Below are 72,089 nucleotides of genomic sequence, written 5' to 3'. Positions count from 1 at the left end.
GTGTATGTGTGTGTGTGGTGGATGTGTTTGTGTGTGTGGTGTGTGTGTGTGTGTGTGTGTGTGTGTGTGGTGTGTGTGTGTGTGTGTGTGTGTGTGTGTGTGTGTGTTGCTGATCAAAGGGTCAAACATCCTTGGTCAGGAAGAGGGTAGACTAGACCCCCCCCCCCCCCCCGGTGAGGAAGTCCAGCAGTTCATCTAAACAGAAAAGCACTTAGACTAGAACAGACGTAGCTACGTTAATCCTACCATAAAACAATTAAGACAAGATGCAACCTCTTCCCATACTCCCAGGATGTAGGTGTGCATTCTATTTATGGAATACACACCAAGCCTCTGTAGCCTGTTAAAGATCACACAACTTATCACTACACAATTGATTATACACCTCTAAGCATCTATGGTTAAATATTTCTAAGCATAAATAACAATCAACAATACAAACTCTAACACCCTACAACTGTTTACAACTTGCATAGTTCCCATTTCTGTATAACTGTATATCTCAGATTTCTGTAAAGTTATTTATTTCATATTCTGTATAGTTTTTCATATTTATATCCTGTTCATAGCTTGTACTCACTACAGCCTGTACATACGTATAGTTATAGAATATTCACAACATACTTCATACCATGTACATTATAACATACCATAATAGACCCATTTCTGTAATATACTTACATATCTATATTATTGCTAATATATATTGTAATATATCTGTTACAGGAAAAATGATTCTATGTTTCTTTACCTTCTTTTAAATGTACAAAGATGCCCTTTGTCTATGGTTAGATTAGTTTAGAATTATCCTTTTAGACTTTCCCAGCAGACATATTGTTTTGGGACATATTGTTTTAGATTGTTTTATCTCTCACAGCTTTCTCCCAGCTCTCTGCTGACGAGAGCTGGGAGTTGTTTATTTTATCTGTTTATTATTTTCTTATCCTGTTCTCACTGTCTCTCCTATAAAAAGTGCCAAGCCTCTGTTCATGGTGTGAGTTGTTCTCAGCAGCTCACCCGTGTTCACGTTAAAGCATAAAAAGTAACCTTGTCTCATTGTGTCTTTATTTCTCCTGGGTTTTTTACAGAGTTTTCCCCCAACAATATCTATATCACTAAAGCACTTCTGGATGGATGCAAACTGCATTTCGTTGCCCTGTACCTGTGCTTGTGCAATGACAATAAAGTTGAATTCTATTCTATTCTATTCTATTCAATGAGGAAGAGGAGTTCAAATGAGAGGAGGAAGAGGAGCAGGCCAACGAGGAAGAGGAGGCCAACATGGGAGAGGAGAAGGTCCAGGAGGGAGAGCAAGACAACCTCGCACCATCATTACGGACGAGATGCGAGCAACAGTCATTGACCATGTCATTGTCCATGGCATGACAATGGCTGAAGCAGGACTAAGAGTCCGTCCAAACCTGAGTAGGTTCACCGTGGCCACCATTATCAGGGCATTCAGACAACACAACAGGTATTGTACTCGATTGCTTTCTTTGTCACAAAACAGTTTTACAAACCTGTGAAAGTAGTCTATTGGTTTCAAATCAGTTGTGACTGTATTGTAACACATGTCAATTGACAACACATGTTTCTTTCTTTAGAGTTGAAAGAATGCCACATAGAGGTGGGAGGGTTGCCATATTTACAGCAGCACAAGAAACCCTCATTGTGGATATGGTTTGTGGGAACAACCTCATCAGACTCCCTGACATCAGAGACAAAGTCATTGCCGATAATGTCAACTTTGAGAGCATTGACGATGTCAGCTTGGCCACAATAGACCGAGTTCTCCGGTGCAAAAAGACGCGGATGAAACAGGTCTATAGGGTTCCCTTTAAGCGCAACACTGCGCGACACAAAGACCTATGTTACGAGTATGTGCAAGTAAGTATACATCCATGGTCACAGTGCAGTTAGTGGACATACTGTGTTGCTCAGTGGCCTACATTACTTCTGGACAATACTGTGCTACCTGATTGACTGTTGTTCTGAACACCTGTGCACTTTCACATTTTCACAGAGGATATTACAGTTGGATGCGATGACCAGACCTCATGAGTACCTCTTCCTGGATGAGGCTGGCTTCAACCTGCAGAAACGAAGGCAAAGAGGCCATAACATCATTGGCCAAAGAGCCATCACTGAGGTCCCTGGCCAATGGGGGGGTAATATTACCCTTTGTGCGGCCATGGGTTCGGAGGGGCTTGTCCACCGGTATGCTGTCCTTGGGTCTTACAACATCAAACGTCTCCTTACCTTCCTAGAGGAGCTAAAAGGCATCCTCCTGGACTGCCAACAACACCATCCTGGGCCCGCACATCACATTTATGTGATCATTTGGGACAATGTCCGCTTCCACAGAACAAACCAAGTCAGAGAGGTTCACCACCAACAGTGACCACTTTTTAAACGTCTGTCTGCCACCCTACTCCCCTTTCCTGAACCCTATAGAGGAGTTCTTCTCATCGTGGAGATGGAAGGTTTATGACAGACAACCATACACAAGAGAGAACCTCCTAAGGACAAGGGAGCTGGCCTGTGTTGACATCCCAGCGGAGGCCTTCCAAGGATGGATTCGCCATTCCAGGGCGTTTTTCCCGCGGTGCCTGGCAAGAGACAATATAGCCTGCGATGTGGCCCGATGCAGCTCAGCGACATGATGCCACACAGTGATTGTGGTGTGTGTGTGGTGTGAATAACGTAAATAAAAAAAACTTCACACCCTGATCATGTTTTCACGAGTGCTGTTGTGTGCAATAGATTCTGTTTTTGCATTGGGTACATACATGCAGGATTTTCTATAGATTTATACTCTTCATATGAAACTCACAAAAAGATCTACGACGATCCGTTACTGTATGGTTTCTAAAAATATGCATTCACAGTTATGAAACAAAGAACTTTCTCACAAATTGAGCATTGTGTTTTCAATTGTTTTGCTGTAGTGTTTAATGATGTGTATAGTGTTTACATTTTTGAAAGCTTCGAGCTGCTCTTTTGGTGTGAAAGTTTGAGTTTTGCAGTGGGAAGGTGTGGTTGTGTTTATGTAGCTTTATAAAAGGGTGTTGTGTTTAGACATAGGGGAACATGGTGGAAACGTTTGTGAAATGTGTTTTAGCATTTGAGAAAAACTGTAACTTCTAGTGCATTGTTTAGGTCCCACTCGCAAATGCACAGTTCAGATGGTCCAAACAGTCCTATATCAAAGAAAAAAAGAAACCAGAAACTGCACCATGTTTAGTCAAAGTGAGAACTGAACAAGAAATAACCTAATGATTTTTAACTCATTGTAAACTATAAAGCTTGACAACCCATTCACATGAAACATATACAAATACATCTTCATTTGGAGGCACATAGAAGCGTACATCATAGTATTCTACCTAAAATCACTGGCTTATTCCAAATGCCTTGTGTGGCCCCCTGCTTGGTCTGACTGAGCAGAACAAAAGAACTTCCTGTTTGCCGTCCAAAGCAAATAAAGCAAATATAGTTCCCTTACAGATCTTTCATGGTATCACAGTCCTGGGTCCGTGACCCAGTGTTTATGTATTCAGACAGTTTGAATCTGGTTTAAGTAATATTCTTTGTGGTTTTCTGTTTTATGATATATTTGCACTTTCTGGTCTTTAGGTTGTTTCCATGACTCCCCTGTGTTCCACGTTCCATGTTTGCCAGCCTTGTGTGTTTAAGTCTCGTCTTCTCATTCAGTGTTCCCTTTCTGTGGCCCAATCAGTTGTGTTCCCATGTCTGTTTCTCCCCCAGTCCCAGTGTCAAGCCTGCATGTCTTAATCTTTGTCTCCATGGTTATCGTACGTCCTGTTTTATTTTGACAGTCTCTCATCCACTGTTTAGTATGTTCAGCTTTGCTTCGACCCCGTCTTGTTATGTCTGATTAGTTCCAGCTGTGTTCCCTCCTGTTTCCCATACTCTCATTACCCTGTGCTTATTTTAGCCCTTTGTCTTGCTCTGCTTGTTGTCCGTGTTGCTGTGTGTTTCCCTGTGCTCCTCATGTTCCTGGCTGCTCCTAGTCCTCTGTTCTCATTTCTTAATTCCATGTTTCTAGTTTAGGTTTTGTTTTCTTGTTTGTAGCGTTCAAGTTTTTTGTACAGCAATAAAGCTGCCTCTTGTACTTTATCCCTTCGATTTTTGAGTCTTGCATTCGGCTCCTACTCCTGCCTGCCACACAGCTATCCATGACAGAACGACACGACCACAACATGAACTCAGCGGACTCAAATCACCCCGGGAGGGACAGAGATCTGGTCCACTTCTAGAGTCTTGTGAGGCACATTGCCCACACCTCGGGGCATTCATGGACTGTCAGTTGGCATCTTCTGGAAGAACCCTCATCTGCGGCAGGTTAAATTACTCTGGACCACCGAAGGTATCCTTTCCTGCATCTACTGGGAGCTCAGCCGAGCCGTCTCAGATTTCTGTGTCAGCTGGGAGCTCAGCTGAGCCGACCCAGCCTATTGCAGACTCCACACTGTCGCCTGAGCCTGCAGGTTTCCATCTGCCTGAGCCTGAGGAACACCCATCATCTGTTCACAAATTTAAACTCTAGGGTCCCTGTTTGCCCGAATCTGGGAAGCATCTGGAAGAGGCTGTGTGCCACGCGCAGCCCCCTGTGCCCCTGCACTGCCCCAGCCAGCTAAGTCTCCACAACAATTGGTACTGTTTCCACAAAAGGTCTCTACACCATACTGTCCTGCTCCACCAGAGCCAGAGGTCTGCACTCTGCCCGGTGCTCACTGCATTACCAGGTCCTGAGTAGGGATGGGTATCGTTTAGGTTTTATCCGATACCGGTGCCAAACCGGTACTTTTGAAACGGTGCCGGTGCTTAAACGGTGCTCGAACCGGTGCTTAAAGAATGGAAAACATAAACTTTGTCCTAAAACCTCTTATGTTTAGCTGGGGGGGGGTTTGTAAAAAGATAAAGTTAGCCTTTTCTGCAGCTATAGGGCACATATGGTATCACTCTATCAAACAAGAAGACATCCGCATGTAACTATGACGATGTTTGCTAGTTCACCTTACATGCATTAATTTAATAACATGGTTAGCCTACTCAACATAAATTACACACGAACAACATTAAGCTACTCATCCAGAGAAGACCGTCTGCTGCTGCCTTTATCATCCGTCATCATTTCTGCTACACTGGCAGGGCTTGGGCCAGGACTCTCTTCTTCGGATTCTTGGGCGATGTTGCTAACTCCGGGTCCGATAACAGGCACCACTCCCGCAGTAGATGTGCCTGGTGCTCGGTCTTGCAGCAAGCTATCAAATGCAGTGCATTTCTCGGCTTTTAAAAAACGCTATGCATCGCCAGGTGTTTCATCAGATTCGAGGTGTTACCTCATTTGCACAGAATCACCTTAAAGCACTTGTTGCAGGCTGCTGAGTTTGCATCTTTTGCTGTGAAGTACAGCCAGACTTTTGACCACTTCGCCTTGGGCATTTTTAATCTGTTTTGCTGCTCTAAAAGAACGTACATACCTGGGCCCGCCTACTATCCTTGGAAAGGTAAAATGATTGGCTAGAATCCAAACAATCCAAAGAATCGAAATGTGCGCTGCTTTTCGGTCTAGTTACTACCGTTTATGTCATAATGGCACCGGATACTGGTACCCATCCCTAGTCCTGACCCAGAGGTCTGGGCTCCACCCGAGTCGGTAGCCAATGCACTGCCAAGTCCTGCTTCGCCAAAACCCAGTCCTGCTCAATCAAGGGTCTCCATCCTCATCGATGTCAGCCTCCAGCAAAGCCACCTAAGGGTCTCTGTCAATGGCCATCTGCCAGGCCACAACAGTGCAGGCCATCTTCCAAGCCACCTTATAGTTTCCGTCTCTGTCTTCTCCATTGTCAGCCTCCGGTCCCGTGAGCTGAGGATCTTCGCCATCATTGTCAGCCTCCAGATCTGCTCCGTCTTCATCACTGGCCTCTCAGTCGGCCTCCCGGTGAGCCTCCTGATGTGCTCCATCTTTGTCACTGGCCTCCCGTTCAACCCCCTGAACTTTTTCATCTCTGCAGCTGGCCACACGGCCATGAATTGGTAGTGAATGTGTGGTGTGTTGGGTTCTGCGTACTAGTCATGACCAAAAGATTTTAGTCAGATTTCCTTCTGATTCTGCTTTAGTGCCACATATAGGACTCAATTATTGCGGACAAGTTGCTCTTTTAGTTGCAAGAAAATTCAGAGTCCTCGTTAATTGCAGTAGATAGTCAGACCCAATTTAGTCAGCAGGTCACAGCCCAGTAGGTTGAGTGGGCAATCTGGTGCATACAGAAACTGATGTTCAAATTTTGATCTCCACAAGTCACATCAAATGGTTTTGTGAAATACTGATATTGTGGTTCCCCTGAGTATCCAACTTTCAGTGAAGCTGTTGTGGGTCAGTCGTTTCATTGAGTTGATGGAGAAATGGCTGTCCCTGTGTCAGCTATCAACACAAGTGTCTCATTATCTATTGTGTAGTTCACCACTGGCTGGGGGTGGGTGGTATGGGCAGAAATCTGTGCCATCAGAAACTGAATTTGAATAAGTTAAATTTGAATTTGAATTGCTCAGATTGAATCTGAATTGTAACTTGAATAAATGCTTTTGAAAACTGAATTTGAATTAGTCTAATTTGAAATTGAATTTCTGGTTTGAAAATGATCATCACTAAATTGAAATTGCATTTTATATTTTGAAAATGAATTGATTTGCTTTGAAACGGCATTTTATCCTTTAAAAAGTCAGCTCTCGAATAATTTCAGTTTCACTTCTCACCATTCAGTTTCAGTTCTACAATTCAATTTCTGTTCTGAGCCCCCTGCTGTACTCTTTATACACATATGACTGTGTGGCCACTACCAGCTCCACCACCATCATCAAGTTTGCTGACGACACCGTCGTGGTGGGCCTGATCTCTGATAACAACGAGACGGCCTACCTGAAGGAGATTAGGAATCTGGAGAACTGGTGCCAGAGGAACAACCTCCTTCTAAACGTCAGTAAGACAAAGGAGCTGATAGTAGACTTCAGCACTAAGCAGGAGAGGAACTACCAGACCCCCGTCATCAACGAGTGCCCAGTGGAGAGAGTGGACAGCTTCAAATACCTCGGAGTTCACATCACGCAGGACCTGTCATGGTCCTGTCACATCAACACCGTGGTGAAAAAGGCCCGACAGCGTCTCTACCACCTCAGACGCTTGAGAGACTTCCAACTGCCCTCCAAGGTGCTCAGGAACTTTTACTCGTGCACCATAGAGAGCATCCTGGCGGGAAACATCTTAACCTGGTTCGGGAACAGCACCATGCAGGACAGACGAGCTCTACAGAGGGTTGTGCGGTCAGCTGAGCGCACCATCCGCTCCGAGCTCCCTGACCTGCACTCAATCTACAGCAGGCGGTGCTGGACCAAGGCCAGGAAGATCGTGAAGGACCTCAGCCATCCCAACAACAGACTGTTCTCTCTGTTGAGGTCAGGAAAGCGATTCCGCTCCCTGAAGACCAACATAGAGAGACTGAGGAGGAGCTTCTTCCCGCAGGCGATACGGTCTCTCAATCACACCACCACACAGTACTGACCCACACATACAGTTCTTACACACACTGGACTTTCTGGACTTTGGTTTTGCACAACACTGGTCACTATATTCTTCATTTCCGGTTAATACTTGTACAGCTGCTGTTATTGTGTATATATTTATTTATATTTAGATTTCTTCATACATTCTTATATAGTTCTATATTGTGTATTGTGTATTTTGTTGTACAGTTATTTTATTTTCAACTTTAATTTATATATTTATCTTTATCTTATTCTTCCCAGTTAAATTTACCCTTCATTCTAATTTGTGTTGTACAGTTATTTCATTTTTAACCTTAATTTATATTCTATTCCTTCCTAGTTAAATTTACCCTTTTTAATTTTTCATATTTATTTCCTATCTTATTCATAGCCTTTTCCTTTTTTGTTTTCTTTAGGTCACGAGCAGTTGTCCAAGCATTTCACTACATATCGTACTGTGTATGACTGTGTACGTGACAAATAAAATTTGAATTTGAATTTGAATTTAATACTCTCGTCTGAGGCGGCATTGCTCTCCAGAGCAGGAACAAGGTTGAGGAGGAAATACTCTGTTGGAGACTGGCGTGGCCTCTTCAGGGACTCCAGGATGGCCAGCTCCACCACCGATGGACCGTCCTGGGATCCGTCCCTTGTCCACCTCGGAGCTGTCCTCCTCTGTGGGCCTGTAAAACAAAGCACAAAACAACACAAAGAAATGAGAAGGCTGCTACTAGATTTTCATTTTCAACATTGAAAAAAAAACAGGATATAATCAGATTGGTTGTAGATATTTAGTAAAGGTAATCAAAAGGGAATCCAACTGAGTAAAAAGCTATCAGTGCTGTACATCTGTTGCTACAATTACATACCTGTGAGTGCAGCAGCAGGAGCAGAGGGACCAGGGACTGGGGAGCCAGGAGAAGCAACAGGGGATGGCTCTGTTGCAGAATCCGTTGGCTCTGTCAAGACAATATTAAATGTTAACAGGTTGAAAATAATAGATAGAGAAATAGAGAAAATATATACAGTGGTCCCTCATTTATTGCAGCAGGGGTTCTCAGAATAACTAGCCCCTCGCCACTCACTTTATATACTTTTTTTCACACACATGAACATTACTCACAGTTCTCACAAGTTGATTCTCAAAGTACAAACCTTTGTAGATTTCAAAATGTAAAAGTAAAATGGTAAATGGCCTGTATTTGTATAGCACTTTACTAGTCCCTAAGGACCCCAAAGCACTTTACACATCCAGTCATCCACCCATTCACACACTGGTGATGGCAAGCTACATTGTAGCCACAGCCACCCTGGGGCGCACTGACAGAGGCGAGGCTGTCAGACACTGGCGCCACCACCAGGGCTCGAACTGGCAACCTTCCGATTACGAGGCAAACTCCAAACTCTTGAGCCACGATCACCGCATTTTATCTTCGTCTGCGTGCCACTTTTGTGCGCCTTTTCCCCTCCCAGTGCAGGTGTCTATTTCCAAATGAGGGTTATGAGTTATGGGTGTTTTTGTGCTGTTTTTTCTATTGGACTTGATGGTTATCAAAACCAAACATGATAAATTTGGCAAGCACAGGAGAAACGACACGGAGGAGATTTGTCAATCAGGCTGGAGAATAGGGATGGGTATTGATAAGATTTTCACGATCCTGATTCCATTTTCGATTCTGTTTAACGATTCGATTCTTTATCGATTCTCTTATCGATTCTTTTTTTAAAAAGGAGAACACTAAGGTCGATTAGCTTAGAACTTTGTTTTATATGTTCTCCTTGAACAAGAGAGAAATTTAGGAGTAACATGGCCTTACAAACCCAGCAGTGAGATCTTAAGAGATCCAGCCTACGGCTCTTCAATGGGGTGTCAGAGGGTCCCCAGGAAAAATTTCCTAATTTTTCCAGCAATTTCCTAATGTTGTAAACCTGCTCAACATTTGGCAATAAAACCCTTTCTGATTCTGATTCTGAAAAAAAATTGTAAATGTAAAATAATAAAATAAATATTCTTCTGTAGCAATAACAAAGTATAACATAAATTATTCTGTAGCAATTACACAGGAATATCCAGTAATGTCCCTGCCTACAATTAAACACATTCACTTACCAAAAATTGGGGGCATCTGCTGTGGCAAATGGGTGCAAGCCTTTTACCACAAACTTAGTGACTGCTCGGTGACATTCGTCTATCCTGGCCTGAAAGGAGACGCTACCGGTAGACTGTAGAGCTGGGCGATATGAGATTTTTTCATATCACGATATGTTTTTTTCATTTCAGGCGATAACGATATCTATCACGATATAAGCCAAATAACTATATTTGTAAGATTTAAATGTGCCGTTGCTCACAAGTAAAATGTGAAATAATCAGCAGCTTGTTTTTATTTAAATATTTATTTCCCATAATAAGTTCAACAGGGGAGATGTACTTAAGGAACATGAGACTTTTTCAGATAAATAAAGGCAAATATTGCAAACTACACAAAAGGCAGCCGCTAAAGCGTTAAGTTTCAAAATGGAACAAACGAAACAGACTAAATTGTCAATTCCACTTAGAAACAAAATATTAATTCTAAAAATAAATCTTAGTTTGTTTTACAGAAGAACAGACAAAACTGACTAACTTTTGTCAATATCAAATAAACTGAGAACTAAAAGGAAATTCTCAATCTCTCCTTGTTGTATAGCTGAGCTTTTCAAACAGTTTTAACAGTTACTTTAGTCTGACAAAAGCCGAATGACGAATTAGCGCTTCCAGTCAGAGACTGAGGCTACGTCCACACAGACACGGGTATTTTTGAAAACGGAGATTTTCCGTTTTCGTTTTAAAAAATAATCCCGTCCACACATAAAGGCAGAAATGAAGGAAAACGCTGCTATGAACATGCCAAAGCAGCAGGTGGAGCTAGATTCCTAACCGTGCAGAAATGTTGGCCAATCAGAAGTCTAGAAGCCTCGTGGGAAAAAGTAAACAAAGCTGGGGCATAGAAGCAGAACCGAGTCGTATGTGTGGAGGGACAGTAACTGTGTGTATATGTAAGCATTTAAACACTGCAGAGAGTAGAATTAACAGTAACAGTATTGTAGAAATTCATTTCACCGAAACAATAACGTGGCGCACAGTGTGACGCATGCACCAGTTTATTGTATTTCCAGACTTGCTTTCGGCACAATTTACAGTGCACGCTACTCTGTTTTTTGTCAGACTTGAAATAGCCGAAATACCTTCACACTACGGAACTTCTATGGCTCTTCCGTTCGACAATCTCTCCGGCATTGGAACCATCATCTGTTTTCTCTTCGGTCACGCTCGGTTGATTTTTCTAGTCGGCACACTCATTTCCTCCATTACGCGCTGGCTCCATTACCCGCTGGCTGCTTCCCAAACAAACACACGTGCGGCTTGGCACTTGTGCTGTACGTAACAAGTCACGCGACGTGACGCTGCGGCTGTGATTGGTTCGGCTCTGCGCTACTGAATTTGGATTGGCTGACCTTTTTTTTTTTTTTTTTTTTTTTAAGAGGACAAGAGCGGCGAGGTCTATCGCGATAGCTTAATTTCTCTATCGAGTAAAAGTTATATCGCGATACATATCGTTATCGTTTTATCGCCCAGCTCTAGTAGACTGCAGCGAGAACTGGCAGCATCTGAGCCAGCCAGACTCTGTCTGTCTCTCTCATCATGGTCACCTAAATGCACAGTAATAGCAGGTTTTGTAATAAGGCAGATCGCGCTAACATAATATGCACTGTTAGTTGATTATTTACCTGCCGAATTAACGGGAGAAGACGTGCAAACGTTACCGCTGCTGCTGGGTTGAGATTCACGAGTCTGGAGCGGAATTAAAAACATGACATTCATTTAAGGTCATCGTGTGTTTTGTGAGCAAATGCTTTTGCATATTCGTAGTGTTTCCTCCCTTAAATGAAATATCTACTTTGCAAGTATTGCAAGTTGCCCTGTTGTCATCCGTTCTGGTAAAGTATAACCAAACTTTTGAGCGTTTGAGCCGCCATGTTTCCTGCCAGGTAAATGACGCTCCGCAACGTGGTGACGTCATTCGGGGAAACTGGAATCGATAAGGGAATTGTTTGCAAAAATGGCAAACAATTCCAAGGAACTGAAACAGTGGGAACTGGTTCTCAACAAGAACCAGTTTTCGATACCCATCCCTACTGCAGGATGCAATACGCATTGTTGAAAGTTGTACAGTACAATAACAAAATCTGCGAAAAAGCGAGGCAGTGAAGGATGAACAGTGGGACCACTGTATACTGTTTATTAATAAACAATAACATATATTTCTATATGACAACATGCATAAATTAACTGCCTACATTAATTCATTGTAAACATACCTTCTGACTGGGTCTCCCCTGCTGCCTCTTCGGGCTGTCCCTGATCCTCGGGGGGGAAGTTCTCCGCGGTCCCCACCATATTGCTGCTAGTCTCCCGCGGGGTGAGGAAGGAGTCCAGAAACCCCATGACCGCAAAAAACTTCCATCTCCTCCCCGATCCTGCTGCAGACCCACTCCTCTTCTTTCTCCTGCGGGTTTCCTCTAATTAAACACATTATCTTGTTACCGGAAAGGTATTTGTACATCAGTGGGAAAATAGCAGGACAGTAGGTGGGCTTGCTAGCTTTTGTGCGGCTTCCCTGGGTCAGTCAAAAATTTCAAAAGAGAAATGAATGAACTTACCAGGTTGCCCGATCTCTTCACATATCTTCCACCAAGCTCGGTCCTTTTTATTCCTGTCTCGGTACAGAAAGCAGCTGGTGTCGTACAGCTCCGGGTGGTTTGCTATGGCGTTGATTAGCCTTTCCTCCATATTGAATGAAGAATGAAGGGCTTTGGCTGGATCTGCCCCTCTGAACTAGGTCAGAGCATCACGTCACCAGGCTCCTGATTGGTTGTTGCGGCGCGACTTGACGCTGGAGTTCAGATTTTTCCAACTCGAGCGGTTGACGCGATACGCGCGAATGCACAAAATGCACCACACAAACTGACGTGCATATTTTTATTCGCGCGTCACTCGCGCTACTTGGACGCGCAACTGATGCGTTTTCGTGACGCAAATCTGCTTCTGAATTTTCGCGGGACCCCCAGTCGCGCGGCATCGCGCTTCTCGATTGACTTTACATGTAAACCTGACACTCTGGTCGCGTCTACCGCGTTCGGTGTGAACACACCGCAAGAAATCAAATTGATAATTGACTTTGAAAATGGGATTCAAATCAGTAAATTTGTAGCAATTCCCATCCCTAGACATATTGGAAACTAATTTGATCTCTTAAATCTGTTTTCACATAGAATGTCAAATGAGAATGTAAAGAAATGATTAAAATTAATAATTATGCTTTGTAATGTTCATTGACCAGCATCAAATACACTATTACATTACAGTCTTTCACAAAAACACACACAATAGCCGTATACGTGATGTTTTAAGAGCAAAAAATTATAGCATAAATTGTGGCATTGTACCACTGAATATGACATAAACACTGGAAATTAGATTTTACATATTTTCTACTTGTAAATGTACTCCAGCACAATTGTGTTCACAATAACATGTTCACATATTGTTTTTAGGATTTTTATACATTACATTTTAAATAGTCTCACTTTTCAACACCAATTATAAAATGTTATATTATTATTATGAGACATGAAACATTGTTTTGTTTGCCATATTTTGGATTATTTTACATGAAATTTTCTATGTTTTCAGCTTTTTAAAACCCCCCACAAAGGATGATTGGGTACTTCCAAGGTTCAAATCTGAATGCTGTTTATTTCTTTGCAGAAATTTTAAATTGCATTTTAACTTTTAATAACTTCTTCAACGATTCTTTGATTTCCTGTGTCTGAAGACCATAGATTATTGGATTTAAAGTCAAAGGCATGACAGTGGCCAAAGATAGACTTACAGTCCTTGCATTTGGAAGTATTGTACTCCCAAAGGTAAAGATAAATAGTGCAGGGAGGAAATAAATTGCCACTAATGAAAGGTGACTTGTGCAGGTTTTTAAAGCCTTTAGTCTTTCCCTACATGTAACAGTTTTTGACAAAGAATAACCAATACAGCAGTAACTTCCCACGATAAATGCCAGTGGAACCCAAAGAACAAGAACTGATGCCAAATGAGCAATTACACGATTTGGAGTAAGATCATTGCAGCCAAGCCGATACACAGGTCCATGATCACAGAAAAAGCTCTGAATAACCACAGAGTCACAGAAAGAAAGTCTTGTGAGAAGACCAACTGCAGTGAGTATGATAGTAATTGCAAGAAGCCAGAAAAAAGCGATCAAAGATAAAATGAGCTTGTGGCTGATTCTCATTTGGTAGTGCAGCGGGTACATGATAGCCAGGACTCTGTCAAAGGACAACACAACCAGATTAAAAGCCTGTGCTGCAAAAAAAGTCAAGCAGAAAAACATGAATGCCAAGCAGTCATTGTAGGAGATATGGTGATGGTTAAACAGAAAAATGTCAACAAGCTTTGGCATCAAAGCAGAGCTACTTAACAGGTCTGTAAATGCAAAGTTCACAACTCCAATATGTTTTGGACCTCTCAATGTATGATCCAAAATTATGACAATCATCAGTAGTGTGTTTCCCACCACTGAAAAAATGTAGATAAAGCACAGAAAGACAAAGTAATACCTAATATTAGCTATGCCATTAAATGCACTTATTATGAAATATGCAGGTTTCACAAATGTGATGTTTTTCCCAACAGCTGAATTTAAAAATTCCATTTGAATAATTTTTTTTTTAATGTTGAAGGTTAAAGTTAATGTCCTTTATTTTATGTTTCAGCAAACCTTCTTTAGTTAAGACTGGCTCCAAATGGAAGCAGAGCACGTTTGTGTTCTGTCCCTTATAGTCACTTGGCATTCCCCTATGACATCAAACCATATGGTTACAGCTTTGTGCAGACAATTTAACTAATAGGAATATTACATAATGGTTAATATTTTCTGACTGCCATCTTACTATCCCGAATTTTTGGTCAACCTCAGACTGACAATACAACTCAAAATCATGTTGTTTTGGATTAATTAAAAAGCTGGAAAGGGTACTTTGTGAAAATGTGTGCCCTTTTTCTACTCCTGACATTAATCTAAGATTATCAAATACCGGCTTTGCTGTCCTGCCAAGCTTGCTGTTGGGCACTGTTATTTTGTGTCAATAAGCTCGTAAGTAGCAAATTTAGTTAATAGAAGTCAGTCAATAATGGTAAACGCTAACATGTGTTAAAAGACTCATCAAAGGTAATGTATTTTTTCATGAAACTTTTTCACTTTTTTTTTTTTTTTATTGTCACATCACATGTGCAGGTACATTGGTACAGCACATGCGAGTGAAATTCTTGTGTGCGAGCTTCACAAGCAACAGAGTTGTGCAAAATACAATAATGTAAACAAGCAAAATACAAGAATGGCTACATCTGAAACTAATAAATATATGTACAATATATAATAGTATATGCAAAAAAAAAAAATTTCTGGATGGGTATACTAAATGTTTTTCTACGTGTGTGTGTGTGTGTGTGTGTGTGTGTGTGTGTGTGTGTGTGTGTGTGTGTATACACATATTTTACAAATTAAATAGAGTCAATAAATAAAATATATAAAAATATACAGAGTGAGACATGTGCAAAACAGTGGCATTACTGTACAGTATGTAGTGCATAATGTTGAAGTTCCAGTAGTGAAGGTGAGGTGTCTATGAAGTGTTCAGCAGTCTGATGGCCTGATGGAAAAAGCTGTCTCTCGGTCTGCTGGTACAGGACCGGATGCTGCAGAACCTCCTTCCTGATGGAAGTAGTCTGAACAGTTTATGGCTGGGGTGACTGGAGTCCTTGATGATCCTCCCCGCTTTCCTCAGGCACCGCTTCCTGTAGATGTCTTGGAGGGAGGGAAGCTCACCTCCAATTATCCGTTCAGAGCACCGCACTACTCGCTGGAGAGCTTTGCGGTTGTAGGCGGTGCTGTTGCCATACCAGGTGGTGATGCATCCAGTGAGGATGCTCTCCATGGCACAGTGATAGAAGGTCCTGAGGATGCGGGGGCTCATGCCAAATCTTTTCAGTCTCCTGAGAAAGAAGAGGCGCTGCTGCGCCTTCTTCACTGTTTTGTTTATGTGTACTGACCACGTAAGATCCTCAGCCAGATGTACACCAAGGAACCGGAAGCTGCTCACTCTCTCCACAGCAGCGCCGTTGATGGTGATGGGGGTGTGTACTTCTCTGCACCTCCGGAAGTCCACTATCAACTCCTTTGTCTTTGCGACGTTGAGGGTGAGATGGTTGTCTTGACACCAGTGGGTCAGGGCGCTGACCTCCTCCCTGTAAGCCGTCTCATCACCGTTGGTGATCAGACCCACCACTGTAGTGTCGTCCGCAAACTTCACAACAGAAGAGGATGGATGGCTGGAATGGAATGGAAAGATAGATAGATGTTGTGCACTGCCTTGGAAGTTTGGAGTGGAGCAGATGTTGTGATGGGCCAACTCACAGTTTTTTTTCCTCCAGAAGTCAACCACCATCTCTTTTGTCTTGCAGAAATTCAGAAATAAGTGTTTCTTTCGGACCATTCTACAAACTTCCTCACCAGCTCCCTGTACTCAAACTCCTTCCCACCCCTAATGCGCCCAACCACTATTGTCATCAGAAGATTTCTGCGGGTGGCATATTCCACTGTTATACTGGAAGTCTCACTTAGTGTCACGGCTGAGGAGGCGAGCCGTGTGGTGTGGAGGAAGGAGGACCCAAGATGCAAGCAGTGGATGAAGATGCTAGTGAAGTTTATTTACAAGGTGGTGTAGTGGCAAACGAGCAGTGGGGCATGACAAAATAACTGAAGACACCTAAAGTGGGAGAACTAAAATAACAGAAATGGGAGCATACGACAAAGGGATGAGAGGCAGAGAGAGGCAGACGAAGAGCAGGACACCGAGGAACACAGAGTAACGCAGACTGACACGGCGTAACATAGACAAACCGGCAACAGGCAGGAGAACACACAGGGCTTAAATACACACACCAGTAATCGGGGGATGAGAGACAGGAGGGCAACACAGCTGGGAGAAATCAGAGCTGACGGGACAGGGGAAACGTAAACTGAACACACTCACATGAGACGGAGACCTTCACAATAAAACAGGAAACTCACAGACACAGAACCAGACAAGACAAAGAACTAAACAGGCAGATTCACAAGCAGACAGTGTGACACCATGGACAGACGGAGGGAACACAGAGAAATGGGAGCAGGCAGGCAAAGAACAGAAACCTAACAAATGGCAATTCACAACAGAATACATACAACAAAAGCATAAGGAAACACAAAACACTGAGTCGGCAGGCTCAGGACCATGAGACTTAGCAGAAATTGCTGGGTGGTATAGGGTACTGAAAATTATTATTATTATTTTTTTAAAACATGTTTCTCGCTATGCCACCAGTATCATCCAGGTGAGAGTGACAGCAGCACAGAAAATGAATAATTGTACGCTTCCATTTACTTATTTATTTTTATTTATTTTTTAGTTAGGGCACCCTTGCATATGTGCACTTACAGGTATAGACACATTTATATTTAACCATGTTGTTTGTCATGGACAGTATGTTCATGTTCAGACTGGGTGTAGGACATTCCTCCCAATCACCCCACTGTTATTGACCAAGAAAAGTCCCCCAGTATGATAATGGAGCCCCGAAGTGGGGTGACTTTCACCAGCTTACCAAGAACTCCAAGAATACTGGATCCCCGCAATAGCGACCCTGAGCCTGCTCACTATCACTCACATCCAGCTTTAAGGACACTAGTACATATAACATGATTCAATTCAGCAGGTAGAGTGAGTACAATTAGTGAGTACAGCATGTGTTGTACTCAAGTGTTCTTAGTGCAAGTGTTTTGTATGAGTTACAACCTTCTGTCCATTGACCTGATATGTTTAGGCATTGTTCTGTAAGTAGTCTCCCAGGATTATTGTTTCCTTTGCATATGTTTCTTTGTCATTTGTTACTGGAAGACTGACTGTGATTCTATTACCAGCAAATTACATATTATAGTATGTGAGCTAACACACTTGGTTAGACCTCGCTCTTGTACAGACTGGCGAGATTTTCTTTTCCACCCCTTGAAGAGTACCCAGTATGTAGAGTCTACACTTTGAGTTTACACTTTGGGTGGTTTGTTACTGGGGATTTATGCTTTAGCGGGAAAACTAACATCATAGCTACTACTAACTGCAAATCACTCAGAAACCCTACAGTGTAATCTGATTACCGGATAGCAATTGGCCTGTTCAGTACTGCTGATTTCTCCTGTGCTTTTTAAACTTTTTTTCACCAATGTTTTTAATTTATTAGTGAGTGAATATGAATTTTCTCATAAATATAAAGAGTACGACTCATAGTCTCAACTTAACCACATGGTCTTTCACTTTTATTAGCCCTGTGTTCCCTCTGTAATCAAACCATGTGATTATATTGTTATAAGTAGAATTTACTCAATCGGGTCACTACACAATGATTCAGTTTATTTGCCACAAAAAATAACATTCCTGGGTTTCTACCAGTTTAGTCAGTCCTTTACATTATATTTACATTTTGGTTGGACATTCTTTGAAACACTAATCAAAGGCGGCCCATATCCACATAGAAGCTGGAAGAAGAGAAGTTGGAAGGCTTCCTGGCATATTCTCATAGCAGAAAATTATCTATTTAAACAGTCATTAAAATGTATTTCTGTAGTAATATAGTAGCTTTACTGAATCTCACTTTGAAAAAAAAAAAAACAAGAACAAGCATATGTCATGCTGCAATGCATATTTCTCAGAAAGGCAACCCTTACATTTGGCTAAAGATAAATGTGATTAGTTATCACTATCACCTCACAGCATAAAGGTCCCTGCTTTGAATCTAATCTTTCACCTTCCCATGCTTTCCCTGTTTGTGCATGACTTGTCAACAGGGTTTATTTTATTTTATTTTATTTATGATAAACTACTAAGCTTTCACGTTCATAAACTGACCATAGTTGTGAATAAGTATCTGTATGTCTCTCTGTGTTGGTCCTAACAGTAACAATTACAGTTGCTTAAAAAATTACAAATCACAAATCTTTGCTACAGGATGTGTTTTCAAATCAATCACACACTGCCCCGTGAAGTGTGACATTTGTAATTTGAGTTCGATTTGGAAGTACTTAAACATACTTGAACATTTTTATTTTATTTTATATGCATTCCTTAAATAAACCAAGGGGTAGACATATTTATGCCAAATTTATTCTTACTTTTTAAATTTGACTTTTCTATTTTTGTAGTGTGTTGTGATTCTTCCCTTTAACTTTTTTAGAGATTCTTTGATTTCTTGTGTCTGAAGAACATATATGATAGGGTTCAGCATTGGAGGAAAGACTGATGTCAGAGACAGGTTTATGATTCTGGCATTTGGCTCTATGTTTAAACGTAGAGTGATTAATATTGGGAGGAAATAGATTGCCACTAATGAAAGATGAGCTGTGCAGGTTTTAAAGCCCTTCATTCTTTCTCGAACTGTGGCTACCTTAGCTAAAGCATAGCCTATACTCAGATAACTCAACAAAACAAACAAAAGAGGAAGCCAAAGAATAAGAGCTGGCAAAATCCAAGCAGTTATATCGCTGGGTGTATAATCATTGCATGCAAGCCGGTATATCTGACCATGGTCACAAAAAAAGCTTTTAATAACGACTGACTCACAGAGGGAAAGCCTTGTAAGAAGGCCAGTTGCAATAAGTATAACAATAATGACAAACACCCAGAAAGAGGCAATTAAAGAGAACATGAACTTGTGAGTCACCTTCAGTTGATAATGCAGTGGGTAAACAATCGCCATAGCTCTGTCATATGACAGTGCAACCAGATTTAGAGCTTGCATTGAAAGGAATACATAGCAGAAAAACAGGAATGTCAAGCAGTCATTATAGGAAATGTGAGGGTGATTAAACAAAAAGATATCGAGAATCTTTGGCACCATGGCAGAGTTACCTAACAGATCAACCAATGCAAGATTGAAAACTGCAATATATTTCGGTGTTCTTAGATTGTGATCCAAATATATTGCGGCCATGACAGCTGTGTTTGCCAGGACAGAAATAATATAAACAAAAAACAGAAAGGCATAATAATATTTTATATTAGGAATGCCAATAAATCCACTTATAATGAAAAATGCAGGACGCAAAAAAGTGATATTTTTTCCAAGTGCAGAGTTGAAAAGATCCATTGGCAAAAAATCTTAGAGTCTTATATTGCCTAAGCTGTGATAATGCAGACAGCAGTACTGCACATCATGATTCTGTTATGCAAACTGGAGTACCCCAGATGATGAAGTTCTAGCTGGTCCCCTCAGTGTTTATATTTATCAAACCAATAGCTACTCTGGTTTGATAGCTGGTGTGTGTGTGTGTGTGTGTGTGTGTGTGTGTGTGTGTGTGTGTTATCAGTGGGGGTGAGGTGGGTGGGTGGTGGGAGGTAGTTTCACATGTTGCTTTTTTCCTTTGTTGTTTGATATAGGTTTTTAAATGTTCAGCATTTTTCAATAATTCAAAATTTATACTGTGCCAATATGTTACAAAGTGAGAGGTCTGAACTGCCAGAACAGTTTAAAACCTGGACTCTTGCTCTATGTAGCAATGCTGTTGCACTACTTGTCACAATGACTCTGTGTGGCAGGCAGTGTATGGGCCCTAATGCAGGACTTGGATGCAGAACTAAACTCAAAAGTCATCTTTATTGCTGGAACCTTTCAAAAAACAAAGTAAAGCTGGGTTAAAGTTGGGCCCAAGTCAATTTCACTCACATTTGTGGAGGAATGTGGAGAGACAGTATCAATTGCTGCAGTTGGGGAGCAGTCTCTGCAGGCGGTGAGATGTGCAGAGACAGAATATCCAGGGTGAGCCACACCCTGGATATTCTGGGACAGCAAATGCCTCCAACAAGCTCAAGCGTGAAACCTCTGATGAACAGGTAGGCATCTTCGAAGCAGTAGTTCTTTCACTAGGCTGAAGTGATACACCATTATTGGGAAGTGGGAAGGAAAAACTCCCTTTTAACAGGAAAAAATCCTCAGACAGAAGGGAAGGTCAGCCATCTGCTGCGACTGGCTGGAGGTGAGCAGAGGAACAGTAGACAAAACCAGACTGTAGAAGCAAGCCAGAGATTAATAATAACCAATGATTAAATGCAAAGTTGTGTATAAACAGTCAGTCAAAAAAGATGAGGAAAAAGAAATAGTGCATCTCAGGAACCCCCCCAGAAGCCCAGGACTTTTAAGGGTGGATATCAAGGTCACCCACTCCCATTCTATGATATGGTACCATGAGGCCTTTAAGATAAGATGGGTTCAGATTTGTCATGGTCTGGGTGGTTACCTGCAGGTCTCCAACAGCGGCTCCTCCTCCTTTAGGCAGAGATTGGTTGCTCCTCCCTGGCTGACCACCTGTGGGCAATTATTCCGGCAGCATATAAGACCTGCGCACTCAACCGTTCATCGTCTGAGTATCTGCTATCCCCATGTTAGTCAAGTGGAGTGTGATTGCTTTGTCCAGAACCCGTGTGACGACTTACCTGTTTTTCTTGTCCTCAGAGGTAGCTCCTGGAGTGGAGGTCTCGCCTCCACCTCATCCACCAGGATCGCCGATTGTCTGCTGGATCCCGTTGACTGTGCCCTCTCCTCTCATTACAGTGCCCCGGCCACTTCATAGCCCAGTTTCCACCTCTCCACTGCCTCAGCTGTTCAGCTGCACCCTAGAGTTGTCTAGGTCACCCTTAGTTAACTTAGTTTTTCTGCGCGCCTCTAGTGTGGTGGCGTCGTGTTGTTTTGCTGGTGTTTAACTGTGGGGGGAAATAAACCTTCTGTTCACTTACCGTCTCGCTTCCGGTTTGGTTTCTGCACTTGTGTCCATCTCTGTTACCTCGCGCCGTTCGGCCGTGACAGTATACTCAGGACAGTTTTATGGACACAGCAGACCCAACCCGTGTAGCGATAAGTAAGCAGGGGGCTATCATCGGTAGTCACGAACAGACGCTGCAGTATCTCCTAGCCCAAGTACACACGCTTACAGACGAGCAGGTTAAAATGCAATCCGACATCCAGTCCCTTCAACCCTCGGCGGAGTCAGAACCCGCCGCCAGTAGTTCACCTCAGCCCGTGGCAGATCCCGAGCCCCAGCGAGCTTACCTGTTCCGCGACACAGCTTCCCCGGAGCCGGAGCCGTGCGCAGGTGACCCGGGGGCCTGTAGCGGTTTTCTTTTACAGTGTGAGCTGGCGTTCGGGCGTTCGCCCCGCTCTTTCGTTTTAGACACAGTTCGAGTTTCCTATATACCGTATTTTCACAACCATAAGACGCACCGTACTAAAAGGCGCAGTCTCAGTTATGTGTGCCATTACTGTATTTAACACACACATAAGGCGCACCTGATTATAGGGCGCATACAAGTATCAGTGTTTAAAAATAAAGCGGGAGCAAAACTGAGTTTGGTACTCACATTTTTATTACCGGTAATCGTCATCATCATCAGCATACAAGTGTGCGTATTTAAAAATGAAGCGGGAGCAAAACTGAGTTAGGTACTCACATTTTTATGCAGACATGTTAGCCCAAGCATCTACAATCCATTCGCAAATTGTGGCGTAACTCGCCCGGCGCTGCCTTCCACTCTTAGTGAAACTGTGGTCTCCATCGGTCATCCATCGCTCCCACGCCGCTCGCAGCCTTACTTTGAACGGCCGGTTCACATCGATGTCCAGCGGTTGGAGTTCCTTTGTCAGGCCTCCCGGAATGACAGCAAGCTCACAGTTCATTTGTTTCACTTGTTTTTTCACATCGGCTGTGAGATGGGCACGCATAGAGTCACAGATCAACAGCGATGGTGATGCGTGGAAAAAAACCACCTGGTCTCCTTACATACACCTCCCTCAGCCAGTCTTTCATCATTTTGTCATCCATCCAGCCCTTTTCATTTGCCTTGATGATTCCTGCTGGAAACTTCTCTTTAGGCAAAGTCTTTCTCTTAAAAATCACCATAGGCGGCAGTTTCTGTCCATTAGCATGGCAGCCAAGCACAACAGTAAAAGAAGACTTTTCGTGCCCCGTTGTGCGTATCGCTACCGTGCTGGTCCCCTTCTTCTCCACAGTGTGACTCACCGGGATGTCGAAAGTGAGCGGCACCTCGTCCATGTTAGTGATGTGGCTGGGCTGGATGTGTTTGTCGGCGATGTGTTTGCTGCAGTAGGAGCGGAAGATGGCCAGCTTTTCATTATAATCCGCTGGAAGTTGCTGCGCTACCGTAGTCCTGGTCCGGATGGAAAAATGGCACCGTTTCATGAAACGAAAGCACCAAGACGGACCTCCTCGGAAATGTTCAATTTTCATTTCTTCTGCTAGCGAAACTGCTTTTAGTCGAATGGTGACCGTCGAAACGCTTCTCCCACTCATTCTTTGCTCGATGATCCACTGCTCGAGTCTTTCCTCCAACTCGGGCCACCTCGCCTTATGTCCGCGGAAACTCAGCTGCGTCTTCTTGACCTGTCGGAGCTTGTTTTCCAGCTTCCTCCACTTGCAAACCATTGATTCATTAATCTTGAATTCTCTCGCGGCTGCTCGATTTCCATGTTCCTCCGCGTAGCTGATGGCCTTCAGTTTAAACTGTGCTTCATAAGCGTGTCTCTTTGCCATTTTCAGGGTTGTTAAAACAACGATGTTCCGCATAATGCACATACCTGTCCTTCTAGACAGGTATGTGCGATTGTCCCGGTATATACGATCAACGCCCACACTTCACCCTTTAGCGTTCTCATGGTGTTCTCTACTACGTCCTCCTTACAACACACAGGGCGCACTGCACTACAGGGCGCGCCGCACTTTTTAAAGAAAATCTAAGGCTTTTATGTGCGCCTTATAGTTGTGGAAATACGGTAATAGGTAAACTACGCGACCAAGCCCTAAATTGGGCCGAGGCATACCTGAGCGTACACCCGTTGCCGTCTTGTAGCTATGATGCCTTTCTTGGCGAGTTCAAGAAGACTTTTGCTCACCCTATCTCGGTGGGCAGTGCGGTTCGGCGGCTGTTAAATCTCCGTCAGGGCTGCCGTAGCATCGCGGATTATTTGATTGACTTCCGCACTGCCGCGGCAGCAGTCGGCTGGCCCGATAAGGCCCTTCAGGGAGTCTATTTGCAGTCGCTGAACGAGCACATGAAGGATCAGCTAGCGTCCCGAGACGAACCTGTCACTTTCGAGGAGTTAGCCTCGCTCACGCTTCGCATTGACAACAGACTGCGGGAGCGAGAGAGGAACTCCAGTACCCGTCAGCCAGTGCGGCGTGTGTCCCCGGTTTTCATTTCCCCATCGCCGCTTCCGGTTCAGCCTTCGGCCACAGTCGCCGTGGAGAGGACTGAATCGGAACCAGAACCCATGCAGATCGGGTGATCCCGGTTGTCCCCGCAAGAGAGGGAGAGGCGTTGTCGCTCTCGCTCGTGTTTTTATTGTGGCTCCGCTGAGCATTTTATTTCCACCTGTCCCAAGAAAGGAAAAGGGGGCGCCCACCGGTAGGTCCGGGGATACGGGTGGGTGGTACCAATATTGATTCTAAGCCCCGTTTTTGTTGCCGGTTACGCTCTTGCTCGGTTCTGCGACCCACACGTCCCAGGCATTAGTCGATTCAGGCGCCGAGCAAAGCCTCATTGATAAAGAATTAGCCAAGCAGCTGAATATTCCCCTTTTTGAGTTGGACTCTAGCATCCCAGTTAAAGCACTAGTAAACCAAGTTTTCTCTCACATCACTCACTGCACCGCACCTATTACTATAGTCACCTCAGGCAACCATAGGGACAGACTCCCCTTCTTGACATTCCACTCCCCCAGCACTCCCGTTATCCTTGGTTTCACCTGGCTAAAACTACATAACCCTCATCTGCACTGGGCAGGGCAGAAAGTTATAATTTGCAGCCCATTTTGCCATGCCAATTGTCTCGTCTCAGCCCCGCCGTCTGCCATTGTCGAGCTCGCACATGACGAAAGCGCCAACATAGACCTTTCTGTTATACCTTTGGTATACCATGACTTAAGGGAGGTTTTTAACAAAGACAAAGCTCAATCACTACCCCCGCACAGACCTTACAACTGTGCCATAGACCTGTTACCGGGTTCCACCCTACCTTCAAGCCGCCTCTACAACCTGACACGCCCCGAGAAGACAGCCATGGAAAAGTACATTCTCTGGCCGTGGGCATCATCAGACCCTCCTCTTCACCCATGGGGGCCGGATTTTTCTTTGCCGGTAAGAAGGACGGCCCTGTATCGATTTTAGGAGGCTTAATGACATAACGATAAAAAACAAATACCCCTTACCGCTGATCAGTTCCGCCTTCGAGACGGTCCATGGTGCCTCCATTTTCACAAAATTAGACCTCAGAAATGCGTACCACCTCGTCAGAATCAGGGAGGGCAATGAGTGGAAAACCACCTTTAACACTCACTTGGGGCACTTTGAATATCTAGTGATGCCTTTCGGTCTCACAAATGCCCCAGCGGTTTTCCAAAATCTGGTGAATGATGTACTGCGAGATTTCCTCGACCGTTTTGTCTTCGTTTATCTCGACGACATCCTGATTTTTTCCAAAAACCTGGAGGAGCACCAAACGCATGTCCGAGCCGTGTGACAACGGTTGCTGGAGAATAAACTGTACGTTAAGGCGGAGAAATGTGAATTCCACTCCCTTTCCGTCTCGTTCCTGGGCTACATCCTTGGGGGGGCAGGTGAAGACAGACCCGGCTAAAATACAGGCAGTCGTGCAATGGCCCATTCCAACGTCCCGGAGTCTTCTGTAGCGTTTCTTGGGCTTCGCAAACTTTTACCGCCGCTTCATCAGAAACTACAGCCAAGTAGCAGCACCGCTGACCCAGCTAACATCTTCAAAGCTCCCTTTCATTTAGGGTCCGGAAGCAGGAGCTGCTTTCTCCAAGTTAAAGGAACTGTTTACCTCAGCGCCGATTTTAATTCACCCCGACCCCAAGAAGCCATTTATAGTTGAGGTGGATGCGTCTGACGTCGGGGTAGGAGCGGTATTGTCACAGTGCTCTGGCACGGCGTCCAAACTTCACCCGTGCGCCTTTTTTTCCCTGTCGCTTATCACCGCTGAGCGGAATTACGACGTGGGTGAAAGGGAACTGTTGGCCATGAAACTGGCCTTAGAGGAGTGGCGGCACTATCTCGAGGGAGCGGAACACCCATTCATAGTGTGGACTGATCACAAAAACTTGACTTACCTTCGTACAGCCAAGAGACTGAATTCACGTCAAGCTCGCTGGTCCATGTTTTTCAGTAGGTTTAACTTCTCGATCTCTTACCGCCCAGGGTCCCGCAACGTGAAACCGCAAATCTAACACGCAACGCCCGGCTTGGTTGTTGCAGCCTCTCTCCATTCCACGGCGTCCCTGGTTGCATATTTCTTTGGATTTTGTTACTGTTCTACCGGTTTCTTCTGGCAAGACCGCAATCCTCACTGTGATTGACAGATTTTCCAAGGCAGCTCACTTCATTGCCCTCGACAAACACATCCACTGAAACTGCTAATCTGCTAGTTGACCATGTTTTTAGGCTGCATGGGATACCCACTGAGATCGTCTCTGACAGAGGACCGCAATTCACGTCGCAGGTCTGGAGGGCGTTTTGTACATCCTTAGGAACAAAACCCTGTTTGAGCTCAGGACACCATCCTCAGACTAACGGTCAGACAGAACGCCTCAACCAGGAATTGGAGGCCACCCTCCGCTGAGTCACTGCCTCCAACCCTGCTTCCTGGTCATCGTTATAAACACTGGAAATTAGATTTAAAATATTTTCTACTTATAAGTGTATTACTCCAGCACAATTGTGTTCACAATAAAATGTTCACACATTATTTTTAGGATTTTTATACATTACATTTTAAATAGTCTCACTTTTCACCACCAATTATAAAATGTTATATTGTTATTATGAGACATGAAACATTGTTGTCCTTTGTTACTGAAAGACTGACTGTGATTCTATTACCAGCAAATTACATATTACAGTATGTGAGCTAACACACTTGGTTAGACCTCGCTCTTGTACAGACTGGTGAGATTTTCTTTTATACCCCTTGAAGAGTACCCAGTGTGTAGAGTCTACACTTTGAGTTTACACTTTGGGTGGTTTGTTACTACTAACGGCAAATCACTCAGAAACCCTACATTGTAATCTGATTACCGGATAGCAATTGGCCTGTTCAGTACTGCTGATTCCTCCTGTGCTTTTTAAACTTTTTTTCACCAATGTTTTTTAATTTATTAGTGAGTGAATATGAATTTTCTCATAAATATAAAGAATACGACTCATAGTCTCAACTTAACCACATGGTCTTTCACTTTTATTAGCCCTGTGTTCCCTCTGTAATCAAACCATGTGATTATATTGTTATAAGTAGAATTTACTCAATCGGGTCACTACACAATGATTCAGCCACAAAAAATAACATTTCTGGGTTTCTACCAGTTTAGTCAGTCCTTTACATTATATTTACATTTTGGTTGGACATTCTTTGAAACTCTAATCAAAGGCGGCCCATATCCACATAGAATCTGGAAGAAAGAGAAGTTGGAAGGCTTCCTGACATATTCTCATAGCAGAAAATTATCTATTTAAACAGTCATTAAAATGTATTTCTGTAGTTATATAGTAGCTTTACTGAATCTCGCTTTGAAAAAAAAAAAAAACAAGCATATGTCATGCTGCAATGCATATTTCTCAGAAAGGCAACCCTTACATTTGGCTAAAGATAAATGTGATTAGTTATCACTATCACCTCACAGCATAAAGGTCCCTACTTTGAATCTAATCTTTCACCTTTCCATGCTTTCCCTGTTTGTGCATGACTTGTCAACAGGCTTTATTTTATTTTATTTTAGTTATGATAAACTCCTAAGCTTTCACGTTCATAAACTGACCATAGTTGTGAATAAGTATCTGTATGTCTCTCTGTGTTGGTCTTAACAGTAACAATTACAGTTGCTTAAAAAATTACAAATCACAAATCTTTGCTACAGGATGTGTTTTCAAATCAATCACACACTGCCCCGTGAAGTGTGACATTTGTAATTTGGGTTCTATTTGGAAGTACTTAAACATACTTGAACATTTTTATTTTATTTTATATGCATTCCTTAAATAAACAAAGGGGTAAAAATATTTATGCCAAATTTATTCTTACTTTTTAAATTTGACTTTTCTATTTTTGTAGTGTGTTGTGATTCTTCCCTTTAACTTTTTTAGAGATTCTTTGATTTCTTGTGTCTGAAGAACATATATGATAGGGTTCAGCATTGGAGGAAAGACTGATGTCAGAGACAGGTTTATGATTCTGGCATTTGGCTCTATGTTTAAACGTAGAGTGATTAATATTGGGAGGAAATAGATTGCCACTAATGAAAGATGAGCTGTGCAGGTTTTAAAGCCCTTCATTCTTTCTCGAACTGTGGCTACCTTAGCTAAAGCATAGCTTATACTCAGATAACTCAACAAAACAAACAAAAGAGGAATCCAAAGAATAAGAGCTGGCAAAATCCAAGCAGTTATATCGCTGGGTGTATAATCATTGCATGCAAGCCGGTATATCTGACCATGGTCACAAAAAAAGCTTTTAATAACGACTGACTCACAGAGGGAAAGCCTTGTAAGAAGGCCAGTTGCAATAAGTACAACAATAATGACAAACACCCAGAAGGAGGCAATTAAACAGAGCATGAACTTTTGAGTCACCTTCAGTTGATAATGCAGTGGGTAAACGATCGCCATAACTCTGTCATATGACAGTGCAACCAGATTTAGAGCTTGCATCGAAAGGAATACATAGCAGAAAAACAGGAATGTCAAGCAGTCATTATAGGAAATGTGAGGGTGATTAAACAAAAAGATATCGAGAACCTTTGGCACCATGGCAGAGTTACCTAACAGATCAACCAATGCAAGATTGAAAACTGCAATATATTTCGGTGTTCTTAGATTGTGATCCAAATATATTGCGGCCATGACAGCTGTGTTTGCCAGGACAGAAATAATATAAACAAAAAACAGAAAGGCATAATAATATTTTATATTAGGAATGCCAATAAATCCACTTATAATGAAAAATGCAGGACGCAAAAAAGTGATATTTTTTCCAAGTGCAGAGTTGAAAAGATCCATTGGCAAAAAATCTTAGAGTCTTATATTGCCTAAGCTGTGATAATGCAGACAGCAGTACTGCACATCATGATTCTGTTATGCAAACTGGAGTACCCCAGATGATGAAGTTCTAGCTGGTCCCCTCAGTGTTTATATTTATCAAACCAATAGCTACTCTGGTTTGATAGCTGGTGTGTGTGTGTGTGTGTGTGTGTGTGTGTGTGTGTGTGTGTGTGTGTGTGTGTGTGTGTGTGTGTGTGTGTGTGTGTTATCAGTGGGGGTGAGGTGGGTGGGTGGTGGGAGGTAGTTTCACATGTTGCTTTTTTCCTTTGTTGTTTGATATAGGTTTTTAAATGTTCAGCATTTTTCAATAATTCAAAATTTATACTGTGCCAATATGTTACAAAGTGAGAGGTCTGAACTGCCAGAACAGTTTAAAACCTGGACTCTTGCTCTATGTAGCAATGCTGTTGCACTACTTGTCACAATGACTCTGTGTGGCAGGCAGTGTATGGGCCCTAATGCAGGACTTGGATGCAGAACTAAACTCAAAAGTCATCTTTATTGCTGGAACCTTTCAAAAAACAAAGTAAAGCTGGGTTAAAGTTGGGCCCAAGTCAATTTCACTCACATTTGTGGAGGAATGTGGAGAGACAGTATCAATTGCTGCAGTTGGGGAGCAGTCTCTGCAGGCGGTGAGATGTGCAGAGACAGAATATCCAGGGTGAGCCACACCCTGGATATTCTGGGACAGCAAATGCCTCCAACAAGCTCAAGCGTGAAACCTCTGATGAACAGGTAGGCATCTTCGAAGCAGTAGTTCTTTCACTAGGCTGAAGTGATACACCATTATTGGGAAGTGGGAAGGAAAAACTCCCTTTTAACAGGAAAAAATCCTCAGACAGAAGGGAAGGTCAGCCATCTGCTGCGACTGGCTGGAGGTGAGCAGAGGAACAGTAGACAAAACCAGACTGTAGAAGCAAGCCAGAGATTAATAATAACCAATGATTAAATGCAAAGTTGTGTATAAACAGTCAGTCAAAAAAGATGAGGAAAAAGAAATAGTGCATCTCAGGAACCCCCCCAGAAGCCCAGGACTTTTAAGGGTGGATATCAAGGTCACCCACTCCCATTCTATGATATGGTACCATGAGGCCTTTAAGATAAGATGGGTTCAGATTTGTCATGGTCTGGGTGGTTACCTGCAGGTCTCCAACAGCGGCTCCTCCTCCTTTAGGCAGAGATTGGTTGCTCCTCCCTGGCTGACCACCTGTGGGCAATTATTCCGGCAGCATATAAGACCTGCGCACTCAACCGTTCATCGTCTGAGTATCTGCTATCCCCATGTTAGTCAAGTGGAGTGTGATTGCTTTGTCCAGAACCCGTGTGACGACTTACCTGTTTTTCTTGTCCTCAGAGGTAGCTCCTGGAGTGGAGGTCTCGCCTCCACCTCATCCACCAGGATCGCCGATTGTCTGCTGGATCCGTTGACTGTGCCCTCTCCTCTCATTACAGTGCCCCGGCCACTTCATAGCCCAGTTTCCACCTCTCCACTGCCTCAGCTGTTCAGCTGCACCCTAGAGTTGTCTAGGTCACCCTTAGTTAACTTAGTTTTTCTGCGCGCCTCTAGTGTGGTGGCGTCGTGTTGTTTTGCTGGTGTTTAACTGTGGGGGGAAATAAACCTTCTGTTCACTTACCGTCTCGCTTCCGGTTTGGTTTCTGCACTTGTGTCCATCTCTGTTACCTCGCGCCGTTCGGCCGTGACAGTATACTCAGGACAGTTTTATGGACACAGCAGACCCAACCCGTGTAGCGATAAGTAAGCAGGGGGCTATCATCGGTAGTCACGAACAGACGCTGCAGTATCTCCTAGCCCAAGTACACACGCTTACAGACGAGCAGGTTAAAATGCAATCCGACATCCAGTCCCTTCAACCCTCGGCGGAGTCAGAACCCGCCGCCAGTAGTTCACCTCAGCCCGTGGCAGATCCCGAGCCCCAGCGAGCTTACCTGTTCCGCGACGCAGCTTCCCCGGAGCCGGAGCCGTGCGCAGGTGACCCGGGGGCCTGTAGCGGTTTTCTTTTACAGTGTGAGCTGGCGTTCGGGCGTTCGCCCCGCTCTTTCGTTTTAGACACAGTTCGAGTTTCCTATATACCGTATTTTCACAACCATAAGACGCACCGTACTAAAAGGCGCAGTCTCAGTTATGTGTGCCATTACTGTATTTAACACACACATAAGGCGCACCTGATTATAGGGCGCATACAAGTATCAGTGTTTAAAAATAAAGCGGGAGCAAAACTGAGTTTGGTACTCACATTTTTATTACCGGTAATCGTCATCATCATCAGCATACAAGTGTGCGTATTTAAAAATGAAGCGGGAGCAAAACTGAGTTAGGTACTCACATTTTTATGCAGACATGTTAGCCCAAGCATCTACAATCCATTCGCAAATTGTGGCGTAACTCGCCCGGCGCTGCCTTCCACTCTTAGTGAAACTGTGGTCTCCATCGGTCATCCATCGCTCCCACGCCGCTCGCAGCCTTACTTTGAACGGCCGGTTCACATCGATGTCCAGCGGTTGGAGTTCCTTTGTCAGGCCTCCCGGAATGACAGCAAGCTCACAGTTCATTTGTTTCACTTGTTTTTTCACATCGGCTGTGAGATGGGCACGCATAGAGTCACAGATCAACAGCGATGGTGATGCGTGGAAAAAAACCACCTGGTCTCCTTACATACACCTCCCTCAGCCAGTCTTTCATCATTTTGTCATCCATCCAGCCCTTTTCATTTGCCTTGATGATTCCTGCTGGAAACTTCTCTTTAGGCAAAGTCTTTCTCTTAAAAATCACCATAGGCGGCAGTTTCTGTCCATTAGCATGGCAGCCAAGCACAACAGTAAAAGAAGACTTTTCGTGCCCCGTTGTGCGTATCGCTACCGTGCTGGTCCCCTTCTTCTCCACAGTGTGACTCACCGGGATGTCGAAAGTGAGCGGCACCTCGTCCATGTTAGTGATGTGGCTGGGCTGGATGTGTTTGTCGGCGATGTGTTTGCTGCAGTAGGAGCGGAAGATGGCCAGCTTTTCATTATAATCCGCTGGAAGTTGCTGCGCTACCGTAGTCCTGGTCCGGATGGAAAAATGGCACCGTTTCATGAAACGAAAGCACCAAGACGGACCTCCTCGGAAATGTTCAATTTTCATTTCTTCTGCTAGCGAAACTGCTTTTAGTCGAATGGTGACCGTCGAAACGCTTCTCCCACTCATTCTTTGCTCGATGATCCACTGCTCGAGTCTTTCCTCCAACTCGGGCCACCTCGCCTTATGTCCGCGGAAACTCAGCTGCGTCTTCTTGACCTGTCGGAGCTTGTTTTCCAGCTTCCTCCACTTGCAAACCATTGATTCATTAATCTTGAATTCTCTCGCGGCTGCTCGATTTCCATGTTCCTCCGCGTAGCTGATGGCCTTCAGTTTAAACTGTGCTTCATAAGCGTGTCTCTTTGCCATTTTCAGGGTTGTTAAAACAACGATGTTCCGCATAATGCACATACCTGTCCTTCTAGACAGGTATGTGCGATTGTCCCGGTATATACGATCAACGCCCACACTTCACCCTTTAGCGTTCTCATGGTGTTCTCTACTACGTCCTCCTTACAACACACAGGGCGCACTGCACTACAGGGCGCGCCGCACTTTTTAAAGAAAATCTAAGGCTTTTATGTGCGCCTTATAGTTGTGGAAATACGGTAATAGGTAAACTACGCGACCAAGCCCTAAATTGGGCCGAGGCATACCTGAGCGTACACCCGTTGCCGTCTTGTAGCTATGATGCCTTTCTTGGCGAGTTCAAGAAGACTTTTGCTCACCCTATCTCGGTGGGCAGTGCGGTTCGGCGGCTGTTAAATCTCCGTCAGGGCTGCCGTAGCATCGCGGATTATTTGATTGACTTCCGCACTGCCGCGGCAGCAGTCGGCTGGCCCGATAAGGCCCTTCAGGGAGTCTATTTGCAGTCGCTGAACGAGCACATGAAGGATCAGCTAGCGTCCCGAGACGAACCTGTCACTTTCGAGGAGTTAGCCTCGCTCACGCTTCGCATTGACAACAGACTGCGGGAGCGAGAGAGGAACTCCAGTACCCGTCAGCCAGTGCGGCGTGTGTCCCCGGTTTTCATTTCCCCATCGCCGCTTCCGGTTCAGCCTTCGGCCACAGTCGCCGTGGAGAGGACTGAATCGGAACCAGAACCCATGCAGATCGGGTGATCCCGGTTGTCCCCGCAAGAGAGGGAGAGGCGTTGTCGCTCTCGCTCGTGTTTTTATTGTGGCTCCGCTGAGCATTTTATTTCCACCTGTCCCAAGAAAGGAAAAGGGGGCGCCCACCGGTAGGTCCGGGGATACGGGTGGGTGGTACCAATATTGATTCTAAGCCCCGTTTTTGTTGCCGGTTACGCTCTTGCTCGGTTCTGCGACCCACACGTCCCAGGCATTAGTCGATTCAGGCGCCGAGCAAAGCCTCATTGATAAAGAATTAGCCAAGCAGCTGAATATTCCCCTTTTTGAGTTGGACTCTAGCATCCCAGTTAAAGCACTAGTAAACCAAGTTTTCTCTCACATCACTCACTGCACCGCACCTATTACTATAGTCACCTCAGGCAACCATAGGGACAGACTCCCCTTCTTGACATTCCACTCCCCCAGCACTCCCGTTATCCTTGGTTTCACCTGGCTAAAACTACATAACCCTCATCTGCACTGGGCAGGGCAGAAAGTTATAATTTGCAGCCCATTTTGCCATGCCAATTGTCTCGTCTCAGCCCCGCCGTCTGCCATTGTCGAGCTCGCACATGACGAAAGCGCCAACATAGACCTTTCTGTTATACCTTTGGTATACCATGACTTAAGGGAGGTTTTTAACAAAGACAAAGCTCAATCACTACCCCCGCACAGACCTTACAACTGTGCCATAGACCTGTTACCGGGTTCCACCCTACCTTCAAGCCGCCTCTACAACCTGACACGCCCCGAGAAGACAGCCATGGAAAAGTACATTCTCTGGCCGTGGGCATCATCAGACCCTCCTCTTCACCCATGGGGGCCGGATTTTTCTTTGCCGGTAAGAAGGACGGCCCTGTATCGATTTTAGGAGGCTTAATGACATAACGATAAAAAACAAATACCCCTTACCGCTGATCAGTTCCGCCTTCGAGACGGTCCATGGTGCCTCCATTTTCACAAAATTAGACCTCAGAAATGCGTACCACCTCGTCAGAATCAGGGAGGGCAATGAGTGGAAAACCACCTTTAACACTCACTTGGGGCACTTTGAATATCTAGTGATGCCTTTCGGTCTCACAAATGCCCCAGCGGTTTTCCAAAATCTGGTGAATGATGTACTGCGAGATTTCCTCGACCGTTTTGTCTTCGTTTATCTCGACGACATCCTGATTTTTTCCAAAAACCTGGAGGAGCACCAAACGCATGTCCGAGCCGTGTGACAACGGTTGCTGGAGAATAAACTGTACGTTAAGGCGGAGAAATGTGAATTCCACTCCCTTTCCGTCTCGTTCCTGGGCTACATCCTTGGGGGGGCAGGTGAAGACAGACCCGGCTAAAATACAGGCAGTCGTGCAATGGCCCATTCCAACGTCCCGGAGTCTTCTGTAGCGTTTCTTGGGCTTCGCAAACTTTTACCGCCGCTTCATCAGAAACTACAGCCAAGTAGCAGCACCGCTGACCCAGCTAACATCTTCAAAGCTCCCTTTCATTTAGGGTCCGGAAGCAGGAGCTGCTTTCTCCAAGTTAAAGGAACTGTTTACCTCAGCGCCGATTTTAATTCACCCCGACCCCAAGAAGCCATTTATAGTTGAGGTGGATGCGTCTGACGTCGGGGTAGGAGCGGTATTGTCACAGTGCTCTGGCACGGCGTCCAAACTTCACCCGTGCGCCTTTTTTTCCCTGTCGCTTATCACCGCTGAGCGGAATTACGACGTGGGTGAAAGGGAACTGTTGGCCATGAAACTGGCCTTAGAGGAGTGGCGGCACTATCTCGAGGGAGCGGAACACCCATTCATAGTGTGGACTGATCACAAAAACTTGACTTACCTTCGTACAGCCAAGAGACTGAATTCACGTCAAGCTCGCTGGTCCATGTTTTTCAGTAGGTTTAACTTCTCGATCTCTTACCGCCCAGGGTCCCGCAACGTGAAACCGCAAATCTAACACGCAACGCCCGGCTTGGTTGTTGCAGCCTCTCTCCATTCCACGGCGTCCCTGGTTGCATATTTCTTTGGATTTTGTTACTGTTCTACCGGTTTCTTCTGGCAAGACCGCAATCCTCACTGTGATTGACAGATTTTCCAAGGCAGCTCACTTCATTGCCCTCGACAAACACATCCACTGAAACTGCTAATCTGCTAGTTGACCATGTTTTTAGGCTGCATGGGATACCCACTGAGATCGTCTCTGACAGAGGACCGCAATTCACGTCGCAGGTCTGGAGGGCGTTTTGTACATCCTTAGGAACAAAACCCTGTTTGAGCTCAGGACACCATCCTCAGACTAACGGTCAGACAGAACGCCTCAACCAGGAATTGGAGGCCACCCTCCGCTGAGTCACTGCCTCCAACCCTGCTTCCTGGTCATCGTTATAAACACTGGAAATTAGATTTAAAATATTTTCTACTTATAAGTGTATTACTCCAGCACAATTGTGTTCACAATAAAATGTTCACACATTATTTTTAGGATTTTTATACATTACATTTTAAATAGTCTCACTTTTCACCACCAATTATAAAATGTTATATTGTTATTATGAGACATGAAACATTGTTGTCCTTTGTTACTGAAAGACTGACTGTGATTCTATTACCAGCAAATTACATATTACAGTATGTGAGCTAACACACTTGGTTAGACCTCGCTCTTGTACAGACTGGTGAGATTTTCTTTTATACCCCTTGAAGAGTACCCAGTGTGTAGAGTCTACACTTTGAGTTTACACTTTGGGTGGTTTGTTACTACTAACGGCAAATCACTCAGAAACCCTACATTGTAATCTGATTACCGGATAGCAATTGGCCTGTTCAGTACTGCTGATTCCTCCTGTGCTTTTTAAACTTTTTTTCACCAATGTTTTTTAATTTATTAGTGAGTGAATATGAATTTTCTCATAAATATAAAGAATACGACTCATAGTCTCAACTTAACCACATGGTCTTTCACTTTTATTAGCCCTGTGTTCCCTCTGTAATCAAACCATGTGATTATATTGTTATAAGTAGAATTTACTCAATCGGGTCACTACACAATGATTCAGCCACAAAAAATAACATTTCTGGGTTTCTACCAGTTTAGTCAGTCCTTTACATTATATTTACATTTTGGTTGGACATTCTTTGAAACTCTAATCAAAGGCGGCCCATATCCACATAGAATCTGGAAGAAAGAGAAGTTGGAAGGCTTCCTGACATATTCTCATAGCAGAAAATTATCTATTTAAACAGTCATTAAAATGTATTTCTGTAGTTATATAGTAGCTTTACTGAATCTCGCTTTGAAAAAAAAAAAAAACAAGCATATGTCATGCTGCAATGCATATTTCTCAGAAAGGCAACCCTTACATTTGGCTAAAGATAAATGTGATTAGTTATCACTATCACCTCACAGCATAAAGGTCCCTACTTTGAATCTAATCTTTCACCTTTCCATGCTTTCCCTGTTTGTGCATGACTTGTCAACAGGCTTTATTTTATTTTATTTTAGTTATGATAAACTCCTAAGCTTTCACGTTCATAAACTGACCATAGTTGTGAATAAGTATCTGTATGTCTCTCTGTGTTGGTCTTAACAGTAACAATTACAGTTGCTTAAAAAATTACAAATCACAAATCTTTGCTACAGGATGTGTTTTCAAATCAATCACACACTGCCCCGTGAAGTGTGACATTTGTAATTTGGGTTCTATTTGGAAGTACTTAAACATACTTGAACATTTTTATTTTATTTTATATGCATTCCTTAAATAAACAAAGGGGTAAAAATATTTATGCCAAATTTATTCTTACTTTTTAAATTTGACTTTTCTATTTTTGTAGTGTGTTGTGATTCTTCCCTTTAACTTTTTTAGAGATTCTTTGATTTCTTGTGTCTGAAGAACATATATGATAGGGTTCAGCATTGGAGGAAAGACTGATGTCAGAGACAGGTTTATGATTCTGGCATGTGGCTCTATGTTTGCACGTAGAATAGATATGATTAATATTGGGAGGAAATAGATTGCCACTAATGAAAGATGAGCTGTGCAGGTTTTAAAGCCCTTCATTCTTTCTCGAACTGTGGCTACCTTAGCTAAAGCATAGCCTATACTCAGATAACTCAACAAAACAAACAAAAGAGGAAGCCAAAGAATAAGAGCTGGCAAAATCCAAGCAGTTATATCGCTGGGTGTATAATCATTGCATGCAAGCCGGTATATCTGACCATGGTCACAAAAAAAGCTTTTAATAACGACTGACTCACAGAGGGAAAGCCTTGTAAGAAGGCCAGTTGCAATAAGTACAACAATAATGACAAACACCCAGAAAGAGGCAATTAAACAGAACATGAACTTTTGAGTCACCTTCAGTTGATAATGCAGTGGGTAAACGATCGCCATAACTCTGTCATATGACAGTGCAACCAGATTTAGAGCTTGCATCGAAAGGAATACATAGCAGAAAAACAGGAATGTCAAGCAGTCATTATAGGAAATGTGAGGGTGATTAAACAAAAAGATATCGAGAACCTTTGGCACCATGGCAGAGTTACCTAACAGATCAACCAATGCAAGATTGAAAACTGCAATATATTTCGGTGTTCTTAGATTGTGATCCAAATATATTGTGGCCATGACAGCTGTGTTTGCCAGGACAGAAATAATATAAACAAAAACCAGAAAGGCATAATAATATTTTATATTAGGAATGCCAATAAATCCACTTATAATGAAAAATGCAGGACGCAAAAAAGTGATATTTTTTCCAAGTGCAGAGTTGAAAAGATCCATTGGCAAAAGATCTTAGAGTCTTATATTGCCTAAGCTGTGATAATGCAGACAGCAGTACTGCACATCATGATTCTGTTATGCAAACTGGAGTACCCCAGATGATGAAGTTCTAGCTGACTCCCTCAGCGTTTATATTTATCAAACCAATAGCTACTCTGGTTTGATAGCTGGTGTGTGTGTGTGTGTGTGTGTGTGTGTGTGTGTGTGTGTGTGTGTGTGTGTGTGTGTGTGTGTGTGTGTGTGTGTGTGTTATCAGTGGGGGTGAGGTGGGTGGGTGGTGGGAGGTAGTTTCACATGTTGCTTTTTTCCTTTGTTGTTTGATATAGGTTTTTAAATGTTCAGCATTTTTCAATAATTCAAAATTTATACTGTGCCAATATGTTACAAAGTGAGAGGTCTGAACTGCCAGAACAGTTTAAAACCTGGACTCTTGCTCTATGTAGCAATGCTGTTGCACTACTTGTCACAATGACTCTGTGTGGCAGGCAGTGTATGGGCCCTAATGCAGGACTTGGATGCAGAACTAAACTCAAAAGTCATCTTTATTGCTGGAACCTTTCAATAAACAAAGTAAAGCTGGGTTAAAGTTGAAGTTGGGCCCAAGTTCAATTCAATTCAATTCAATTCAATTCAATTGTATTTATATAGCGCCAAATCACAACAAAAGTCGCCTCAAGGCGCTTCATAGATACAGAGAAAAACCCAACAATCATATGACCATCTATGAGCAAGCACTTTGGCGACAGTGGGAAGGAAAAACTCCCTTTTAACAGGAAGAAACCTCCGGCAGAACCAGGCTCAGGGAGGGGCGGCCATCTGCTGCGACCGGTTGGGGTGAGAGAAGGAAGACAGGATAAAAGACATGCTGTGGAAGAGAGACAGAGGTTAATAACAGATATGATTCAATGCAGAGAGGTCTGTTAATACATAGTGAGTGAGAAAGGTGACTGGAAAGGAAAAACTCAATGCATCATGGGAATCCCCCGGCAGCCTACGTCTATTGCAGCATAACTAAGGGAGGATTCAGGGTCACCTGGTCCAGCCCTAACTATATGCTTTAGCAAAAAGGAAAGTTTTAAGTCTAATCTTAAAAGTAGAGATAGTGTCTGTCTCCCGAATCCAAACTGGAAGCTGGTTCCACAGAAGAGGGGCCTGAAAACTGAAGGCTCTCCCTCCCATTCTACTTTTAAATACTCTAGGAACAACAAGCAGGCCTGCAGTGCGAGAGCGAAGTGCTCTAATAGGGTGATATGGTACTACAAGGTCATTAAGATAAGATGGGGCCTGATTATTTAAGACCTTGTATGTGAGGAGCAGGATTTTGAATTCAATTCTGGACTTAACAGGAAGCCAATGAAGGGAAGCCAAAACAGGAGAAATATGCTCTCTCTTTCTAGTCCCTGTCAGTACTCTTGCTGCAGCATTTTGGATTAGCTGAAGGCTTTTCAGTGAGTTTTTTGGACATCCTGATAATAATGAATTACAGTAGTCCAGCCTGGAAGTAATAAATGCATGAACTAGTTTTTCAGCGTCACTCTGAGACAGGATATTTCTAATTTTAGAGATGTTGCGCAAATGGAAGAAAGCAGTCTTACATATTTGTTTAATATGTGCGTTGAAGGACATGTCCTGGTCAAAAATGACTCCAAGGTTCCTCACAGCGTTACTGGAGGCCAAGGTAATGCCATCCAGGGTAAGAATCTGGTTAGATACCATATTTCTAAGATTTTCAGGGCCGAGTACAATAACCTCAGTTTTATCTGAATTAAGAAGCAGAAAGTTAGCGGCCATCCAGGTCTTTATGTCTTTAAGACATTCATGCAGTTTAACTAATTGGTGTGTGTTATCTGGCTACATGGACAGATAGAGCTGGGTGTCATCAGCATAGCAGTGAAAATGTATGCTATGTCTTCTAATGATGCTGCCTAAGGGAAGCATGTATAATATAAACAGAATTGGTCCTAGCACTGAACCCTGTGGAACTCCATAATTAACCTCAGTGTGTGAAGAGGACTCTCCATTTACATGCACAAATTGGAGTCTATTAGATAGATATGATACAAACTACTGCAGTGCAGTACCTGTAATACCTACAGCATGTTCTAATCGCTCTAATAACGTCAGACACATAAAAACCAAAATTTCCAGAAGCCTCGCAGTTTTGAACAAAGTGAAACAATTCCTTGATAAAGATGCACTTTGTACTCTGTACTGTACCCTGGTTCTTCCATATCTTACATATTGTGTGGAAGTGTGGGGAAATACATATAAAAATACAACTAATCCATTAGTCACAGTACAGAAACGAGCACTGCGTATTATTCACAAGGCTGGTTATCTAGATCATACTCACAAATTCTTTCTTCAGGCAAAGTTACTTAAATTCCAGGATCTGGTTAATTACAATACATCCATAATTTTGTATAAAGCTTTTACTAAACTTTTACCGGCAAATTTACAAACTAGATTTGAAATTCGAGAAAAGGTTTATAATGTGAGAGGCTTTGGAGAATTCAAATTACCCAGAACTCGAACAACCCGTAAAGGTTTTTGTGTGTCTGTATGTGGTGTGAAAATCTGGAACAGTCTGAGTTTACAATTGACACAATGCAAAAATATTCATAGATTTAAATTCCTCTACAAACAGTTGGTCTGGTCACAGTATACTCAATGATGGTTTTTAGTGTGCTCTGTAATGTCTGTTCTCTTACCATTGCTGGTATGGATTCAAAAAAAAAAAAAAGTGTGCGTATGTATGTACATATATGTACATGTGTGTGTAGATATATATGTATGTATATGTATGTGTGCTTGTTACTTGTAGTTACCTGTGGTAATGCAATTTATAATTTACATATTCTGTATTCAGTTATGAAGGCTCTAATTGTTGTTTGCGAGCTGCCGTTTAGATGCTTGTATGTGCCCGGGGCTGTTGATGGGTCTGTATGCAATGATGGGCGTAGCTGCGGGAAGTTTATTGTTTTTTTTGTTGATGAGTGAATATAGGGGTGGGATTTAATAAGTTTTCTTCGTCCCACTTCTTTTTCAGGCAATTTTTGTTTTTTGTTTTGTGCATTTTATGTTCAATATAGGTATTTGTTGTGCCTGAAAATGAACAAATAAATGAAATGAATGAAAAATGAAATGAATAGGATATTATGGTCAACAGTATCGAATGCTGCAGTAAGGTCTAGCAGGACAAGCAGAGAGATGAGACCACTGTCAGAGGCCATAAGAAGATCATTTGTAACCTTCACTAAAGCTGTTTCTGTGCTGTGATGAGCTCTGAAACCTGACTGAAACTCTTCAAATAAACCATTGCTCTGCAGATGATCTGTTAGCTGTTTGACAACTACTCTTTCAAGGATTTTTGATACGAAAGGAAGGTTGGAGATTGGCCTATAATTAGCTAAGACTGCTGGGTCTAGAGATGGCTTTTTGAGTAAAGGTTTAACTACAGCCAGCTTGAAGGCCTGTGGTACATAGCCGATTATTAGAGATAAATGATGATCAAATGATCAACCTAAGATCGAAGAATTAATTAATGGCAGGACTTCTTTGAGCAGTTTTGTAGGAATGGGGTCTAAAAGACACGTTGATGGTTTGGAGGAAGTAATTATTGAAGTTAACTCAGAAAGATAAATTGGAGAAAAAGAGTCTAACTTAACATCAATGGTACTAAGAGTAGCTGTAGATAATATTACATCTGTGGGATGATTACTGGTAATTTTTTCTCTAATGATAAAAATTTTATTTGTGAAGAAGTTCATGAAGTCATTACTAGTTAACGTTAAAGGGATGGTTGGCTCAAAAGAGCTCTGACTTTTTGTCAGCCTGGCTACAGTGCTGAAGAGAAACCTGGGGTTGTTCTTATTTTCTTCAATCAGTGATGAATAGTAAGATGTTCTGGCTTTGCGGAGGGCTTTCTTATAAAGCAGCAAACTATTTCTCCAGGCTAAATGATGATCCTCTAAATTTGTAACACGCCATTTCCTCTCCAGATTACGAGTCATCTGCTTTAGGGTACGTGTTTGAGAATTATACCACGGAGTCAGGTACTTCTGATTAGAGACCTTAGTTTTCACTGGAGCTACAGTATCCAGAGTGGTACGTAGTGAGGAGGTGAAATTATTAACAAGATAATCGACCTCTGTTGGGGTAGCGTTCAGATAGCTGCTCTGCTCTGTGTTGGTACAGGGCATTGAAGATGATAACAGTGGGTGGATTATATTCTTAAACTTAGTTACAGCGCTTTCAGAAAGACATCTACTTTGATAAAGTCTACTCTCCACCGCTGTGTAATCAATTATTGTAAATGTAAATGTTATCAGGAAATGATCAGACAGGAGAGGATTTTCAGGAAACACTGTTAAATGTTCAGTTTCTATGCCATATGTTAAAACAAGATCTAGAGTGTGATTAAAGTGGTGGGTGGGTTCTTTTACATTTTGAGAGAAACCAATTGAGTCTAATAACAGACTAAATGCCATGTTGAGGCTGTCATTTTTAGCATCTACATGGATGTTAAAATCACCCACAATAATTATTTTATCTGAGCTCAGAACTAAATTAGATATAAAGTCTGAGAAATCAGACAGAAACTCTGTGTAAGGCCCAGGTGGACGATAGATGATAACAAGTAATACTGGTTTCTGAGTTTCACAGCTGGGGTGGACAATGTTAAGCATCAGGCTTTCAAATGAATTAAAAGTCTGTCTTGGTCTTTCATTAATTAATAGGCTGGTGTGAAAAATTGCTGCCACACCGCCCCCTCGGCCTGTGCTTCGAGATTTCTGGTAGTTAGAATGACTCGGGGGTGTTGATTCATTTAAACTAACATAATCATCCTGCTGCAACCAGGTTTCTGTAAGGCAGAGTAAATCAATTTGTTGATCAATTATTAAGTCATGTACCAACAGAGACTTGGAGGAGAGAGACCTAATATTTAATAATCCACAATTTCACTGTTTTACTCTTTGGTTCAGGTGTGGATACTGTATTGTTCTTTCTTTGTAATTGTTTATGTTTAAGTTGTTTGTTGCTGGTTTTTAGTTTGTTTTTTGTCTTTTTGGAAGCTGACACAGTCTCTATGGAGATGGGTTTTTGGGGGGGTAGAAGGAGGAGAGAAGCTGCAGAGAGGCGTGTAAGACTGCAACTCTGCTTCCTGGTCCCAACTCTGGATAGTCATATTTTGGGGGGTTTAATAAATTTGTCCATATTTCTAGAAATGAGAGCTGCTCCATCCAAAGTGGGATGGATGCCGTCTCTCCTAACAAGACCAGGTTTCCTCCAGAAGGTTTGCCAATTATCTATGAAGCCCACATCGTTTCTGGGACACCACTCAGACAGCCAGCAATTTAAGGAGAACATGCGGCTAAACATGTCACTCCTGGTCTGATTGGGGAGGGGACCAGAGAAAACTACAGAGTCCGACATTGTTTTAGCAAAGTTGTACACTGTCATGGTCCTGGGCCATGTGGGCCCAGTATTCTTAGTTCCTTGTATTTTTGTATTTCGTTCCTTATTTAGGCCATGTTTTCTGAGTTGCCCTGTTGTGTTGTTCCCTAAGTGTTTTCCCGTCATGGCTTTTACCCCCTGTGTGCCCCTCTGTGTATCTGTGAGCCCTCGTCTCTCCTTATGTTCTATTCCATGTTTCCCCTGCCCATTATGTCTAAGTTCTCCCCGTGCTCTCTCTCCCCCCTGTGTGCCCTCTATGTATTTATGAGCCCTCGTCTCCCTTTGTGGTTGTTTCATGTTTCCCCAGCCCGTTATGTCTGTATTTCCCCGTGCTCTCTCTCCTCCTGTCTGAACCTCTGTGCCTGTACATGTCATGTTCAGTTCACCCCGCCCTGTCTCGTTATGATTATCAGTGTCACCTGTGTTCCCCGTGTGTGCCCACTTTCCTCGTTTACCCTCTGTGTATTTCTGTCTGAGTCTCCCTCTGTTCGGCGTCGCGTTCTCCCTCATGTTGTGTGTAATTCTCCCCGTGGTTCGGTTCCTTGTACAGTTCATGCTTTAGTTTTCCCAGTTTTAGTTTATTCTGTATTGCTTCCCGTGGCCAGCAATAAAGCTGTGTTTTTTGAGTTTATCCCCGTGTCTGTGAACCTGCATCTTGGGTCCTTCCCCTGCCTGCCACACAACGTATCATGACAGAAGAACGCGACCACGATATGGACCCAGCAGTTCACAACCCCTCCGCGGACCTCCAGGACGACGCGACCATGTCGGACTCAGCGGACATTTCAGAGGAGGTAGGGGAGGAGCTGAACCGGCTCTGCCGCATTATGGATCGCATCATCGGATGCGCGGATCCAAGTGTGGTTGCCACAGGATTGGCGGCCGTGGACGCCGTTTTGTTGCGGGAGCCACGGTTGCGACAGCTCCCCCACCTCGTCGAGGCGTTTGACTCCCTGGGCCCCCTTAAGGAGGAGCTTCGTGCCCGTGCGCTGGCCCAGAGGGTCCTGAATGCCGCCTCAGCACCCACACCTCCGTCCCGTGAACGGGTGTCATCGCCGCTGTCTCATGAGCCAGTAGCGGTCAGAGTTGGAACGGTGAGGCTCGCCACTGACACACCTTCCGCCCGCACCCCGCCGGCTTCCGCGTCTTCACCGCGGTCTGGCCGCACGGCGTGGCGCATGGAGACAACGGAAGCCATAGACTTTGGCGAGGAAGAGCGGCAGCAGGTGTTACGGGCTTATCGGGAGGACGAGCGCCGGTGGAAACCCTGGCTCATCCCGGAGGAGGACCTCTCACCTGCTGCACAGCCTACCAGCCGCTCGCCGTCTCCGATCCGCTTAGGCTATTTTTCGCCTGCCTCATTTCTGGCAAGGATGGGGGCGGACGACGGGGAACTCACCACTACGTCACCCTCTGTGTTGGCGCCATCTGCGCCCATCGCGCCAGCTTCCTCTGCTCGAAGGAGGCGGCGCACCCGCCGCCATAAACCGGACAATGCTAAGACTACAAAACATGAAGTGGACGGCGGGTTCATTTTTGATAGAGCTATTTTTGTCGACCCTGAGCCTGCCATTTCTCGGACAGTTTTTTCTGAGCCTGCTCCTTTTCCTGCTCGTGTTTCTCCTCCCAGGCCAGTTCAGTTAGCTCCCTCGCAGCCATCCTCAGTTCAGTTAGCTCCCTCGCAGCCACCCTCAGTTCAGTTAGCTCCCTCGCAGCCACCCTCAGTTCAGTTAGCTCCCTCGCAGCCACCCTCAGTTCAGTTAGCTCTCTCGCAGCCACCCTCAGTTCAGTCTCCAGTAGCTCCAGTGTCACCCCCAGTTCAGTCTCCAGTAGCTCCAGTGTCACCCCCAGTTCAGTCTCCAGTAGCTCCAGTGTCACCCCCAGTTCAGTCTCCAGTAGCTCCAGTGCCGCCTGTAGAGCAGGCCCCAGTAGCTCCAGTGCCGCCTGTAGCGCAGGCCCCAGTAGCTCCAGTGCCGCCTGTAGCGCAGGCCCCAGTAGCTCCAGTGCCGCCTGTAGCGCAGGCCCCAGTAGCTCCAGTGCCGCCTGTAGCGCAGGCTCCAGTAGCTCCTGTAGCCCAGTCCCCGATAGCAGTACGGTCCGCTGGTCAGCTTAACATTCAGCCAGGGGTCTCAAATCTCTCTGGCTCTGCATCAGCTCCTGCTGGGAGCTCGGATGAGCTCATCCAGGACTCCGCGGCTCCCACGCCGCCATCTACCTCATCAGCTGGAGGGTCCGAGGGGCCCGTTCAGCCTCCTGTCTCCGCTGGAGGGTCCGAGGGGCCCGTTCAGCCTCCTGTCTCCGCTGGAGGGTCCGAGGAGCCCGTTCAGCAACCTTCCTCGTCAGCTGGGGGTTCGGGAGAACCGCACCAGCCTCATGCCACGTCAGCTGGAGGGTCCGAGGGGCCCGTTCAGCCTCCTGTCTCAGCTGGAGGGCCCGAGGAGCCCATCCAGCCACCTTCTGCTACGCCTGGTCCAGCCTGTGCTTCGTCAGCTGCAGCCTCAGAGCCTTCGTCAGCTGCAGCCTCAGAGCCTTCGTCTGCTGCAGCCTCAGAGCCTTCGTCTGCTGCAGCCTCAGCCTGTGCTTCGCCTGGTCCCGCCTTGACTGGTCCCGTGCCCACCGGGCCTCGGCCAGTACGCCTGACACTGGAGAGCCGCCGCCGCTGCCTTCCGCGTGGCCGGCCTCCTGAACTGCTCCGTCGTCTCCTTCGTCGCCGCCGCCATTGCCTTCCGCGCGGCCGGCCTCCGGACCAGCTCCGCCGTCTCCTTCGTCGCCGCCGCCATTGCCTTCCGCGCGGCCGGCCTCCGGACCGGCTCTGCCACCGGTGCCACCCGCCTGGTCGGCCCCCCGACCGTGTGACCCGTGAACTCTTGTGCCTGTGGGCTCTGGGTCGGCCCCCTGAACTTTATTTTGACTATGGTCTTGTGCTCCCGTGTTTTCTGTTGTTTGTTTTGTTTCCCGTTCTGGTCCCTCCGTCCTGGTCCCCCGCCTCCCGCCCTGGGTGGGTTGTTTTCTGTTTTTGTTTCTCGGGTTTGGGCTGTCGGGAGCCAGCCCTTTAGGGGGGGGTGATGTCATGGTCCTGGGCCATGTGGGCCCAGTATTCTTAGTTCCTTGTATTTTTGTATTTCGTTCCTTATTTAGGCCATGTTTTCTGAGTTGCCCTGTTGTGTTGTTCCCTAAGTGTTTTCCCGTCATGGCTTTTACCCCCTGTGTGCCCCTCTGTGTATCTGTGAGCCCTCGTCTCTCCTTATGTTCTATTCCATGTTTCCCCTGCCCATTATGTCTAAGTTCTCCCCGTGCTCTCTCTCCCCCCTGTGTGCCCTCTATGTATTTATGAGCCCTCGTCTCCCTTTGTGGTTGTTTCATGTTTCCCCAGCCCGTTATGTCTGTATTTCCCCGTGCTCTCTCTCCTCCTGTCTGAACCTCTGTGCCTGTACATGTCATGTTCAGTTCACCCCGCCCTGTCTCGTTATGATTATCAGTGTCACCTGTGTTCCCCGTGTGTGCCCACGTTCCTCGTTTACCCTCTGTGTATTTCTGTCTGAGTCTCCCTCTGTTCGGCGTCGCGTTCTCCCTCATGTTGTGTGTAATTCTCCCCGTGGTTCGGTTCCTTGTACAGTTCATGCTTTAGTTTTCCCAGTTTTAGTTTATTCTGTATTGCTTCCCGTGGCCAGCAATAAAGCTGTGTTTTTTGAGTTTATCCCCGTGTCTGTGAACCTGCATCTTGGGTCCTTCCCCTGCCTGCCACACAACGTATCATGACAGTACACCGATTCAATATTGATTTTAGTGACCTCCGATTGGCGTAAGCGGGTGTCATTACTGCCGACGTGAATTATAATTTTACTGAATTTACGTTTACCCTTAGCCAGCAGTTTTAAATTTCCTTCAATGTCGCCTGCTCTGGCCCCTGGAAGACAATTGACTATGGTTGCCGGTGTCTCTAGCTTCACATGTCTGAGAACAGAATCACCAATTACCAGAGTTTGACCCTCGCCGAGTGGGGAAAAACGGTTAGACACATGAACGGGTTGGTGGTGTACCTGGGGCTTCTGTTTAGGACTATGCTTCCTCCTCACCGTCACCCAGCCGCCCTCTTTCCCCAGCTGCTTGGGGTCTGCCGGGGAATAGCTAGCGGGGCCTACGCTATCTTCGGCTGCACCAGCTACAGGGGCCTGGCTAGCTACGGGTGAATGAAGGGTGCGAAGCCGAGTCTCCAATTGAGTAATCCTGGCCTCTAGAGCTGCAAATATGCTACATTTGTTACAGATATCATTACTGCTAAAGGAGGCCGAGGAGTAACTAAACATCTGACACAATGAGCAAGAAAGTGCAGGAGGGACAGGTGAAGTAGCCATGGTGCTAATGAGTCGGCTACGAGCTAAGCTAAGCTAGCGAAACAGTACAGAGACAGTGAGTGAATACTTTGGCTATAAATTAGGTAGTGAGTACACAGAAAGTGTGCTTCGGATAAAGCACGTGAAGATTATACTATGAAAGAAGAATGTATTTAAAAGTTGTTAATTAAATTGCTAAGCAAATAAGCTACTCAGAAACACCACTGTGTTTGAGCAGGAACAGGAAGTGATACTCTACCGCAGAGCGAGCGAACACCAATTTCATTCACATTTGTGGAGGAATGTGGAGAGACAGTATCGATTGCTGCAGTTGGGGAGCAGTCTCTGCAGGCGGTGAGATGTGCAGAGACAGCAAATGCCTCCAACAAGCTCAAGCGTGAAACCTCTGATGAACAGGTAGGCATCTTCGAAGCAGTAGTTCTTTCACTAGGCTGAAGTGATACACCATTAGTGGGAAGTGGGAAGGAAAAACTCCCTTTTAACAGGAAAAAATCCTCAGACAGAAGGGAAGGTCAGCCATCTGCTGCGACTGGCTGGAGGTGAGCAGAGGAACAATAGACAAAACCAGACTGTAGAAGCAAGCCAGAGACTAATAATAACCAATGATTAAATGCAAAGTTGTGTATAAACAGTCAGTCAAAAAAAGATGAGGAAAAGAAATAGTGCATCTCAGGAACCCCCCAGCAGCCCAGGCCTTTTAAGGGTGGATGTCAAGGTCACCCACTCCCATTCTATGATATGGTACCATGAGGCCTTTAAGATAAGATGGGTTCAGATTTGTCATGGTCTGGGTAGGTACCTGCAGGTCTCCAACAGCGGCTCCTCCTCCTTTAGGCAGAGATTGGTTGCTCCTCCCTGGCTGACCACCTGTGGGCAATTATTCCGGCAGCATATAAGACCTGCGCACTCAACCGTTCATCGTCTGAGTATCTGCTATCCCCATGTTAGTCAAGTGGAGTGTGATTGCTTTGTCCAGAACCCGTGTGACGACTTACCTGTTTTTCTTGTCCTCAGAGGTAGCTCCTGGAGTGGAGGTCTCGCCTCCCTCATCCCCGCCTTCCTGGACCTGGGCCACCTGCTGCTGGTACGACGTTGCCAACTGGCCCGCCACTCACTTGAATGCCTCCCCACGCCTCGACCGCATCCGGGCCTTCCGCCCCACCTGTCCCCTTCACCTGAAACCAAGTAAGGCAACTCAGTTTGACTGTGGAGGATCGCCGATTGTCTGCTGGATCCCGTTGACTGTGCTCTCCTCTCATTACAGTGCCCCGGCCACTTCATAGCCCAGTTTCCACCTCTCCACTGCCTCAGTTGTTCAGCTGCACCCTAGAGTTGTCTAGGTCACCCTTAGTTAACTTAGTTTTTCTGCGCGCCTCTAGTGTGGTGGCGTCGTGTTGTTTTGCTGGTGTTTAACTGTGGGGGGGGGGGGGGGAATAAGCCTTCTGTTCACTTACAGTCTCGCTTCCGGTTTGGTTTCTGCACTTGTGTCCATCTCTGTTATCTCGTGCCGCTGGGCCGTGACAAGATTATTAAAGATCTTATATGTGATCAGAAAGATTTTGAATTTTAGTTCTTGATGTAATGTGAGCCAATGAAGAGAAACCAGTATGGGAGAAATATGATTAAGTATGTGCATTGATAATATTCATCAACAACTAAACGGGATTGTAGAAGACAAAACTAGAGGCTAACTCCAAGGCTACTGCACAAGTCACCATCAAATGTGGAATATGCCAACATGCGCAATATGTCCCTATGCTATTCTGATTAGGCATCAACCCCAAAGCCCGCTCATTGCTAAGGGTGTTTATGGATATACTCAACAAAAATATAAACGCAACACCTTTGTTACTGCTCCCATTCCCCATGGGATGGACGTAGAGACCTAAAATTCATTCCAGATACACAATATAACCATCCCTCCCAAACAGTGGTCACAAAATCAGTCCAAATGTGTGGTAGTGGGCACATCTGCTATATTGAGATAATCCATCCCACCTCACAGGTGTGCCACATCAGGATGCTGATCTGACATCATGAGTAGTGCACAGGTGTACCTCAGACTGCCCACAACAAAAGGCCACCCTGGAATGTGCAGTTTTGTCTCACAGCAAAATGCCACAGATGCCACAAGCAATGAGGGAGCGTGCAATTGGCATGCTGACAGCAGGAATGTCAACCAGATCTGTCGCCCGTGCATTGAATGTTCATTTCTCAACCATAAGCCGTCTCCACAGGCGTTTCAGAGAATATGGCAGCACATCCAACCGGCCTCACAACCGCAGACCTCGTGTAACCACACCAGCCCAGGACCTCCACATCCAGCAGGTTCACCTCCAAGATCGTCTGAGACCAGCCACCCAGACAGCTGCTGGAACAATTGGTTTGCACAACCAAACAATTTCTGCACAAACTGTCAGAAACCGTCTCAGGGACGCTCAACTGCATGCCCGTCGTCCTCATCGGGGTCTTGACCTGACTCCAGCTCGTTGCCGTAACAGACTTGTGTGGGCAAATGCTCACATTCGATGGCGTCTGGCACGTTGGAGAGGTGTGCGCTTCACGGATGAATCATGGTTCACATTGTTCAGGGCAGATGGCAGCTGAGAATGTCCCAGTTCTTGCATGGCCAGCATACTCACCGGACATGTCACCCATTGAGCATGTTCGGGATGTGCTTGACCGGCGTATACGACAGCGTGTACCAGTTCCCACGAATATCCAACAACCTCGCACAGCCATTGAAGTGGAGTGGACCAACATTCCACAGGCCATAATTGACAATCTGATAGACTCCATGCGACGATGTGTTGCACTGCATGAGGCAAATGGTGGTCACACCAGATACTGACCGGTTCTGGGTCCCCAGACCCCCAATAGTGCAAAAAACTGCACATTCCAGGGTGGCCTTTTGTTGTGGGCAGTCTGAGGTACACCTGTGCACTACTCATGATGTCAGATCAGCATCCTGATGTGGCACACCTGTGAGGTGGGATGGATTATCTCAATATAGCAGATGTGCCCACTACCACACATTTGGACTGATTTGTGACCACTGTTTGGGAGGGATGGTTATATTGTGTATCTGGAATGAATTTTAGGTCTCTACGTCCATCCCATGGGGAATGGGAGCAGTAACAAAGGTGTTGCGTTTATATTTTTGTTGAGTGTAGATTCAGTGACTATCAACCACTTCCTGGACATGGATGAGATTGAGTTGTATGCCAGGAGTGAGCAAGATATCATCCATCTCACCAGGATCTACAGAGAAAATGTTGGGATGTCATTTGGACAAGAAAAGAGTGGCTAAATGGTTGCAAAGAGAGGGAAGGTGATGCACACTAAAAGGGTGGAGTTGCCAGAAGGCAAATATACAGGGAAGCTACAAGTCCCTGGGTATCCCACAAGCCAAAGGGAACCATGATAAAAATGGATGAACATCTGTGTTTGCTGCGGGCAAACACAGTTGTAAGATGTTTCTTGCAGTTGTTCACCAGGTAAATGGTAAATGGCCTGCATTTGTATAGCGCTTTTCTAGTCCATAGGACCCCAAAGCGCTTTACACTACATTCAGTCATCCACCCATTCACACACTGGCGATGGCAAGCTACATTGTAGCCACTGACAGAGGGGAGGCTGCCGGACACAGGCGCCACCGGGCCCTCTGACCACCACCAGTAGGCAAACATGGGGTTAGTATCTTGCCCAAGGATGTTTGGCATGCAGCCAGGGTGCAGCCTGGGATCGAACCACCGACCTTCTGATTAGTGGCTGACCTGCTCTGCCACCTGAGCTACAGCCACCCTACAGGTGTTCTGTCTTAAGTTTAATGCCCCCGACTGGACCTTGTAAATTGCTGTTTACGTCATATGCACATTGACAGCGTTGTTAGTTCTCCCCTGGAAGGAGGGAGTATTTAATTGGTTCCGTTTATTTGTTTTTCTGTCTGTTTGTTAGTAGTCTAGCATGGAGCAAGATTTCATTTTGTGTAATGGTAGATACCAATAAAAGCTTGAGCTGATTTCATTGTGATGAAAACTGGGTCACAGTCAACGTCATACCAAATGTGAAAATCAGTGAACGCTATATTATCCAGGAATTTTTATGGATTTTCTTCACTTCATAACAATATACCAGGCATTGGGGGACATGAATACCTAGGTTGGCTAACCATTTGACCTTGACTTTCATTGTTAGCACCCAAGCACCTGCTTCGTTGGCACTGGCATCTACCTCTAATTTGAAAGGATGTGCAAAATCAGGGCCAACAGAGATGTCGGCAATACGTGTTGTTAGAGGAGCTTGCCAATAGCCCTTCAACAAGTTCAGTTTAGTAACAAACTTTGCCGAACCAACCCTATCGACACAATCTTCCATACTGGGAAGAGAATAGGAGTCAGGTTTGGTCCCGCTGTTCACCTTCAGAAAATCCATACAAAACGGCGGGGTTTTATCCGCTTTAGGCACTAGGAGTCATGGGGAACTCCATGCACTAGAGCTAGGAACAACAAGACCATTTTCCAGCAGATAAGAAACTCCTGTCTGGAAAAGAGCATGTTTAGTGGGATTCACCCCGTAGTCGTGCTGTTTGATTGGAGGGTGGTCCCCTATATCGACATCATGCTCCAGCACAGTGGTACGGGAAGGAGTGTATTATATTTCTCTGAACCATGGAGGTAATCGTGGTTCAGGGGGTTGGGAAGCTCATCTTGTAACCGGAAGGTTGCCGGACAGTTTGCTCAGCTCTGTTCGTCTTGGTCGTTTTGTCCTTTGGCAAGACACTTCACCTACCGCCTACTGGTAATAGCCAGAGGGGCCGATGGTGCGATATGGAAGCCTTGCTTCTGGGACGGCAGCTGTGGCTATAACTGTAGCTTGCCTCCATCAGTGTGTGAATGTGAGAGTGAATGAATAGGCCTTTGAAACCAAGATGGCGCCGCGTATGGATGCCCTGGTACTTCAGTGCGTTACTTCTGTTTTGTTTTTGTGCATAACTTGTGTGTCTGGGTACTCCTCTGGATATTCTTACACCAGAGAAGAACTTCTTAACTACAGGACTACAACACCTGTGGATTTAATTCCAATATTTGTCGCATCTGCGGCAGATTTACTACAGACCTTGATCAGGAAAGTGAGACGCCGAAGGAGAGGAAAGCGAGCCGGCGCACTCGTGCATCTGAGGAGACGCGGACTGCGAACTGCTCTTCCTGGGATCTTCCTTTCCAACGCTCACTCTGGAACAAGATGGATGAGCTGGCCCTGATGAGAAGTATGAACAGAAACTTTGCCTCCTCCTGTGACTTATGTTTTACGGAGTCGTGGCTCTGTGAGGACATCCCAGACTGCCCGCTCAAGTTGGAGGGTTTTCATCTGCTGCGCACGGACCGGCAGGCCTCTCTCTCTGGTAAGACCGCAGGTGGAGGCGTCTGCTTCTACATTAATAGTGTCACAGATGTAACAGTGATTGCTCAGCACTGCTCTTCCTCTCTGGAATACCTTTTTATACACTGCAAACCATTTTATTCTCCGCAGGAGTTTGCTTCATTCCTCTTGGCCGCTGTTTACATCCCGCTAGATGCGGATGTGCAGGCAGCTCAGTGGGCCCTCGCGGGGCAGATACTGCACATAGAGTGGGCATTCCCAGACTCTCTCATTATTGCTCTTGGGGACTTTAACAAAGCCAATCTGAGCCAAGAGCTTCCCAAATACAAGCAGTATATTAAATGCCCAACCAGAGAGGAGAGGATATTGGACCACTGTTACAGCACGATCAGCGTGGCCTAGCGCAGTGCCCCGTGCTTCACTCGGACTTTCTGACCACGTCATGATTCACCTGATCCCCGCGTACAGACAGAGGCTGAATCTCTCCAAACCTGTCGTGAGGACTAAAAAACTGTGGAGCAACGAGTCTGTGGAGGAGCTTCGCACGTGTTTGGAGACTACAGACTGGGACACAATGAAGGATGCTTCTAACAGCTTGGATGAGTTTACGGACACTGTCACCTCCTATATCCACTTCTGTGAGGACAGCATTGTGCCATCACGCACCAGGGTGAGTTATAACAATGACAAACCCTGGTTTACTGCTAAACTCAAAAAGCTGTGGCTGGAAAAGAGAAAGGTGTTCAGAAGTGGAGACAGGGACTGCTACAGAGAGGCCAAGTACAGGTTCACTAAAGAAGTGGACATTGCTAAACATCAGTACTCTGAGAAGATGCAGCAGCAGATCTCAGAGAATGACTCAGCCTCTGTGTGGAAAAGTTTTAGGAATATCACCAACTACAAGCCTAAAACCCCCCACTCCACTGATGACTTGCTCTTAGCCAACACCCTTAACGACTGTTACTGCCGTTTTAACAAGCCATCAAGCAGCCTTCACACCTCCAACAGCCCCAACAATAGAGACACTTTGGACACTCATTCCCCCACCTCTCCCCCCTCCATAGAGCCATCACCACCATCAAACACTTCACCTACAACACCCCCCTCCACACCCCACACCAAAGAGGATTTCACACCACCTCCTCCCACCACAACTCTTCATATTCATGAAGCAGATGTGAGGAAGCAGTTTAAGAGTCTGAATGCTCGAAAAGCTCCTGGCCTAGACAGTGTGTCTCCTGCCACCCTCAGACACTGTGCAAACGAGCTGGCCCCAGTGTTTTCTGGCATTTTCAACTCCTCACTGCAGGCATGTCATGTGCCTGCCTGCTTCAAGTCCTCTACCATAATCCTTGTCCCCAAGAAACCAAGGATCACTGGACTAAATGACTATAGACCTGTGGCTCTGACATCTGTGGTCATGAAGTCATTTGAGCGCCTGGTTCTCTCCTACCTCAAGACCCTCACAGCCCCCCTCCTGGACCTCCTGCAGTTTGCATACAGAGCCAACAGGTCTGTAGACGATGCAATCAACATGGCTCTACACTTCATCCTGCAGCATCTGGACTCCCCAGGAACCTACGCCAGGATCCTGTTTGTGGACTTCAGCTCTGCCTTCAACACCATCCTTCCAGACCATCTCCAAGGCAAGCTTTCCCAGATGAATGTGCCTGATCCCATCTGCCGGTGGATCACTGACTTCCTGACGGACAGGAAGCAGCATGTGAGACTGGGAAAGAAGGTCTCGGACTCCCAGACCATCAGCACCGGCTCCCCTCAGGGCTGTGTTCTTTCTCCTCTGCTCTTCTCCCTGTATACTAACTGCTGCACCTCCACCCACCAGTCTGTCAAGCTAATCAAGTTTGCAGATGACACCACCGTTATTGGACTCATCTCGGACGGGGATGAGTATGCCTACAGGAGGGAGGTTGAACGTCTGGTGTCCTGGTGCAGCCACAACAACCTGGTGCTGAATGCCCAGAAGACAGTGGAGATTATTGTGGACTTCAGGAAGCACACAGCCCCACTCCCTCCCATCATCCTAACTGACACCCTCATCACCTCTGTGGATTCATTCCGCTTCCTGGGTACCACCATCATCCAGGACCTGAAGTGGGAGCCCACCATCACCTCTGTCATCAAGAAAGCCCAGCAGAGGATGTACTTCCTGAGGCAGCTGAAGAAATTCAACCTGCCAACACGGACGATGATGCAATTCTACACTGCAATCATCGAGTCCATCCTCACCTCCTCCATCACCGTGTGGTACGCTGGAGCAACTATCAGGGACAAACAGAGACTGCAGCGTGTTGTGCGCTCTTCTGAGAAGGTGATTGGCTGCAGACTCCCATCTCTGCAGGACCTATACACCTCCAGGACACTGGGGCGTGCAGCTCGGATCACAGCTGACCCTTCTCACCCTGGACACAGTCTGTTTGACCTGCTCCCTTCAGGCAGGAGGCTCCGATCCATTCACACTAGAACCTCTCGCCATAAGAACAGTTTCTTCCCCTCTGCTGTTGGACCCATGAACAATAACCATATGACTGTTCCCACCACTAACACATGACCCTACACTGTGTTTACTGCATCATTCCGTGTTTGGCACTGATCACCACCTGCACTCATGTATATATCTATCTACTTAGCACTTTTAATTTTTATTTTTAATGTTTATTTAAGCGTTATCTGACAGTATGTTTTGCACTAAGTACTGCAGCAATTTCCTAATGTTGTAAACCTGCTCAACATTTGGCAATAAACCCTTTCTGATTCTGATTCTGATAGTGGAATTGTAAAGTGCTTTGAGAGTCTCGAGAAGTGCTATATAAATGCAATCCATTATTATTATTATTATTATTATTATTATTAATACTGTATACTATACATTAAGACAGAGAAGCCCCAAGAATCAGACGAGCCCCTGTGAACAAGCACTCAGCACCAGTGGTAAGGAAAAACTCCTTTTTAACGGGCAGAAACCTCCAGGCTCAGGGAGGGGCAGCCATTTGTCGCGACCAGTTAGTGTTGAGGGGAGAGAGAGACTACAAAATACATACTGTGTAGAGGAGCCAGAAATTAATCATAATAAATGATATGGGTGGTGTACAGAGTAGGAGAGGTGAGTGAAGAATAACATTCAGTGCATCATGAGAAGGCCCCCAGTTGCTAAGGCCTTTTGCAGCACAACGAAGGAACGGCCTAGGGTCACCTGATCAATCCTGGCTATAAAATTGATCAAAAATCTTCTAATCACTATTAACTTTTTGATTAACATACATAATTATTTACAAGCTGGAAGACAAAGAAACAAAAATGTACTGACATTCTCAGAGCAGACAATAAAACAGGCAGTGTATTTTTACAGTTACAATTTTAAGGACAGCTGACAGAACAAAGTACAACAACAAAGTGTAACACAGAAAAAAGTGCTTTTATGCATACCTGTTTGAACAACAATAAATATATTTCAAACAATAAATATATACTGCAGTTACATTTTTAAAAAGCAACTCCTACATTTGACCAAAGTCGTCACTGACACTGTCACCAGGTGATGGTTTGAGCCTCAGATGGGACCTTTCAATGTGGGGTTTCTATGTGCATGAGTTCTTTCCAGGGTTTTTTTTCGTACATTTAAAAGTAACCAGCACTGTATAAACTGTGTGTATGTGTATAAACTGTCTGTATAAACTGGCCATAGTTGTGAATGAGTGATGTGTTGCTGCCTGTTTCTCTATGCTGGCCCTAATAAAGTATTAGAGGTATACAGCTGGCTCAAGGCCCACGCTAATATTGCGTTCACACAATATTAAGCAAAGTCCGAAATTCAAAAACTATATAGGCTCAAAAAGATAATGTCAAGTACACAAAAAATTGCTCATCATTAAATTCAGAAGAGTTCAAGTTGTCCCTGACAGGAGACATTAACATAACTTGATGCACAGGAACTGAATTTGAAAACACTCCTTTTAAAATGGAAATATGATGTATCCCTGATTATTTGCAACATATGTATTGTCATTTTCTTCTATTATAGGGCAAAACACAAATACAACATTTTTGAAGACAGAGATATGTGATGCACAGAAACATACCTTCCAAATCCTCAAAAAAAAAAAAAAATCTACCTCTTTGCTAGGTGATGTGTTTTAAAATCAACCACAATTTGCACTGTGAATATTGAATGTACCACTTCTGTTCTGTTTCAAAGTACTGCAACATATGAGCCTTTTTAAATTTCATAGTCATTCCTTAAATAATAAAAACACTAACTCAAAAGACTAAAATGAAAAAAAGGAAGTTTACACTTTTTTCATTTGACCTTTCTAATTTTGTAATGTTTTATGATTCTTAACAACTTTCTCAGAGATTCTTTGATTTCTCGTGTCTGAAGAACATATATGATAGGGTTCAGCATTGGAGGAAAGACTGAGGTCAGAGACAGGTTTATGATTCTGGCATTTGGCTCTATGTTTGCACCTAGAGTAAATGTGATTAATATTGGAAGGAAATAGATTGCCACTAATGAAAGATGAGCTGTGCAGGTTTTAAAGCCCTTCGTTCTTTCTCGAACTGTGGCTACTTTAGCTAAAGCATAGCAGATACACAAATAACTCAACAAAACAATTGTAAGAGGAAGCCAAAGAATAAGAGCTGGCAAAATCTTAGCAATTACATAGCTGGGTGTATAATCATTGCATGCAAGTCGGTACATCTGACCATGGTCACAGAAATAGCTTTTAATAACAACTGATTCACAGAAGGAAAGCCTTGTAAGAAGGCCAATTGCAATTAGTATAAAGGTAATGGCCGATACCCAGAAAGAGGCAATTAAACAGAACATGAGCTTGTGAGTCACCTTCAGTTGATAATGCAGTGGGTAAACGATCGCCATAACTCTGTCATATGACAGTGCAACCAGATTTAGAGCTTGCAATGAAAGGAATATATAGCAGAAAAACAGAAATGTCAAGCAGTCATTATAGGAAATGTGGGGGTGATTAAACAAAAAGATATCGAGAACCTTTGGCACCATGGCAGAGTTACCTAATAGATCAACCAATGCAAGATTGAAAACTGCAATATATTTCGGTGTTCTTAGATTGTGATCCAAATATATTGTGGCCATGACAGCTGTGTTTGCCAGGACAGAAATAATATAAACAAAAAACAGAAAGGCATAATAATATTTTATATTAGGAATGCCAATAAATCCACTTATAATGAAAAATGCAGGACGAAAAAAAGTGATATTTTTCCCAAGTGCAGAGTTAAAAAAGTCCATTGTAAGATTTCTGCCAAGCTTATATTGCCCAAGTGCTGATGAGACAGGTGGCAGCACTGGCTGACTGGGTTTTGTTATGCACATGCAGTACACCAGATGATGAAGCTCTTGCATGCTTTAACTGTTTGCAGATCCCCTCAATGTTTATCTTCAGGCATGATCCCATGAGTGTATTCTGCAACCTGTTTTTCCCACAATATTTGCATGGTGTGTAAAATGTACATTAAATTCAGTTCCGTGACCTGATTATTCAAACCAATAACTACTAATAATAAGAAGACAACAGAAATTCCCATATATATATATATATATATATATTTTTTTTTTTTTTTTTTTTTTTTTTTTTTTTTTCAGAAATTTCAAAAATGGATTTGAGTTCAGGGCTTCTTTTGTCATATCTTACATTTTATACTGTACCAAATGTTTTAATTAGTTAAGGAGCGTTTAATAACTGGACTTGTAGTTCTCTGTAGCGATGCTGTTACAATACTAGTAGAATGTGATTTGGCATCATCTTGCTAAATGCTCAATTTGGCAAGGCCTCTCTTGAAAAAGATTCTTTCTTTATGGCTACATATTTTGCTCCAAAACCGGTATATATTATTCACTGTTAATTTGATATTTACAATATGCGATTAAGCCATAGCATCCTTTTTCTTAAAATTGCAAGTATATATATATGCACACGTATGCACACGTAAGCCAGTTTGAAAATGTACAATTTTAAGGAGTAAATAAGATGACATATCCTCAAGTATGTTTTTTATAATTATTTTAGTATGATGAAAATAATTCTCAAATCCTCTCACACAGACTTACTTGCTTAATCATGTTTGTTTCCATAACAAATACCCAATATCCATAAAGTCAGAAAGAAAACAAATCATTTCACAAACATTTTGAGAGGCAGCCAGCAAGAATTGTGTCGTGCCGATACCAACATTAAACTTCATACTTCTTGAATGTCAGAAGTATGATGTATGAGGGTGTGTGTGAGTGTTTGAATGTTTTATTTAAAAAATAAATAAATAAATATAGGGAATTGAATGCTATGACTTTGAAAACTGAATTTGAAGCATTTATATGATATAGAACACCCACAAAAATATAGCCAAAGAACATTAAACTTTTTGGATTTTCATTTGTATTTACACTCAGGGGAAGTTTCCCATTTTATATCATCAGTTTTATACAGTCCCAAATTTTTTATTTTATTTATTTATTTATTTATTTATTTATTTAGTTACATTTTAGATTTTTGTGCTTAACTGATGGGTAAAAACAAATGTTATACAATGTTCTAACTAGCGTGAGCTACATTATAGTCAAGGATAAACTCAGTACATTCGGTGCCTGGAAGTACACCCAAGTTGCAAAAAAATGTCTACTCGTGATCTCATTATACTACTCAATTATCTACTCAATATCTACTCACTACAGTACACACACTCATAACTGTACCTGTGAGAAGCCCGTAGAAAGAAATTTTTATTTTGTGAGAGTTTTAAGGCAAAGGAGGGTGGAATTGACAAAATCTAATATGAAACCTTGTATTTGGTGCTTTTGCTTCCTTGCAAGAATAAATGTCCATTATTACAGTTTTTGGCTGTTGTTGTCTTTTGTCAATTTTTATTCTCACACTAACGTTTTAGATCATTTTGCTTTTCGGTGAATAAAGTAGTTATATTGTTTATTGTTCCAAATGAAATCTTGATGCATAAAAGACTGCAATACTGTGTATGAAATACTTCGCCTACATATTCAACTTAAAAAGAAAAAAAAAATAGAATGAAAGAATAGAAATCGGGAACTACAAAGGTTTAAGTCTAAACACTTCCAATTTAGCCTGCGCTCTAGCTTTCAACAATCTTCTCAATGATTCTTTGATCTCCTGTGTCTGAAGAACATAGATTATTGGGTTTAACATGGGAGGCATGACACTGGTCATAGAAAGGTTTATGATCCTTGCATTTGGATGTATTACAGGCCAAAAAACATACACAAATATAATAGGAAGGAAATAAATTGCCACTAATGAAAGGTGACCTGTGCAGGCTTTAAAAGCTTTCACTCTTTCCCTAAATGTAGAAATATTTGACAAAGAATAACCGATACAGCAGTAACTTCCCACGATAAATGCCAGTGGAAACCCAAGAACAAGAACTATTGCCAAAAACGCAATTATATAATTAGGGGTAGCATCATTGCAGCCAAGACGATACATAGGACCATGATCACAATAGTAGCTCTGAATAATCACAGACTGACAGAAGGAAAGTCTGGTGAGAAGGCCAACTGCAACGAGTGTAAGAGTGATGGCCAAAAGCAATCAAAGACAAAATGAGCTTTTGGGTCACTCTCATTTGATAGTGCAGCGGGTACATGATAGCCATGACTCTGTCAAAGGACAATACAACCAGATTAAAAGCCTGCATTGAAATTAAAGTAAAGCAGAAAAACATGAAAGTCAAGCAGATGTTGTAAGAGATATAATAATGGTTAAACAGAGAAATGTCAAGAACCTTTGGCACCAAAGCAGAGCTACTTAACAGGTCTGTAAATGCAAGATTAAAAACTGTGATATATTTAGGACTTCTCAACATACGATCCAAAATTATTACAATCATCACTAAAGTGTTCCCCACCACTGAAAAAATGTAAATAAAACATAGAAAGACGAAATAATATCTAATATTAGGTATGCCAATGAAACCACTTATTATAAAATATGCAGATTGCACAAAGGTGGTGTTTTTCTCAACAGCTGAGTTCAAAAATTCCATTAGATAACCCTCTGTTAATCTTCTATAATTCTCTGTGCTCTATCTTCTTAGGTAGCCTTTGTTCTCTGATATTTCAGTAAAATTCAGTTTATCAGTATATCTTAATATCACCTGTGAAGGTTCAAAGTGCTCCTTCTATCCTGTTTTAATATCTTAATTAATATATTCAAGTTTTAGTTTTCTGTTTAGTTTTTCTGTTCTAATGTTTGAAATTTTGGATTCCTGTTTTAATTTTTTTCATTGTTCTATGGTTTGACTGATTTGATTGCATTGTAGCATTGCTGAATCTGGTTTCTGTTTTTGGCTATTTTAGTGAAGAGTTTTTGATTGGCATTAGAGTTGCAGTCAACATCCCTGTGTGTCTGTTTGCGGATCCTTCACTCTTGTTTTGTGTTTACACCTCGGTCCATTTGCATTTCCTTATCTTTAAATCCTAAGTGTTAGCATTCATATTAGTCTATTAGTCTATTTTACATTAAAGGTTTTTTTTTTCTTTCATGTCCTCTCCCCCTGATTGTCCTGACTGTTTTCACATGTCTTGGCTCCCTTCTTTGTCTAATTCCCAATCAGCTATTCATATATACAAGTGGCAGTTACATCAGGACAAGCAAGGCAAACACTTCTTGCCTTGCCATAAATTAAAAGGTTTCAAATTAAAATGATCTTACTCTTTTAATCTCACACTGCTCTGTCATAAAGCTCCTCACCTGTGAATTAATATGTGCATCAAAGATTTTTATTATTGCTGCCTTGTGGCCACTGTCAGCTATTGCCACTGAAAGCTGCACTTACTTCAGTCTCATAACAAAGTGTCATTTCTGCCCCTGACAGCGTGTCGTACCCCATTAAAAGTGACTGGAGCTGTAGGTTCTAAGGGCAGCAGCTTGTTTCTGGCACATGCACATTGTATATAAACCAATGGTCCATAAAACAGGCAAGTTGAACAGGTACAGGCTCAGCAACACTTTGAGATCTATGGAAATATCTCAATTTATTACATGTAACTCAGCTGTTTTGCCAAACTCTCCCTTTACTTTCATTAATATTTTAATCTCCCCTGTAGATATTGACAGGTAACTACATCATACATTGCCTTTGAATTCAGCGGATAAGTTTGACTTATCCGACTGCTTTGTTTCACTGAATGCGCCTTATAAACAGACCCATTCATCAACAGTGCGCCTTTTGGTCCAAAAAATATGGTAGGTAAATAGTGGAGGAGTGACTTTATAATAAAGCCTACTTTTTGTTTGTGTTCAGGGCATTAAACACAGTGCAGATGTCACACAGTGGAAATTTGTGTTCGTTTTAGGGTTTTTGTTGTTTTGATTGTAATATATTCGTGCATACAGTACTGATTTTATTTGCATGGTTTTACCCTGATATTTATGTTGCATGTTTTAGTGTTGTTGCATGATATTATTTTAATCCACTGTTGACTGGGCGGACAATAGCAGGCAATTGTTGAAGTGTGGGCGTGCCCTGAGGCAGCCGTGTTTGCAGTAATCGAGAGCCCAAGTGTGGAGTGCAGCTGGGCTGTGTGGCGACGCGCCCATTAGGAAGAAACAGGGCTGAGACAGGAGGTTCCTCCTTGGTTTTCTGGCTGGCGTGGTCTGTCCCTCGGAAGAGGAATTTCTATCCTGGTTTTAAAGATAAGAAACATTTGCCCGAGCGTGGCCAGACAGTGGTATTTTTTTTTTTTTTTTTGCATAGTGTATATTTATTCCTGTCGGCAGGGATTTTAGCATACTGAAAATGTTTTTATTGCATAAAGGTCCTTTTAAAATTGTGTTTGTAATTCTGAATTTCTTCCTTCTTGGGAATAAATGGTGTATTTAAGACCTGCTCAGTCTCTGCGCCCTGAGAACTGATTTACTTGCTCCCCTCGTCCTTGTACGTGAAAGAACTTTCAGGTGGGATATTTAGACCTACCAGCCTTAGTAGCTACACAAACAACAACTTCAACACAAGTAACACAAAACTACTTATCCTATTTATCCCAGGGTTTATCAATCTATCTAGGAGTGCATTTTAAGGCACACCTAGATAACTCTACCACTGCATCGACTTAACACCAGAATTCCTCTTTGTCTTCTGGCATGTGAGGCATACACATTCACATTTCAACATTATCCCTTTGATTTCCAGCTGCAAACTCACAGTTCCATATAAGACTCCTTTGTGCTCTTCAACAATATTCATATACTTTTGGTACAACAATTTCAAATGGGTGGCTTTGGCTCAGGAGGTAGAGCAGGTCTGCTAATAATTGGAAGGTTGGTGTTTTGATCCCCATCTGCTACAGTCTGCATGCCAAATGTCCTTGAGGCACTAACACCAAGTTTCTCTCTGATACAGTGGTATGCAGAAGTTTGGGCACCCCTGAAAATTTTCACGATTTTTCTTCATAAATCATTGGTTGTTTGGATCAGCAATTTCGAACACAATGATATTTGAGAAGTCAAATGAAGTTTATAGGATTTACAGAAAGTGTGCAATGGTTACTTAAATGAAACTAGAAAAATTTGCATTTCCTGCGAAAATGCAGTGTGGATGCTTTAAAGCTGAAGCTGTCTGCAAAAACTAGCTGAAAAAGCTGAAAAGTTGCAGAAATTGTAAAAACTTTGCAGAAGCAAAGGAACTTTGCTAAAATGGAATAACTTAACAGAACTGCAATATCTTAGAGGAAACATAATACTTGGAAGAAATACAATAGCATAGCAGAACTTAGCAGAAATATTGTAACTTACCAGAAACATGATAACTTCTCAAAAATACAAGAATTTAGGAGAAATAGTATAAGATAACAGAAAGAATATATTTAGCCAAAAATACTTAAACATTACGGAAACACTATGATTTAGAAAAATAGTACAACATAGCAGAAATACTGTGATTTACCAGAGACACTGTGATGAACTATGAATATTGTAATTTTAAATCAATACTATGTTTTAGCACAAATACTATAACTTGACAGAAATACTATCATTTGGCAGAAATACTATGTTTCAGCACAAATACTCTGGTTTAGCACAAATATTATAACATAGCAGAAATACAATTATATAGCAGAAATGCTGTATTTAGAAAGAAAAATATAATATAGTAGAAATAGTATGATTTAGCAGAAATACTGTAATCAGCACAGATACTGTAACATGACAGAAATTCCTCCACTTAGTAGTAATACTTTAACATAACACAAATGTTATGATTTGGCACAAAAATCATGATTTGTCAGAAATACTTTAGCAGAAATACTATGATTTAGCAGAAATACTATGATTGAGCAGAAGTACTAAGATGTAGTAAAAGTACTGTGATTTAACAGAAATACAATTATGGAGGAGTAATACTTTAAAATGGGAGAAATATTGATACACACACACATACACAGAGCCTAAAGGGAAGAGTATTTGTGCCATGGAGTGTTAACAAGAATGTGAGGTCCATATTAGAAAAGCTGGTAAAATCATAAAAGTTTGCAGAATTGTAATAAATGATGAATATGAATTACTGGTCTGTGATAGTGTATTAATTTGTAGGGAAAAAAACATGTTGACCAAGGTGGAATCGAACCCACGATCTTTTTGTTGCAGACCCGTGTCATTACCAGCTGCGCCACTGGGAAAGAGAGTGAGCACCTTGAAAAACAGGGTGATGAGCAGTCAGAATAAGATTGCGGTGAGAGGTGAAAAACGCCGTTTTTTGGAGTTACAAAACATTGTGTAACTCAAAAACTAGGTGGACTAGAAGCATAATTCTTGTACTGGGTGAATCAGCGGACTTTGGTGTACTTTGACTGCGATTTTCATTGCTCTCTGTACATCCGTCGCTGAGATATGATGAGAGAAGAAACGGAAGACCTCAGATATGATTGGCTGGCTGGGAAGCCGTGCAGGCCCTGATATGTGCATTTGAATGTCTGAGTCCTCACAGAGGATTGGCTGCTGTTAAGGTTCAAAAATTGAGGAAGGATACAAGAGGTGATCGAAGAATAACCACACTGATCCGGCCGGGTGAAGTCAAACGATGATTTTAATACACACGTGGGAAGATCGCTACAGACAGCAATTGATCTTCAACTTAATCAAAGCATAAACAGATATTTTATACCGTCAGGGCTTAAATTTAATGACGCCCCTTCAACGTCACAGATACATTTTATACATAGATCAAATCAAAACCACAATGACTTTTGACACCGTTTAAAAGAACAATTGTCTTCTATCTTCATAACAGGTGCTTCCTGTCACTGCCGGATGCTCGCTTGTCATCCTGACACCTCAGCAGCAGTTCTGCGACAAACTGCTCTTTTTGCAACCCCAAGCAAAACATGATTAAACTTTCACCTATAAATGATTCTCTCTAAGTGTGTGTGTCTGTGTGCTACCCACAATTGCACCCTATTTCACCTCGCGACTAGCTCCTGACCTCTAGACAGAGAGACAGAAGCCACTCTGATATGTAACAACTGAAACTATGTATGTGTCCTCTACTAAATAAATGTTTTAATCAAGAACCCCTACTAAAAGCTTAATATAAAAATATGAACATATAAAAGATATTAAAATAAACTGATATAAGTGTTGTGTAAGCATGTACGCAGTTTTAACCTTCTATAGCTCCAAGTCACTTACACAATAGATTGTCCGGACATCGCGCCGAACAAAGCTTCCAACCTCCAATTAACTGACCGAGCTCCAACTCTTTAATAAGCACAGATATGCATTGTGTATAAAATAGTTATAACTGCACCTGGAATACAGAGTTAACATTATCATAAACATCTTAAGGCCATCTTAAAGCTATCTGTTACATTGTTAAAGCAATGATCATACTGCAGATTATATTATGCTGGTAAAATACTTTTTGTTCATCCCCACACTGCCTGGCAGAAATATAAAGAAATAGTATGATTAAGCATAAATACTACATTTAGCAGAAATAGTATATTAAGCACAAATCCTATAAAAAGCAGAAATAGTATATTAAGCACAAATCCTATAAAAAGCAGAAATAGTATATTAAGCACAAATCCTATAAAAAGCAGAAATACTGTACTATGATTTGGTAGAAAAACTATAATTAATCAGAAATACTATATTTGGCAGAAATGCTATATTTAGCACAAATCTTATAAAATAGCAGAAATAGTGTGATTTAGCACAATAGTAATAAGTTAAACAGAAAAATTGGAAAAGCAAAATGGATAGCTGAAAAAATGCTGAACATGCTGAGGGTCCCTCAAATATACTTGTTAGATGAAAAAAATCAGCAAAAAAATATGTAACAGCCACACAATCACAAATATGTACACATAAGGAATCACACATGCACAGAGAGACACACACACAAGATCCAATTCAGTCAACCAGTCTAAATATATTGAATTTGAATCTTACAATGAGATCATCCCATTAAAAGGCTCTCTCTCTCTGCGTAGGAAATTCGTCCTTCACTCAGATTTCTTCAGATTTCAAACTCTGGAAATGAACCACTTTTTTCTCTCGTCATAACTTTTTGTTGGATTTCCACAGAGACCTGAAAATTTCCATGATTGTTCACCAAAGCCTGCTGTATGGGCTCAAAATGTGGTCATAAATATTTTGTACTTGTAAATCGGTTTTGTACTTGTAAAAAAGATTTGTATGTGTAAAAAAAATTTGTGCGTGTGTAAAGAAGATTTGTGCGTGCGTAAAAAAGATTTGTATGTGTAAAAAAGATTTGTGTGTGCGTAAAAAAGATTTGTATGTGTAAAAAAGATTTGTGTGTGTGTAAAAAAGATTTGTGTGTGTGTAAAAAAGATTTGTATGTGTAAAAAAGATTTGTGTGTGGACTTAGCCAAAAAACCCCTGCAAGTTACAACTACGAATTTTGACCCTATTTTTCTTCCTTTCATCTGATTGGTCAATGTCATGTCAATCACAAATGTAACAATCCAATCAGAGAACAGATGGGTTTGGCTGTCGGAGGGGCACTTTTTTGAACTGCAGGTCCTTGAAGGGTAATCTCTATATAAATATCCGATAGCAGTTAGGTCCCCTTACTTTCAGCAGCTGTTGAAAGGATAAAGTTGTGGTATGTCAGTGGTTAGAAATACCATTATTACTTTAGGATTAGTTTAACACAACGTCAGGGCTGACCCGGGACCATTGTTGTGAGTCACAGCGAGCAGCATAAAAGTCCTTTCACATCGGACGCAGGATGTGCTGCTAATGCTAATTGCTAACTAAAAGCAAAGGATCCAGAATTTGTTGCTGGCTGCTGAGCTCTGTGGGTTTTTGCAGCAGCTCTACCTGTACTAGATGCACCTGCTCCTTGTCGTTTTTATCTCTGACTTTATGTCAACTACAAGAGTTTCTGGTTTTTTTGCTAGTTCTTCAAATGTTCAATAAAAACATGTATGCTAATTCATAACGAAGAAACCTTTGTAATGAAGACTGTCATTTCCAAAACACTGCCCGCCCCCACCCCGCAGTCCGCAGCGCTGTTGAAAAGGCTGTGGAAGTCCCTGTATTAAACACTTAGTCCTGTGACACAAAAATCACCAAACTCGGACGACCACAGACTGTTTTCCTTCGTGGTGATGAAGGAAAACGCTGGGTTGGCATTTATTCCCTTCAAAGACCTGCAGTTCAAAAAAAGTACCCCTCCGACAGCCAAACCCATCTGATATTGATACTCCAAATAGATTTAGAGTTAGAAAGCGTTGTTTGAGGGCAAGTCAAGGCAGTTTTTGCTTTGCTCTACTCAGTTATGGCGCATTAGAAGTCCAATATCTTTAATAATTCATATTTTAATGATAAACTGTCAACACTTTAAGATTCCCCCATCTCTTCTGAACAAAACGGTGTAAGAATGACCGTTCTAGCCCCTACGGTTAGGAAATTATGGTCATTTGTTTGAGGGGAGTCGTCATTATGAGAAATAGACTGCAAAAATCCTGTGTCTCTCTGTGCTGCGTGCACCTGTTTTGGCGGGAAAAAGTGCACAGGCTCTCTGATTGGTGGATTCAAATTCAGCAGCTCCCAGGCTGCTTGACTGAGCTAGAAATTTACTTCTCTCTCCCTGTGTGTGTGTGTGTGTGTGTGTGTGTGTGTGTGTGTGTGTGTGTGTGTGACAGAGAGAGAGAGAGAGAGAGAGAGAGAGAGAGAGAGAAAGCCTTTTTATGGGATGATCTCATTGTAAGATTCAAATTCAATATATTTAGAATGGTTGACTGAATTGGATCTTGTGTGTGTCTCTCTCTGTGCATGTGTGTTTCCATATGTGTCCATATTTGTGATTGTGTGGCTGTTATATTTTTTTTTTGCCAATTTTTTTCATTTAACAAGTATATTTGAGGGACCCTTAGCATGTTCAGCATTTTTTCAGCTGTCCATTTTGCTTTTCCAATTTTTCTGTTTAAGTTATTACTATTGTGCTAAATAGTGATGGTAAATTTGATTCTTTTTACTGAATCGAGTGTTAATGAGTCACTCACCAAAGTGAATCGGGTGTTTTGAGTCATTTGATTCACTGAGTCAGTTGACCAGAGAGTGCAAAAATTTTACATTTTCACTCAAACTTAATTTGTTTCCCTTTTCATGTAAATCCCACTGCTAAGATGAATGATTAAAAAAAAAAACAAAAAAAAAAACTATTTTATAGAGAACAAAGAGCAAAAACATTTCTAAAATTAAGCAATTTCTTATCAAAATTGCTTAATAAACATTTATTTTTTTTATTTGTATTTTATTAGTATTTTCCTTAAGTGTGTCAAATATATATTTTCTCATCTAAATGTCCACTGCGCTGTGAGCCAGGGGGCGGTAATGCGCCTTAACATTGGTTGCCAACCAAGAAGAAGAAGAAGCTGTGAGCCAGGAGGGAGGGGGTGAGTGAGTCCTGAGTGATTCGTTCGGTCGCTCTTTGATTCAGCACAGGAGGGAGGGGTTAGTGAGTCCTGAGTGATTCGTTCGGTCGCTCTTTGATTCAGCACAGGAGGGAGGGGGTTAGTGAGTCCTGAGTGATTCGTTCGCTCTTTGATTCAGCACAGGAGGGAGGGGGTGAGTGAGTCCTGAGTGATTTGTTCGCTCGCTCTTTGATTCAGCACAGGAGGGAGGGGGTGAGCGAGTCCTGAGTGATTCGCTTATGCTTACGATTCAGCACAGGAAGGGAGGGGGTGAGTAGCTCAAATGTGCTGTTAGCATGTTAGCAGCGCGATGCTACTGTGAACCGAGGAGCTATTTTCTTGATTTTTCTTCCAGTTCAGAGCAGAAATGCTTTTGTTACGAAACTGGCTGTTGTTTTCCCCCCCACAATTTTAATTATAAGCTAGATATATTTCTACTAATGGAATTAGTTTGCTAACAGCAACAGGGATGAGTCAGTGAGTCAGTTGGGCTTGTGAATCATGATTCACGAGTCAGTAAAGTGATTCTGGAGTATTGAACGATTCGTTGACGAATCGAACATCACTAGTGCTAAATCATAGCATTTCTGCTGTTTTATAAGATTTGTGCTAAATATAGTATTTCTGATTAATTATAGTTTTTCTACCAAATCATAGTACAGTATTTTTGCTTTTTATAGGATTTTTATAGGATATTTATATTGCTTAATATACTATTTCTGCTTTTTATAGGATTTGTGCTTAATATAGTACTTCTGCTTATTATAGGATTTGTGCTTAATATAGTATTTCTGCTAAATGTAGTATTTATGCTTAATCATAGTATTTCTATATATTTCTGCCAGGTCCCCAGGCAGCCAATCCTCTGTGAGGACTGAGGCATTCAAATTTACATATCAGGGCCTGCACGGCTTCCCAGCCAGCCAATCATATCTTAGGGATAAGACATTCAAATTTACAAATCAGGGCCTGGACGGCTTCCCAGCCAACCAATCATATATGTGGGCTGAGGCATTCAAATTTGCATATTGGGGCCTTCGTGGCTTCTAAGCCAACAAGTCATCGATGTCATATATCTCTAAAAATTCATATTTTAATGATAAATTGTCAACACTTTCCCTCAGAGATTCCCTCATCTCTTCTGAACAAAACGGTGTAAGAATGACCGTTGTTAAGATTCAAAAATTGAGAAAGGGTACAAGAGGTGATCGAAAAATAACCACACTGGTCCGGCCGGGTGAAGTCAAACGAAGATTTTAATTCACACGTGGGAAGATCACTGGAAACAACAACTGATCTTCGACTTACTAAAGCACAAACAATTATTTTATAACATCAGGGTTTGTTTACTGACGCCCCTTCATGCGTCACCGATACATTTTATACATAGATCAGATGAACACCACAATGACTTTTCACCCAGAAAATCATCTTCTATTTTCATGGCTGGTACTTTCCGTTCTTGTCTTAAAGTGAATTGTTCCTCTTTCTTGTCGAGACATAACTAATCTCTCCTCTAAATAAGTCTAACTAATGTGTGTATGTGTTGACCTCACATGCTCTTTGTGTCACCTCTTAACTGTCTGTGTCTCGTCCTCAAATGCTCTTTCTCAATTCACCTGTTGCACCTCTGACCTTTCACTAGACCAGAGGCTCACTGAGACTATGTGTATGTCTTCTACTAAATAAATGTTTTAACCAAGAACTTCTACTAAAACCTTAATATAAAATGATCTGATATATAAGTGTTTTGTAAGCATGTATTGCAATTCCTTCTATGGCTCCAAGTCACTTGCACAATAGATTGTCCGAACATCGCGCCGAACAAAGCTTCCGACCCCCAATTAATTGACCGAGCTCCAACTCTTTAATAAGCACAGATATGCATTGTGTATAAAATAGTCATAACTGCACCTGAAATACAAGGTCAACATAATAACTGTATGCATAACATCTTAAGGCCATCTTAAAGCTATCTGTTACATTGTTAAAGCAATGATCATACTGCAGATTATATTATGCTGGTCAAATACTTTTTGTTCATCCCCACACCGTTCTGGCCAATACAGTTAGGAAATTATGGTCATTTGTTTGAGGGGAATCCTCACTATGAGAAATAGACTACAAAAATCCTGTCTCTGTGCTGCGTGTGTGCACCTGTTTTGGCGGGAAAAAGTACACAGCCTCTGTGGATTCAAATTTAGCAGCTCCCAGGCTGCTTGACTGAAAACATGCTTCTCTCTCCCTGTGTGTGTGTGTGTGTTTGTGTGTGTGTGTGCATGAGAGAGAGAGAGAGAGAGAGACCCTCTTTAGGGCACCATCTCATTGTTGGAAAAAAATATAATATATTCAGACTGGTTGACTGGCATAGACCCTCCGTGTGTCTCTCTCTCTGTGCATTTGTGCATACATATTTGATTTTGTGTGTATCTGTTGGCTGTTCCTTCTTGTTTTTTAAATTTATTTTTATTTCTTTTTTTTTTTTTTCACAGGTGAACAACAATTAGTTTTGAGGGAACTTAACTGTGTTCCGTTTTTTTTTTCAGCTTGTCATCTTACTTTTCCAGTATTTTCACTTAAGTTATTACTATTCTGCTCAATCATAGTATTTGTTCTAAATCATTGTTATTATGCTATATTGTAGTATTTCTGCTAAATCATACTATTTCTACTATATTATATTTTTCTTTCTAAATATAGCATTTCTGCTATATAATTGTATTTCTGCTATGTTATAATATTTGTGTATTTGTGCTGAAACATAGTATTTCTGCCAAATGATAGTATTTCTGTCAAATTATAGTATTTGTGCTAAAACATAGTATTGATTTAAAATTACAATATTCATAGTTCATCACAGTGTCTCTGGTAAATCACAGTATTTCTGCTCTGTTGTACTATTTTTCTAAATCATAGTGTTTCTGTAATGCTTAAGTATTTTTGACTAAATATATTCTTTCTGTTATCTTATACTATTTCTCCTAAATTCTTGTATTTTTGAGAAGTTATCATGTTGCTGGTAAGTTACAATATTTCTGCTAAGTTCTGCTATGCTA

At 43.0% G+C, this 72,089-nt stretch overlaps 5 protein-coding genes and 1 pseudogene across 5 annotated transcripts; all 6 read right to left on the bottom strand.

Moving 5' to 3' along the window:
* Positions 1 to 13,367: 13,367 nt before the first annotated feature.
* Positions 13,368 to 14,339, bottom strand: LOC101471850 (olfactory receptor 1500-like). The gene has a single exon (XM_004550402.2). It carries the CDS (start codon positions 14,337 to 14,339, stop codon positions 13,368 to 13,370), a length of 972 nt encoding a protein of 323 aa, XP_004550459.2.
* Positions 14,340 to 18,886: 4,547 nt separating this feature from the next.
* LOC143420731 (olfactory receptor 1500-like) lies at positions 18,887 to 19,864 on the bottom strand. The gene has a single exon (XM_076888844.1). The coding sequence runs from the start codon at positions 19,862 to 19,864 to the stop codon at positions 18,887 to 18,889; it is 978 nt and encodes a 325-aa protein (XP_076744959.1).
* An 8,005-nt stretch (positions 19,865 to 27,869) lies between these two features.
* On the bottom strand, positions 27,870 to 28,847 carry LOC143420730 (olfactory receptor 1500-like). The gene has a single exon (XM_076888843.1). It carries the CDS (start codon positions 28,845 to 28,847, stop codon positions 27,870 to 27,872), a length of 978 nt encoding a protein of 325 aa, XP_076744958.1.
* Positions 28,848 to 36,885: 8,038 nt separating this feature from the next.
* On the bottom strand, positions 36,886 to 37,869 carry LOC143420729 (olfactory receptor 1500-like). Its single transcript, XM_076888842.1, has one exon. The coding sequence runs from the start codon at positions 37,867 to 37,869 to the stop codon at positions 36,886 to 36,888; it is 984 nt and encodes a 327-aa protein (XP_076744957.1).
* Positions 37,870 to 57,378: 19,509 nt separating this feature from the next.
* On the bottom strand, positions 57,379 to 58,350 carry LOC143420728 (olfactory receptor 1E16-like). Its single transcript, XM_076888841.1, has one exon. The coding sequence runs from the start codon at positions 58,348 to 58,350 to the stop codon at positions 57,379 to 57,381; it is 972 nt and encodes a 323-aa protein (XP_076744956.1).
* A 1,853-nt stretch (positions 58,351 to 60,203) lies between these two features.
* Positions 60,204 to 65,796, bottom strand: LOC143420727 (olfactory receptor 1-like; annotated as a pseudogene).
* Between the last annotated feature and the right edge of the window lie 6,293 nt (positions 65,797 to 72,089).

This window comes from Maylandia zebra, linkage group LG10 (assembly GCF_041146795.1).
Source record: "Maylandia zebra isolate NMK-2024a linkage group LG10, Mzebra_GT3a, whole genome shotgun sequence".
NCBI lineage: Eukaryota > Metazoa > Chordata > Actinopteri > Cichliformes > Cichlidae > Maylandia > Maylandia zebra.
This window is presented reverse-complemented; position numbering and strand designations above follow the sequence as displayed.

Coding starts and splice junctions, on each gene's coding strand:
- LOC101471850 (XM_004550402.2), bottom strand. CDS start 14,339: ATGGAATTTTTAAATTCAGCTGTTGGGAAAAACATCACATTTGTGAAA.
- LOC143420731 (XM_076888844.1), bottom strand. CDS start 19,864: ATGGATCTTTTCAACTCTGCACTTGGAAAAAATATCACTTTTTTGCGT.
- LOC143420730 (XM_076888843.1), bottom strand. CDS start 28,847: ATGGATCTTTTCAACTCTGCACTTGGAAAAAATATCACTTTTTTGCGT.
- LOC143420729 (XM_076888842.1), bottom strand. CDS start 37,869: ATGGATCTTTTCAACTCTGCACTTGGAAAAAATATCACTTTTTTGCGT.
- LOC143420728 (XM_076888841.1), bottom strand. CDS start 58,350: ATGGACTTTTTTAACTCTGCACTTGGGAAAAATATCACTTTTTTTCGT.